The sequence below is a fragment of the Hydra vulgaris genome, chromosome 15 (assembly GCF_038396675.1).
Source record: "Hydra vulgaris chromosome 15, alternate assembly HydraT2T_AEP".
NCBI classification, from domain to species: domain Eukaryota; kingdom Metazoa; phylum Cnidaria; class Hydrozoa; order Anthoathecata; family Hydridae; genus Hydra; species Hydra vulgaris.
In genome coordinates, this window is record NC_088934.1 from 8,842,014 (window position 1) to 8,912,500 (window position 70,487).

At 29.2% G+C, this 70,487-nt stretch overlaps 1 protein-coding gene across 1 annotated transcript; it reads left to right on the forward strand.

Annotated features, from left to right (window-relative positions):
* Positions 1 to 25,953: 25,953 nt before the first annotated feature.
* On the forward strand, positions 25,954 to 48,088 carry LOC136072125 (polyadenylate-binding protein 2-B-like). The gene is made up of 8 exons (XM_065820547.1): positions 25,954 to 26,113; positions 26,925 to 27,033; positions 27,123 to 27,187; positions 27,270 to 27,376; positions 39,846 to 39,933; positions 45,397 to 45,551; positions 47,547 to 47,581; positions 47,732 to 48,088. Exons 1-7 carry the CDS (start codon positions 25,997 to 25,999, stop codon positions 47,578 to 47,580), a joined length of 675 nt encoding a protein of 224 aa, XP_065676619.1. The 5' UTR covers positions 25,954 to 25,996; the 3' UTR covers position 47,581; positions 47,732 to 48,088.
* The last annotated feature ends 22,399 nt before the right edge of the window (positions 48,089 to 70,487 follow it).

Sequence of the window (70,487 nt, forward strand, 5' to 3'; positions counted from 1 at the left end):
TGAATCTTTAATTAACAAACACTTAATTTCTCATTTTGAATCTAATAACTTACTTTCTGAATATCAATATGGATTTCGATCTTCTCGTTCTACAGCTGATTTGCTAACAGTAATAACTGACAGGTTTTATCATGCATTAGATGAAGGTGGAGAGGTTAAGGCCATCGCTCTTGACATTTCAAAAGCGTTTGATAAAGTTTGGCATGCTGGTCTTCTCCATAAGCTTTCTTCTTATGGTGTATCTGGCAACATCTTTAAGATCATTGAATCCATCCTTTCCAATCGTAGCATAAAAGTTGTCCTCGATGGACAACACTCTTCTTCTTATTCTGTAACTTCAGGGGTTCCTCAAGGTTCTATCCTTGGCCCTATACTCTTTTTAATTTACATTAACGATCTTCCAGATATTCTCACATCTAAGGTGGCATTGTTTGCTGATGATACTACCATTTATTCTTGTCGTGATAAGAAACCAACACCCTCTGATTGCTTGGAGGGGGCATTTGAGCTTGAAAAGGATCTCACTTCTGCTACAGCATGGGGCTCACAGTGGCTGGTGAACTTTAATTCAGATAAAACTCAATTTTTTTCAGCCAATCGTTATCGCAATAATTTAGATCTTTCTATATTTATGAACGGTGATGTACTCGATGAGTCACCTACTCTTCATCTTCTAGGATTAACTCTTACTTCCAATCTTTCTTGGAAACCATATATCAAATCGGTTGCAAAATTAGCATCTGCTAAGGTTGCATCTCTTTATCGAGCTCGCCACTTTCTTACTCTGGATTCTATTCTCTATCTCTATAAATCTCAAATCCAGCCTTGTATGGAATACTGTTGCCATATCTGGGGCGGATCTTCTAATGATGTCCTTTCTCTTTTAGACAAGGTGCAAAAACGCATTGTAAACATAGTTGGACCTGCTCTTGCAGCCAACCTCCAACCATTATCATCGTCGTAATGTTGCTTCTCTTTCTCTTTTCTACAAATACTATAATGGGCACTGCTTTAAAGAGCTAGCGTCTCTTGTGCCATCTACTAAAATTCATTCTCGTGTTACTCGTCATTCAATTAAGTGTCATCCTTTTTCTGTGACTGTTCCTAAGTGCTCCAAAAACGCTTATTCATCTAGTTTTTTTCCTCGAACATCAGTTCATCGGAATTCGCTTCCTTCATCTTGCTTTCCTGATTCATATAATTTGCAATCTTTTAAATCGTCTGTCAATCGTTATCTTGCTCTACAACCTTCATCTTTTCTCTTACAGTAACTTCCAACTTTAATTAGTGGCTGCTTGCAGCCTTGTTGGAAGCGAAGATGTTTAAAAAAAAAAATATATATATATATATATATATATATATATATATATATATATATATATATATATATATATATATATATAGAAAATCTCAACATTTAATCTATAGAAAAGACCAATTTTTAACATGGAGTAAAAAATGCTCAGTTTTAAAACATTAAATTTGGTGTTATTTTCTTTTAATATAGCCTCGCAATTTATTTTAGAGCTCTTGTTTACCAGGAACATATAGTGATTAAAAGCAGTCTTTTTTGTGACATCTTTTCCCAAAAAGTACTCAAGTGCTGCATTTAAAATGTTTTTGCATTGGTATAAATTTTTAAAAATGTTACTTCATTGTACATCCTTTGAAGCAATCATGACAACTCCAAAGCTTATCTTTTTTTTTAAATGCACTTTGAGGAATTCTTTCGCATTCACGATGAAACCAATTTTTTGCAGTTAAATTATTGAGCGATTTGCCTTAAAAAATTTGTACTTATTGTTTCAATAAATTTAAATCAATGAACATGCAATTTAAAGTCATTGCTTTAATGTAAATAAAGAATGCTAACAAAAATCTCTGCAGATTAATACTAAAGATGATGTTTATGTTAAAAATCTAAAACAATCTTTACAACTTATGATTTATTAAAACTAAATTTCAAATTTTAGAGTAATGTTAATGCAATAATATACCTATTAAAGATTTGTTCATCTTCATTTGTCCAAAACATACGACACGAGCAATGCAGAGGGATGCGGAAGTTCTTTGCTAAACATTTGAGGGATTTTCAGTGACTGGAAATACATCTAACTGGTTCTTTTGTATACAGCTTAGGAGATGATTTCTCATTTGCCCTTGTTCAAACATAATGGAAGTTGATGGTATACTTTTATTTTTTAGGATTTGTCGAGCCCAGGCAATGGCATACAATCTGCAATCCAAAAAATTAGTTTGTTTTTGAACAGGTAATACTTTAACTAATATATACTTTTTCTTGCAATGTAAAATAGAACATATTTGCTTTTTCGTCTCGACAGATATAGAGCCATGGAAAAGGCTGTCAAACATATAAATCTCACCTGGCTTACAATTGTATGTGCTTACACAAAGCCAGTGAAGATTCCCATCATGAAGAACTTGAACAAAAGGAGTAGATTCATGTGTATTAAAAGCATTGATTTGAACCTTAATGGGATCCTGTTAACCAACATTAATTTTTAATTGAATCGACATCATTTGCTGGCTAAAATAAATAATTTTGTCATTAAGCATTTGACATTTTTTAATTTCAAATAGTTCAGCTTCACCAATCAAGGATGATTTGAGATTTTGAATACATTGAAACTTGGTTTGAAATTGAACATCATTATTAACTTGACTTAAGGTGGTTTGAAGGTGTTTGTTGTTTTCAATAGATGTAGTTTCTTTAATTGACTCATGACTAACTGTGAAGATTTTACAATTTTCTTCAATTGAGTAATCAGTAACAATCTCAGAATAACAAGATTCTGACTTTTCCACTTTTCCACAAATTTCTTTGGCAGCTTTACATAAGTCATATCTAGTACCAACTCGTTTCATCATTTTTCTTTTTCGTGTAACTGGGATGTTAATAAGTTTTGGCAACTTTGTTTCAGACTTGCTCCAAGTTTCTGGTTTAACTAATGGACGAAGAAGAATCCCTGTTTCGGTTGGAAGACTTTCAGAGAAGCATTTTTTAACTTTTAACAATTCTTCAAATAAGGTATCTATTTTTTGTGAGTCACATAAATATGACAACTGACTAATTTCATTCAATAATTCTCTACATTCTGCCGCAGTGTGGTAAGTAGTTTTAAATGGTTGATTATTATTAATTGGTAATGTTTGCCTAATTTGCTTTGAATCAACTATTGTCTGTGGTGCTGCATTGTCATTGATGACATTTGTGGAATCGTCTACAGAATAAACGGAAACCGGACAATATACAGTATTTGTTACACTACTTTTTTCTGACAATAAATCCAAAATAAAATAAGGAGAATTCTGATAAGCCATACCAAAAGCAGACCAAGATAGATTTTCTTTTAAGAATATAGCAAAAAAATGCTTGCATGGATAAGCAGAATTAAACCATGATGGATAAGAACAAGTTGGTAAACGTTCATCATCACCTAGATAGCACTGATATATTACCAGACTGTTAGACTTCAATGATGCAACATTGTATAACCTATCTGTCACAGCATTAATTCCTGTAAGATCTCCACCATACAATTTGTCAATCATTCGCATACAATGATTAACCAAAGGGTGTGGACGATTAGTTAAAGTATTTTCTCATGGTATTTTCTGTATGATGAGCTTGCCCTTGTGTTTTCATTGGCATAGCTAAAATATGATTGCTTTTTACTAGGGTTTGTAATCCCGTGCTATATTTAAAATCCCGGGATTTCAGGATTACATTTACCTATTCCCGGGATCCCGGGATTTTGAAATACCTGTTTTTGAAAGATTTTAACATATTATTTTAGAAAAATTTTAAGGAAATTAATAAGACATTTAAAGTATGTTTAGAAAAAACTTACAAATTTCAAGGAAGTTCTTTGGTTTGTTAATATTATACATACTTAATTATTAAATTATAAAGACGTTGTTTTTGTAGATATAATATATGTATGATGTTTTGATTATTATATGTATGTATATTTTGATTATTCTTAAAATACGTTTTGAGGAAGCAGAGCACATCCAAAGTTTCATCCCCCAGACGACTTCTTATTTTTGTTGCAAAAAGTCCGGCCGCAGAAAAAGCACGTTCTGATTCCACACTGGTAGGCTTAATAGTCATTAAAAAATCATACGCTCTTTGCAAAAAATCACCACGTGTTCCTCCATTTTCAAACAACACCATTTCCTTTTGAATTTTCATCGATAACGTCTCACATCGAATTGGTATGCTAGGCAAATGTGCTTTTTTTATAGCTTTATTAAGTTCGTCTGTGATTCTTTTGCTGTTTTTAAGAGCAAAAGAAATAGATTCAGATGAAGACTCAGAAGAATCAGAAACAATTTCGAGTAGTGCCTCATTCGAAACAGAAAGTTCAACTTCTGATTCAGACTCATTAGCTGTTAATGATGTAGCTGGATTTGTAGCGTCTAGTCTTTTAAGTAACTCAACTATTAATTTGCGACATTTTATTGAAGTCGGAACTGTTACTAGCTCTATTTCAGATTCGGACTGAATGTTGGTTCTACCATTGTGCAGATACTGAAGGATCCCACTTGCATCGGTACGCTTTTGTTGCATTCGAAGAACGAGAGATGAATGCAACTTTTGACTTATAACGTTGTTAGCATCTTTAAGTTTTTTTAACATAAAAGTTATGGCAACATCGGCTGTAAACAAATTAGCATCCCGACGGCAAAGAACCTCAACTGTTGCTTTTACTGGAAGTAGCGCATTAATGATAGCAGATACAGTTTTAAGCTCAATATTAGATAAAGCCAAAGATTCACCTTCCGGTAGACTTATGTCTATTAATGCCTTTTGAATACAATTTAATAAATAGACGCGTTGAAGCATTGACAAAAGACTATTCCATCTTGTCTTGCAGTCTTTAATTAGAGCTATTTGTTTCCCAAATTCAGCCGCAACATACTTCTGCAAGATATCGGTTTTTTTTGGTGATCGTCTGAACATTACTATTACTTTTCGTACCTTTTTGATCACTGGACCACAATTTACCTCAGTAACATCAAATTCGCTTTCTCAATGCCAATTATGACTAGCATCAAGATCAACCAGTTTATCGTTGTCAGAAAAATCATCATCCTCGCAAGAGGATGATGATTTTTTTATATCTGTATTTTTCTTCTATATCTGATTGTTCGTCTTCGTCGAATTGCTGATCTATTTCTCTTTCTATATCCTGCTTTTGATATAGTACTTCAATAACGGCCAGTTGCACACCATGGGCAAAACATAACTGTTGATTTACAGGTAATATTCTCCCAACTTTTTTCATCACACTTGCTCCGTCAGTCATAATACCAACAATATCTTTTCTCAAATCAAGTCTATGTTGTGCAAGCTTTTGTTCTAATAGCTCAATACACTTATCTGCAGACATTGATCCCGTTATACGAATTAAGCCTAAGCTCCACAACTGACAATTTCGTGCATGTAAATTAATATTCATGTAGCAACGGTTACGCAATGATGTCCATTCATCAAAAGATAAAGAAAATCTTTCTTCTACACCGAATTCAGGTTTGTTTTTGCTAGCTATTTCAGGAATAAAAAAAACTCCTTATTTTTTTGCTGTAATCTACAACCATTTTACGCACAGTGTTGACTGTTGTGGGTAAACTTTTGAATCCTGTAGCTATAAGACCTGCACGTATATCACTAGAACGGCATATCACGTTGAACGAAATCCCATTAATGGCTGTTAATCGTGCAAGTGTAGCAGGAAGTGATTTTTCTTCTTGCTCCAAGTTTGTTTTTTTTTATTGGTGGTTCATCTCATGTGTTTACTGAAATAGTAGTTGGTGTGAGGTTAATTTTATGGACGGAAAGTAAGTGCGTATGGAGACCTTTCGTTGAACCACCTCCAATTTATAAAGTTAAAAAATAAAGTTGCTTAGCACCTTAGCATAAACTTAATTTATTTTGATGAATATATATTGTAACATTAACATAACATCCATCCACCTTATATTTTACCTCAATTTAATATATTTCTTGTTCCTCCCTTAAAAACTCAAAATGAGAATGAAGTCGTTAAAAAAATATTTGTAAAAATAAAATAATGAACTGGAATTCACAACATGGTTAGTTGCATGTTTTAGGAAAACTAAACTATTTTATATTCTCAAAAACATTAATACGAGCTTTTTGATACACAACCAAGTATTTTTCTAAATACTCTTTTAGTTTTGGATGATTATTATATTCAGATGAATCTTTTAATACTTTTACAGCTTCTTTACAAATCTCAATTGTTTTTGAATGAGCTATTCGACGTAACTTAACCTTGACATCTTCCTTGACAATTAAACACCCATTACTAGATTTTGATAGCCAACGCTCCCAAGCTTGCTCAAGATGAAAATCACATATAAATACACTACATTCTACATTAAAAAGACAACAATACTCCATAAAAAACTTGTTTAAAGAAAGTATTCATTCATTATTAATGAACAATAAAAAGTAATTAACATGATAAGATGAATAATTTTTTTCGTTAGTCAACACATTTTACTACTTTTTTGGTTTTTGAATGACTAATTACTACATTTACAACAGAAACTGTTTTTGTTTGAAGCAAACAAAAACAGTTTCTGTTGTAAATGTAGTAATTAGTCGTTAATCAATTTTCTATCTATTTTAGCTACTACAACTTTTTTTTAAATGAGAATAAAAAAACATGCAGAGCGATTTTTTTTCTTCTACTTGACTTTGAATTTTATAAAAGCTCTTATACTTTTATTATATACAAATATATTATTATCAATGAGATGATAGTGGTGCAAATATCACGAGGTAAACATTTTAATTATAAAGTTTTATAAACAAAACAGCTAAATAGTTAAAAGGCAAGTTTATTTGTAGGAATAAATACTTTTTATTAATAATTTCTTTAACCAAGAACAATTTTTCATAACACAATGGTTGACTTTTCCAAATAATATAAATATTGAGACTTAAATAAAATATCTTTTATAACAAAATTTTTTACCGGAAAACACTGATTCAACCGAATTTATCTCTTCGTTTAAAGCCTGTCATGAAGTATTTAGGTTGGAATGAAGGATTCCATTTTTTAATAAACGTTAGTGCTTCTTTAATGGCTTCCGTTGTTTCATTTTCGCATACAAAAATGGCAACTATTTGATGATCAACATTTGTTTTTACAACTAGGAAGAAGAAAGGAAGTGCATATCGAGTAGTTCGGTATGTTGCATCAAGAAATGATAGCTCATTGCCATAACGCATAAGTAACCTTCTTTGCCATTTATCTTGAAAAATGAACAACAAGGACTTTTGAAGGTCTTGATTATTGTCCTCTGAATTGTTTTCACCTTTCGGACGAAACTTTATAAAAGCTTCTTTACAGTTTTTTGCCCATTCTGCTACCTTTATATTTTAACACTCTTGGCCTATCAGGGAGTGACAAAATTTTTTTCTAGCTTTTAGCATATGGTTGCAGATAGTTTTATCCAGTGGGAAAAAAACGTTTGTTTGATTTATTTGGCATACTTCTTGAACTAAAATTGATGCGAATAAAGTTCTTCAGGTGCCGTCTCATCTCTGTTACAGTATTAACTCCAACTTTAACTAGTTCTCCAATTTTGATAATAAGCTCGTCTGAAATAGGTTGAATGAGACCTGCTGCTTTTAAAAAGTATAGTTAATTGTTAAAAAGAAGTAAACGAGACAAAATATTGTTAAAAAATATGTAATAAAACTTACATCACCATTTAAATGGTTTCTGTGCACAGAAATATCTGGTATAATCAAGACATACTTTCTTGACACAATCATATTTTTGTTTCCAGTCAAAGCTAAACGGAATTTTTTTGATGTGTCTTTCCTGAGCCATTCAGAATCTCTATCAAGTTTTAAGAAAATGTGTAAATAAATGTTTTTTTTTTTTTGTTTTTTTTTGTTATTCACCTCTTCAAGGCCGAGAAGGCCACTACAGATGAGGAGGCTACCTAATAGTGGTTATAACCCTCTCTCAACTCTATAACTCCGAAACACAAACCTCGACAAACAAGGTTGCTGCGCGGAGAAACAAGTTGAGCGCGGTACTACCAGGGACGTGGTGGGGATTGAACTCGGAACCTCTCGCTTATGAAGTGATTGCTTTACCACTACACCACTACCGCAATAATAAATAATAACGCATATAAGATTATGTGATAATAAACATTTATTATAGAAAAATTATTAATTTTTTGTTGATTAGACATTTTATAAAAGGGTCTAGTAAAGTTTAATATATTGATCAGATTTACATGGACATATGGCAAACTACTTTAGGCAGATTACCCAATCTATTAACAAAAAGAGAGTCAACTCTCTTTTTGTAACTAAAACTTGTTACTTTAATCAGGAATTTTACTAAATGTTATCATATTATAAATTATTGTTCGGATACTTATTTCTCTGACTGTATATATAAGTAGCAGTGAAAAAGACACCTAGAAATTGGTCAAGTGCTTTGTGCACCATAGATTTAGTATGTACTTTCTGTTTTTGATAACATTTTTGTTTAGCTTAATTTTACCTGTTTATCTCTTCTATTTAGATGACTAGAATTAGTAGCTACAAAAAATGGCTATCAGGAGAATAAAATATTCCCTGATTAGTACTTGTTGGAGATGTCAAAAGGGGTTTGTCCTCAACAACGATATGAAAGCACCTCTGATTACAATTATTCAATTACTACAATTTTATGAATTAAAAGTCTGGCTTAGATGAACCATAAAATAAAACAATTAAAAAGGAGCAGTAGATGTAAAGGGTGACTTTGGCGCCACCCTGAGGGTCTTAGGACACACTTCTCTCGATGATTTATGACAACGACCATGTTTTGGGATAAAGAAGGAAAACAAACTAACAAAGTACTACTAGATGGTGATACGATAGTTGAAGGGTTAAAATTAACTGTTATAATTTGCATATGCAATATCAGGATTCATGCCTTGTAATAAGATAACAGTTTGGATTTAGCAAAGTCCCATAGCTGATGAAAGACTCAAAGCCATTTTTTTGTGTTATAATTAGAGGCAGAGGTACTATCTAATATATTGTTTAGAAAAAAACAATAAGATAGCTGAATGTTTAACCAATTGATAGAGGTAATGTGGATTGCAGCGAAGAAGATGGAGAATCGAATAGGAATAAGGATAGTTTTAACTAGGGTGATTTTGAAATGAAGCCCCTTACCTTTGAAGAGGTTAGTGATGTAAATATTTTTGATAGAAAACAACTTAAGAGAGTGAGATGTGCAAATGCAAGAAACATTAAAAAAATTTCAAACGACAACACTTGAGGTTGTCAAAGATATAATACCATGACAGGGAAATGTTACCATTGAGGTTTTACCTGTTAGTAATATTATTGAGGTTACACTGCAGGATTTAACCAAAGTTATCAGCGAGGAGACTGGTATTAAATTGAATAAAAAGACAGCGGAAATAACATCTATTAAAAAAATTGGCTGATGCAGAAGTAAAAAATAATTTAGTGTCAGATCAAGTTAAGCTTCTTGAATATACTGAAGCAAACTTTGATCAACAAAATTTTAGAAGAATTACTTGAATAATGTATTTAATAATGTATTTGAATAATGAAAAAATGAATGAAAAAGAAAAGAATGAAAAGTTGAATAATGTATTTAATAATGAAAAAGAAAAATTGGATTTAAAATTTAAACTTCATCAAGATCATTTAGAAAAAGAAATGAAGACTTGAGATTTTCAATTGTAAACTATGGCCTCTCTTTATACAACAAAATACCACAAAATATAGAACTTACTAAATTGGATTATCTTATTGCCTTGAAGAAAAAACTAAAAGATCTCATAATTGAAAAAAACAGTTTTATTGATATGTATTAAAGTTAAAGATAAATAATATTGATAACAATTAAAATAGGATAAAACAGCAATAAAAAAAATAATAAAGAAATTTTTTTTTTGCATGAACTTAACTGCTGTGTAACTTACCGCTTCATCATTTTTTTTCTCTCTGTACTTGGCCTTTACTTTAACATTTCGGTCTTTCCCTTGTTGACAGTCAAGAGTAGACTGTGAAGATATAATAAAAGGAACTCCAGAATAGGAAAGTTCTTTATCTTCGAAAAAAACTTTATAATTTTTTTTTGTCAATTCTAAAAGTAAAAAAAAAATATTGCCATTATATCTACAACAACTTATTTTAGAAAATGAAATAAAAATACAATTTAAAATATATTTTTAAACCAAGATTGTAGGATATAGAAGGGTATTAATTTATTATTTTATTTTTGCTTTAGTTTTTTATTATTAAAAAATTATTTTAAAAAAAGTAAATATTTCAAAAATTACTTTAGTTCTTAAAATTACAAATATTTAGGTTAAAATCGTTTAACTTATTAAAATAGACTCTAGAAGTATAAAATAAAATATAAAAGTAATAGAAAAGATCAATAATGATATTTACTTTTTACTTTACATTACTTCCATATCTATCAGCAAAACATTTCTCCAGAAAACAGACTTCTGTTTACTATGGCTAGAAACCATTGTAAAAAGGTTTTGTCTGACGAGAAGCCCACTATTCTCAGGCCATGAAATCTCTTATTTCATCTCAAAAATTAGGCTCTTGTGACTTCTGAAGAATATTTAACAGCAGCATGGAATATATAAAATTGAAGGCGAGCAGTCAATTTAAACTGCTAACACATGGAATTGATGGTCAATTGTTTTTTTTTGGACAGCCAAAACTTTTATTTTTTTATTTGTTTAATATTTATCTTAATTTTATACAAATATAACAAATAATGGTTGAAAATTAAAGAATTAGGATTCCTTAAAAAAAAAAAAAAAATTTAAATAAAATCAATGCATTTTAAATGGAAATACAAATAACTAACATTCAAATTACATCTATACATACATCTATTATTTTACACATAAGTATACATATACTTCTATTTACATCCTTGGATTGTAAAAATGTTTTAAATTTGCAAACCTTTTAATTCCTTTCCAATTCCTCTTGAGAATGCTGAAACATAAGGCACTGTGTGCAATATTTAATGTTCTTTTAGTTTTAAACAAACATCTCTATATGTGTTGAGAATGTGTCATTCTTCAAGAGCTTCTTCAAAGGGATCTAAAGGTACTGTTGTTGATCCTGGTTCTGCACATTATGAATAAATAAAAAAGGTTGAAATAAAAATTTGTGAATAATAACTATATTTCAAAATTGAAAAAATTAAAACTTGTTTATTATACCAAAAAATTAATCTCATAATTATTATTAATTTTTTTCATAATTATTTTTCTACTTAATATTTGCTATATGTAAAATATAAATAAAAAGATTCATTAGTTCATGTCATAAATCAAATGCAAAAAGAATGCAACTTAGAGCAAAGTTTCAAGTTTAAGTTAAACTTAAAGCCTGCATTAATTTTATATAAAAGCAAAAAACAAAATATATTAACTTTTAAAGATATACATTAGATACATTATCAGAAATTATCAATTCTTGATACTTACAGAACATTTAAACAAAGTTAATAACATTTTAACTAACTTTTTTTTTTATGTAGTTTAACTTTATTTCAGTGCAAATTAGGCTTAAATACACTTAATGACATTGATTAATGTATATTATTAATGTAAATAAATTGATGCCATCAATTGATGCCATATTATATTAATATTATTAATATATTTGTTCAAATATATTTACATTAAATATAAAATCTTACCAACAAAATCTTCAAGATCTAATAAAGAAACAATCTCACAAGCATTACAATCTCCCAAATTATTCTCGTCCATTTTAATTAACTTTTAAATTTTTTTGATAAATACAATATAAATATCAATAAACAAATATTGGTAAATATCCAAAGAACAAGCTTCGTTTGAAATTTTTGATTTTAAAAGCATGGTGAAAATTTTTTCGGATGGTGTTGAGACGATCTTTGCGTCATATTAGATATCAATAAATTTTTCCGTAGTCTGCAAACTTTAAAATCTATGGCACCTCCTTTTGATATATGCTAAAGATCGCTTACCTGTACGTCAAGTTATTAAATATTTAACTATTATAAGTTATGCTGTTGCAAATTGGAAACTGCAGGCAGGCTTCTTTATAATAATTTTTTTACTTTTCACTGTTTTCTAATGTGTTTATTGAAATTATTTAACATATTAGTTAGATTCTAGTAAAATAATACAGATTTAATATGGCAAACCTTCGAAATAGCAAAATAAAGTCATCAAGAAAGGGTGTTGGTGGTCGTGGTTGTAGAAATTTCTGTACATATTGTAAATAATAAATGTGGTACCAATGAAAGTTAAAAAAATGTAAATATTGAAAATATCACCAAAAAAAGTTTACCATTAAACCAGCTGAACATTCTGGAAGTAGTGATGATTATTTTTTATTTATAAATTTTAAAATACTTATGGAAATGATAGCAGTAGGAAACAAGTGTCAAGAATGTGGGGAAGCCAATGTCACAATATCTAATAATTTGATTAATAGAAAAATGTTTTTTTCATAAAATCCTTTACTTTTATAGGGAATGTAAAAATAAAAGTTGCAAGTATACTTCACCTTTTAGTGCTTCTGAAAAAATGTATGGTTGTAAGCCAAGTGAAATTAATGTTCAATTGGTTATGACATTTCGAGAAATTGGTAAAGGGTACAAATTGATTAAAACATTTGCATGGTGTATGAATATGTACTCAATATCTAATACTGCCTTTAGAAATATTAATAATAAGTTATTTTCTGCATACAGAAATTCTGCAATAGAAAGTATGCAAAATGCTGCAAATGGAAGAAATTGTCCCAGGTATACATTTTTGTTGTGTATCGACTGATGGAATTTGGTAAAAAAGAGGACACTTCTCATTGAACGGTGTAGTGACAGCAGTAAGCAAAGGAAAGTGTTTGGATGTTATTGTTTTATTAAAACATTCTAAACAGTGTATAATATGGGGGGGAAAAAGAGACAACAGAATACACAAATTGGAAAGTTGCACATAATTGTAAAATTAACCATCAAAAGTCATCAGGAGTAATGGAATCCTCAGGTGCTGTTGATATACTTCAGAAATCTGTAATTTAAAATAAACTAGTTTATAATGAGTATCTAGTAGATGGAGACAAGTAAATATTTAGTAGATGAACCACTGGCTTTAATAATTGATACCAGTCTTACAAAAGCTTACTATCAATTGATTAGAAGTGGAGACTTGTTGAAAGAATAAACATCTACCCTGCTTACAATGCTCTCAGGGATGCAAAATTGAAATGTTATCCTGCAAATAGAACAGTGGAGAACTATTCAGCTTCAGTTCCTTTAAAAGATTTAATGATTCATACTTTGCAAAGAATCTGTGCAGTTTAGGAACCTGTGCTGAGGCACTTGATAATGCCATCAACTGAGGCAGTTGGTTTTGATGGCACTAATAGCCAAGGTATTTATAAACAAGCTTTATCAAAACCTGTCATGAACAGAAATCTAAAACATGAAGATTCGTTATTTATTATTTGTCCAGCTCCATTGGATTTAACTGGATTTAAAAACAGCAACAAAAAGGTGTCTATTTGGAGAAACTAAAAGTTGCGATCCGCAGCCTATTGTAGACCCATAAGATTTGCATAATTTGCATACAAAACGAAATCCAAAGAATCTGTGATTAAAGAAGATTAAAAGTACATTAAAAGTAAGACAGAATACTTAGGTATGAATTTAATAGAGATTTGTGCATCTTCCATTAAAATGAATTGTATTATTGAACTTACAATGATTGATGGGAAGGTTCAAACGATATTATCTGGAATAGCTAACTTATACTAATGTTGTTCAGTGTGTGGTGTCTCTTCAAAAATATGAATAGTCTTGATATTACTAATATAGATTATACTAACAGAGTGTTCAAATACGGTCTTTCCAGTCTTGATGCATGGATTCGGTTTTTTGAGATAATTTTACACATTGCATATAAAAAAGAAAAAAGAAAGTGACAAGCAAGATCTAAAGAACACAAAGAAAAGGTATCTGTAGCTAAACAAAAGATTCAGACTGATTTTATGTATAAAATAAAGCTTGTTGTTGATTTCCCCAAAAGTGGTGGTTCTGGAACAAGCAACGATGGCAATACTTCTAGGCGTACTTTTGTAGCATATGAACAAACAGCTTAAATTCTGGGTATTGATCAAAACTTTAGATTTAGATTTTAAATTATCTTGGTAATACACTCTTCAGGATATTAAATAGTCTGCTTAAAATTCAAGGATTATTGTTTTGACACTGTTAGACTATATATGTATCCCTTTATCCATGGCATCACATGGCTCAATCTGTGCACAAAGTATTAATACATGCACATGACATAAATTAAAAGCCTTACATTTCCCATCAGACAAATGTCAGAGGAAGCTTAATAGGCTAAAAATAGACTTCAAATCATATCGTACAAATTTCAGCCGATAAAACATCTAGAAGAACAACAAATACTGATCTGATCAATAGACTCCTAGTTTTCAGTGATCCTGTTATTTCATCACTGCGTAAATCAACATCACATCGAACAAATCATAAAACATTTCCTTCAGATGTTTTACAATTACTTAAACAATCTTTAAACGGTATTATTGTTTTATAAATTTTTGACGTATTTAAAATTTACAATGTTTTCTTGCACTATTTTTTGTTTTTATTATTGCTAAAACATTATTTACCTAAATAAAATTTATTTAAAAATCAATTTACCTTTTGTAACTAAGGAAAGTATCTGGTAACTAAGCAATATAAGCATCCATAGCAACTAAATAAAAAAAATCACTTTGTTAAGAAGTGTGATCTCATATTGGTACTCATGCCAAATTTAGTGAATCTAGCACTCGCAAAATATCTCCCGATACCAAAAATAAGTTGTTGCTAAGCAAAATAAAGGTATCCATAGCAACGTAATTTAAAAAAATTAAACATCATATAAAAGACCATATGACATCATGCTAATTTTAGTAAATATAACCCTAATATTGAATTAGTTATGAATTTTGTCCAGTAAGAGTGAATTCTGGCTCTCTGTGAGACGCTATCATATCTTAAAATCGCTTTAAATACACCAAGAAGTAAGAACGCACCCATTTCGTATTCGAATATTTGCGCGTGTTTTGATTATTTGATATTCGAATTTTTTTTTTTTAAATATTCGAATAATTTTAATAATGGAAACACATTGAGTTTTACAGTAAAATATAATGTAAATATTAGAATTAAAAATTATATTTTCACATCAAAAAGAATTTAAAAAAAAAAACAAAAACGAAAATACAAATAAAAATATTCTAAACAATTTTATGCAGCCTTGATGTGGAGAAACTAAAGTTCATTTTCGAATGTTTTTTATTTTGTGTATTTTTGTGTTCTTCTTCCATATAATTATAAAACAAGTTTTCTATATTATCAAAATTTGATGGGGTATCGAAGATTTTATTGATGATGATATGGAAGAAAAAACCAAAGATTCTAAAAAAGATCAGTACTCTGATAATTTAGATTTTAATGAAAAAAGAATATGTTTATGCAGGCACGCCGGAAAGAGGTAGCCTAGGGTAGCAACTGTTACTCCTGTTCTTTTGGCTGGGGTGGCAAGGGTAGCATGAATGTACCCTTTCTAGGAAATAGGTATGGTAAATTTTTGTGCTCCAAAAGTATTTCATTATCAATATTTACCAACTGGAACTGGTAACTAAGTGGGATAGGTGGTAATAGATTAATTTTCTTCAAATTTTTTAAAGAGAAAACAGTTTAAAAATGATTTAAACGAAACTTTAAAAAATATTATTTTGAAGAGAAAAAAAAGGCAGAATCAATTAGCAGCAGTGGCGCAACTCAGAAACAACTAAGATAAATAAACCGACGTTAAAGAATTTTTTGTAAAAAATCACGTTTAGATAAGTTTCCAAAAATCAGTTCGAAATTAAGTTAAATATGTTATATTAAATTTTATTCTCAAAAGTCAGTCAAAAAATAGACAATACAGAAAAACAGGAGTCCGATGCAAAAGATGGTGAAATTCTAACGGAAAATCTTGTTAGAAAAGCGGAGGTTTCAGTAAAATTGATAAAAAAAAAACAGTGACAAAAATGGAAGAACTTGTATTAAGGCTTGGTTTAATGAGTTTAGTTGGTTATTTTATGATCAATCACTGAAAGCTGTCTTTTATGAAACCTATACAAAATATGGTTCACGTTCTGGTGGAGTGTTCAAGCATGGAGTGGAGAAAGGATTTAGAACATGGAGCAAATCTGCAGCAGCACTAAAAGATCACGAGGACTCCAGTGTTCATAAGGCTGCAAGTGCTCTTAAGATTGAGAAAGAAAAAAGTTTACAACAAATTAATGTTCAAATTGACCAAATGTACATGGAGAAGCAAGCAGTTTGAAGAAAAGGCTTGCTAGCTCATTTCGGAACATTGAAAACATTGCTTCGACAGGGTGTAGCTATAAGAGGTTATAATGATGAAAAATCCAATATTTAACCAGTTTAATTTGGATAAGAATAAAAGTAACAAGACGTTAGAAATGTTGATGATTGAAAACCATTACGTTTTATCTCATGACATCTTGCAAGAGCAAGAACAACTTCTCATCTTAGAAGCATGAAGGCAGGTTTTTGAACTGATCAAAAATAAACATTTCTATTCGGTACTTGCAGATGAATCCTTAGATATCACTAGGAAGGAACAAATGTTGTTTAATATATGAACTTGCAGTGACAACTATGAAGTGAATGAAGATTTTATCAGAGTATATGAATGCATCAACGGTCTTTCTTTAGATGGCTTGGTGAGATATATTGAAGATATACTTTTGAGGTGCAACTTGGAATATACAAAAGTTGCCGGAATTGGCTTTGATGGAGCATCAGTTATGAAATGCTTGGCAGCAAAACTGAAAATAATTTTTGGACAGCAAGCACAATATTTCATTGCATGGCACATTGTAGTGAGGTGATTGTTAAGGATACATATGCCGTATCATCACTACTGTCAGGTTCTCTCAGCATTGTCGAGTCAATTTATGCAATTGTTGGGGCATATCTAAAGCGTATTGCCTTTTTCGAACAAATCCAAAAGGATATATTGCATGAGTCTGAATCAAATGAATACAGATTATTGCGACTGAAGTCTATGTTAATGACTCGATGGACAACACGAACAAAAGCAGTACAAGTGGTGTTGGAGAAGATTGAAGAACTCCATTTTTTGCTGTTCTAGAAAATCTATCGAAGCAGTTACAAGAAATTAATCTGACAGGTGATGTCGCATTTTTCTGCATTCGAAATGCGTCTCATTTCGAATGCAGAAGAGATTTGCAAAACTTAGATCAGATAAGGAATTTAATAGAATTTTAAAGGCGACAAAAAAGTACCTGGAATCAAGCACGACAATGAGCCTGAAACCGAAGTTACGCAGTGACAAAGAGTAATACCTAAAACATTACGCAATTCAGTAATTACTGAGAAGCTTACATTGGGCGGTGCAATGACTGGTCCTGTCAAATCAGAGCAAAAACAAAGGGAATTTTATTTTGAAGCAATTGATGCTATACAGAACAGTTTGAGTGAGAGATTTGAACAGGATGGATTAACAGCTGTAAAAAATATAGAAGAAGTTTTGATTTCATCGATGAATAAACAAAATTTCCCACCGTTTTTATTTGAAATACCATTTTTTTAATGATGTTAACATCTTAGAACTAAAAGTTGAGTTGAAGGGATACAAACAATTATTACCTGTACAATGCTATTGCATCAATAAAAAAACAAAGTGTTTCTAGAGTGGCAGCAATTGCAGATATTTTCAATACCATGCCAGCTGCAAAAGTTGCCAATAAAAAAACACACAAATTGATGAAGCTTTACTACACCATGACTCTAACGACATCATCATGTGAAATAAGCTTTAATGTAATGAGGAGAGTAAAAACATGGGTTAGGTCAACATGTGCTATCACCTGAGCAACATCATGTTTGCGTAGATACATAAAAAACAAATCGACAAAATCAATATTAAAAAAATTGCCAAAAAGTTCGTTGAAATGAATGACTGTATTTCAGGTGTATTTACCTAAATGAATGAATCATTTCGGCAAATACACCTGAAATCGTTCTAGCACCTTGTAAAGCTAAGAATGACATAGGGTGAAATGTACTATTGACATCTAGTTAGTATCTAAGAAACAATTGATTTATTTAGTAGACTGTTTAATAGCATGTTATAACCTTTAGTGTTAATTGCACTGTACACCCGAATCGTAGTGGTAAAAGTAGTAGACAAAGTGACATTTTTAATGAATTTTTTGGAGAATGGTAGGGTTAATTTAAAGGTTTATTTATATTAGATATTATATATAGTAAAAAATTGTGTTGATATTTTGGCAAGTGTCCTTGGTTTGCCACCCCTGCCCTTAGGCTTTTCCGGCGTGCCCGATGTTATGACATTGAATACTGACTTTGATCAAATTATTACTAATTTAAGAGGTACTATTTTTAAAAATTAGTTTAAAAAATAGGATATAAAGCATTCTGCTTTACAACAAGTTATAACCAAAATAATGGGAAGAAAAACTGGAGTTAAAAAAAGAAATAAAATTTCAATGAATGTAATGATTGGACAATTTTTTATTCTATCTGAATGTATTAATCAAATCGAATTTTGATTCTATTTTAGAAAAAATATTTTTGCGCTGCAAAATCTTTATTGACGTTCTCACACTAGTTGAAACTGTTGTTTCTGAATTGATTAAAAATAATGCATATTTTATAACAACTGAAGGAGTTAACAAATTTTATTTTGAAAAATTGAGAGCAATGCAAACTGGTATAGCCCAAAAAATGATATATGCTATCAAAAATAAACATAAAATTTGGACGAAAAAATGGATCCAGTTTTAATGACAATAATTTATTTACAGAGTGGATATATGCCAAGCTTTAACTATCATTTTAAATATTCCTCAAAAAATGCTGCAATTTTATTTGCTTCTAGAATTATAAACAAATCTTTAGAAATAAGCATATTTATATTAGGAATGACGTTCCTCATCTTCAATTGATGCAGATGATTTAATAGAAAATAAACAAAACCCTAGCTTGTATATCAAATGAACAATTATCTTATAAAGAATTTATCAAGACATTAACCAAAATAAAGCCAAACAAGTCGTTTGGTAATGCCGGCATTACTAGTAATGTAGCAATTCGCGTTGTTTAATGCATTAGAAAACCCAAATTTATTTAAAAACATTTTCTTTTAGGTGTAGGTCTTTTCCTCATAAATTAAAATTTGCCAAAGTCAATTTTGTGTATAAACCGGCGATTGCAACTTCATGTCTAATTACTGTCCAGTTTCATTTTTTCTTGTGTTTTCTAAGATTTATGATAAAGTAATTATTAATCAAATATATAAATACTTAACTTAAAATAGGCTCTAACCTAAAAATTAATTTTGTTTTTTAAAAAGTAGCTCGACTAAACATACTATCATTACATTTACAAACAAATGGTCCCAATTTTTCGATAAAAGTGAGCAGGCACTGGGTGTATTATTTGACGCTTAAAAGATATTTGATACAGTAGATCAAGGTATTTTGCTATCAAAATTAAACATTATGGTATTAAAGACTTAATGCATAAATGAGTAAAAAACTACTTGAGTGTTAGAAAACAGTTTTTAATTATTAAGGAGACTAGTATTCAGGATATTAAGAGTGGGATCTTCTAAGGGATCAATCTTAGAGCCTTTGTTGTTTTCATTATATATCAATGAAATATATGAGACGTCATCAATAGTATCTTTAGTAGTATATGGTGATGGTATGACTTTGTTTTACAACCATAATAATTTAAAACCAATGCTTGCAAAAGCTTTTTTTTAACTACTTCGATTTCGAAAAGGAACAAAGGTTGCAAGCAACTACTATTACAGTTAGAAGTTACTGGAAACGAAAAGAAGAAGTTTATAAAGCAAGATAACGATTAACAAACGACATAAAAGGTTGCAAAATATATGAATTAGAGAAATAAGATGAAGGAAATGAATTCCAAAGAACTGATTTTTGAAGGAAAAAACTAGACGAATAAGATTTTTTGGAGCTCTAAGAACAGTCACAGTAAAAGGATGAGACTTAATTGAATAACGAGTAACACGAGAAAGAACTTTAGTTGAGGGCACAAAAGACGCTAGCTCTTTAGAGCAGCGTTCCTTATTTCCTTTAAAGAAAGACAGCATCATTTGAATCATCAGCGTTCCTTATTTCCTTATTTCCTTTAAAGAAAGACAGCATCATTTGAAGGTCTGCTCCAGATATGCCAACAGTTTCCATACAAAGACGGATATGAGATTTATAGAGATTAAGAATTTCTATTCTGGAGTAAAAAAGTGCCTAGCACGATAAAGAGATGCAACTTTAGCAGATGCTTATTTTGCAATGGATTTGATATATGGTTTCCAAGTAAGATTGGAAGTAATAATTTTACCTAAAGAATGAAGGGTAGATGACTTATCGAGTACATTACCGTTCATAAATATAGGAAGATTTAGATTATATCGATAACGATTAGCTGAAAAAAATTAAATTTTATCTGAGTTAGAGTTCACCAGCAATTGAGAGCCCCATGCTGTAGCAGAAGTGAGATCTTTTTCAGGCCTAAGTGCTCCCTCCAAGCAATCAGAGAGTGTTGGCTTCTTATCAATACAAAAATAAATTGTAGTATGGCCAGCTACCAATGATCGAGAAACTTCTGAAGTTTCAGGAAATGAAGAAAAGTGCTGTCCATAGAGGGCAATTTTATACTGCGATTGGTAAAGAAGGATTTAATAATCTTAAAGACATTACCTGATACATCGTAAGAAATGAGCTTATGCAGAAGACCAACATGCTAAACTCTATCAAAGGCTTCAGGAAAGTTGAGAGCAATAGCCTTAATCTTTCTACATCTATCTAATACATGATAAAACCATCAGTTATTACCGTTAACAAAACAGCAGTAGAACCAGAAAATCAAAATCCATATTGACAATCAAAATGTTTTTAGATTCAAAATGAGAGAGTAGCTGTTTGTTGATTAAAGATTTAAAAACTTTGCTTATAATAGGAAGAAGACTTATAGGACAACAATTAGACGAGTCAGATAGAACTCTAGAATTTTTAAAATTAGGGATAACAGATGCCACTTTCTAGCATGGTGGAAAACAAGACTCTGATAAAAACTTGTTAAATAGTTTTAAAAGTATAGACGACAGCTCAGGAACACTCCTGCAAAACTATAACAAGTATGTTGTCCGGACCACAAGCTGTAGAAGAGTCTAAGAAGAAAATCAATTTAGATGCAGAAGCTGATACGAATCTCAAACAATGGTTTAACCTGTTTGTCGGCTATATCAGGTAGGATGTGGTTTGTGGAATCAAGAGATAAGATTGATGAAAATTTCTTAGCAAACAATTTAGCTTTTTCCTTTAAGTGAGGAATGAAATCTGAACCAAACAATAAAGGAATAATAATAGATTTGACCTTTTTATAAACACTGTTAAAAATTCTCCAGAAGTCTTTGGAACCTAATTTTGGAGACGAAATACGAGATTTTGCGTTCTGAGAATAGCGGTCTTTGGTGTCAGACAAAATCTTTTTACAATGGTTTCTAGCAATAGCAAACAGACGAATGTTTTCTGGAGAACTGTTTTGGCGATATGGAAGTAATGGTTACGATTGGAAATTGCAGCAGCACAATGAGAAGAAAACCATGGAGAAAAGATACTATGCCAGCTCGAATCCAAGAAGTTAAATAAAAACCACATTTGTTAGCAGATAGACGAAAGATTTCAACCCAAGAAACGAAGAATATTACGGAAAGAGTCCCAGTCAGCTTTAAGGTAGTAGTAAGAGATACAACGATAGGGGGATTCCATTGATGAAAAAAATATTTTTAGAGAAATCAAACCGTGATTAGAAGCATTTAAGGGTGAATGCGGAAAAATTGAGCTCTGATTAGAATTAGAAACAAAACATAAATGGAATAGAGAAGGTAAATGATTCGGACTGTCTGGAATACGAGCTGGAAAGTTGACTATTTGTGTTAGAGATTTAGAAAGGCAAAATTTGTGGGCCTTAACCCCTGCAGAGTCACTGACATTAGAACCAGGTCATTCAGTATGATAAGAAATAAAGTCACAAACAATAATGATATTGGATGAAGGATAAAGAGAAAGAATTTGGTCAATTAGATCAGAAATAGCATCCAAGAGAGTGTAATGATAGAGAAATGTTATAGAGTGAAGTTGTGCTAAACGAAAGCACATAAAAGAATAGTCTGTAGGTTAGTATAAATTCAGTTTGTCGGGTAACCTAGTTTCCTGACAAACCCGTGAATTTTTATTAATGTAAATGCCCTGGCCAAGCACGTGACTATTGGAGTTTTTAAGAATAAAAGAAAGATAACCTTCAACTCTAAGATCATAAGATCACAAGATGAAACAGCTGAACTAAAACTAGTCTCACAAAGAGATAGCAGGTCTGGTTAACTTTGGAAGAGATAAGACTCAACAAAAGAAAAGTTACTTTGAAGACCTCGAATATTAGTGAATGAGATGAATATGAGTGAGTGAATATTAGAGAACTTGATGATAGTGATGGTTTTTTATGTTTTATAGTTTTTGATACTTTAGTTATTATTTAAGTTGATTAAAGAACGAAGCACAGGTATTACTCAGCACACTATGTCATAGTCAAAGCAATTGCTTCATTAATAATAATAAACCCTAAGCCGTTACAAAGTGCTCCAAATGTGACCTTGACAATGCACACCAAAAGTACAATTAGGGACACCATCCATACGCAATATGGCGCAGTTAATACTCTGATATTTTGAACTGTTGATGGAATCAGCCTGCCTGAGAACTACCACAAAGTTTAGAAACCTGACTACCAGCCGGCCTCAGAACCATGAAATTGAGTTTTAGAGCTATACTCTCATTAGGAGATATAAGAATGAGTTGCCTAGTCATAAAAACAGAGACACAGCTAAAACACATGCAATGAGACTAGAAGTCTTACCATTCAACATCTTAAACAGGAAACAATTTACTATAAATACATCTACGCCAGCCTAATAGATGATGAAAATATAAGTCTTTGCCAAGGAGGCCTTCTACAAGATTGTAGCTGGATGCAATTATTGTCTGCGCAAGATGAGTATTTTTATCAAGACACCATCTCTAGCCATAACTCAACCAAGAGCCTTAAAGCAAGGGTGTGTGAACCAGATTGTACTTGGTTACATGTAACCAAGTACAACCTGGTTCAGCAGTATGTTTATTATAACCTGATAAACATACTCCCTTTAAACGGTGAAAAAACGAATTACATTTTCTTTCATAAAACAGGTCAATCAATAAACTTTGCATTAAAAATTCCATGGTTGCTTATTATCACATAATAGTAAAATTGGGAAAATAAGCAAAGTTTCTTGATGTGCAATTAGATGAAAGTTTTTCATGGAGAAGTTATATTGGGCACATTGAATCAAAAATGTAATCTGCAATAGATATTTTATGAGAGTCTTGCTTATCTCTAGATTATAGATCACTATGAATAAGACTTTAGCCTTACTTACGACTTAGCTTTACTTTAGCCTTATTCATAGTGATCTATTATGTATACCTGTTGTAACTTAAACCACGTTGTACCTCTATTCACTCCGCCTGTCGTCCTATTATTATCTTGAAAAAACCTGAATTGCTATTTGAAATACTTTTCCATGACAACTTTTCTTACCGTAACAGATTATACTTAGGATAGATCGTATTGATCCACGAAAAATTGTAATTTTTCTCTCTTAAATATAAATATTTGTGTTAATATTACTTTAATATTAAACCGATCAAAACTTATTTTTTGATTAATTCACAATACTATTAACATTATCCAACATCTTTTTTTTGTTATAAAAAAATCTGGATAATATTTCTTACCATAAATGGGGATTAAGACAAAAATTGTTAAAGACGTTGTATCTTTTACCTGCTAAAATCACGCATTGTTTGCAAAAATTTATGAAATTTATCATAAAGTTTATCCAGCGGCTGTAAAACAATATTGCTTCTATTGTTGTAAAAATAGTACATTGTAATGCATAATAATCATTGAATTGTAATGCAATAATTCCATTCAGTGCCGCAGAGAGGCGGGGGGGGGGAGAGAGGCGTAAGAGACAGTTTCTCCCGGGCGGTAGATATCCGAGGGGCGCCAAATGAAAAGAAGGAACCCTCTTTGTTTAAGAATTTGTTTAAAAATTCCTTTTTGCTCTTTCGCATTCCAGCACTCTATTGCATGTTTCAAAGTTTGTTCAACTTCGGAGGGAATTTCACTTTTAGAAAGTGCTATTTTTATCTTCTTTTTATTTTGAATTAAGTTTTGAAAATTTAGCATCCGAAAACGGCATATTATTATATCGGCATATTATTATATCGTGTTATAAAAATTTTATTTTTTTATTTCCAAATGAATATTAATAATACATATTTTTTTTTTTAACGGTCAAAGGTACAACGTACATGTTGTACCTTTGACCACTTGACTTCTTTTGTAAAACGCGGTAAAAAGACTTTTTGGTCGAATGAGAAAAAAGTCTACAGTATAATTTTTGCGCAGAATATGAGATAATAAAGCAATCTTAGAATAGTTTAAATTTATTCATTAGACTACTCAAAAAACGTCCCGAAGCAAAAAGTGGTCAGTGGTACAATGGTTCCCCTATATATTGACTGTGATGGACAACTATTTTATTGCCTTTCGGGCCACCCATCGGCCTCAAAAACTTTGCTCTCCATCGTCAATTTTTACGCAAATGTTTTTATCGTAAGTTAGTTCAAGAAAGTTACATGTGGATTATAAAGTGCGTTGATTAAGCTATTTATCTATTACACGTAAGTTGGTTGAGATAATTAAAGCGAACAGTTTTTCGTTCGCCGTTGTGGTCTCAAATTTTCATGTTACAGCCAAAAACAGATTTTTCTATGTTGCTAAATGTCTCGTTTTGAATCCTCTAGACATAAGACTGTTGACAATATTTTATCAATAACATCTTTATTAAGAATAAAGTTGTAATAATATATGTTATAGTTATTGTATTTGCATGCTCATATATGAAGTCTCTTTTTCTTGAATTAAAATTTTATTACGTTTTATAGACAAAAAAATATCAAAGAACATTTTTCAAATAATTTTCAAATTTTGAGAAGAATTAAGATAGATTAAAGAGTTAATTTATTAGGACATAAATAAGGTAAATTTATAAGTTTTGGTGAGGTTTCAAGATCTTTTAATCTACCATCATTATATATAATGTGTGTGTTATAATAACGTGTTTATTTTAAGTGAGGCATTTGTTAGAGATAAATTAATTAGTTCTGTCATAAAAATTAGGTTCATACAAATAAATTAAGGTTAATGTGGTGTGCAGAGTAAAAAATTTTAGTTAAAACTTAAGTAAAAATTATTTTTTAAATTAGTGTTTTATTTTGCACAAGCTTGCAATTTTTTAAAAGATAAATTTTAAATATATATACTATATTTTGAAAAATTAAAATTTTTAAGTTAACCTAATTGATCTCTGACCCTACTCTAACCCTGCCCCAAACCATGTACATTTAATTGCTACCCCTTTAGTTTGTACCTAACCATAAAATTTCTTTTATTGAAAATCATACTCTAACCAAGCCCTGATCTTAACCCTTAGGGTCAGGGTTAGGGTTTTATTAGGGTATTGTTTTCATATTTATAAGATTGTTTTGCATAATATTTTTTACAGACCTACTGAAGGGGGTGCATGAAATGTCTGGCAAATATTTAATATAAATAGTACCTATTTTTGTTTTTTTAAGAAAGTTATAATGAGTAACGACGTTTACACAGGTGAGTTTGAAAGTTCTAACTGGTCATCTCTACACAAAGAAAGTGATGAAACTTTGATTGATGATGGATCTCTTAATGAAGAAGCAGATGATCCAGTATGTATATGGTCTATGTTTTTATATTTATCTATTTTAAAAAGATAAATTTTAAAGTGTTTTTATTTTTTTTCTTGAAAAAATTTAATTATTTAAAAAATAAAAGTTTGCAGAGTATATTATTGCTGTGCAGGTTTTACAAATTAATTTTTATAAATATTAATCAAATGCTAATAAAAAGAATAAAACCAAGTAAGGAAATAATAAGCCTAATAAAGAGAGACAACCTTAGCAGATAATGTTTTTGCAATGGATCTGGTATATAGCTTAAGGGCAAAGTTAATAGCAAGAGAAAATTAGAGAAGAAGTTAAGTACTAGTTTTAGTCATTATGTTGCTTTTCACAGATTTAAAAAATTATGAAGGTTTTTTTGGTAACCATTAGTCAAAAATAAATGATAAAGTTTAAATTTTTGGTTTAACTTCATCAGTTGCTGTGAGCTTCAGCAATTACACAAGAGAATTACTATTCAAGCTGCCTGTTCTAAATAATAAAATGTGATGTTTTTTTATCAAGACTAAAATAATATGAGATAGCAAAGTAGATAAAGTGAAGAAATGCTAAGAAAAAGCTTAAAAAAGAATAGCAGAAAGGTTGAAACATGATTTTAAAACACATATGATAGTTAATACATAAGTGTATACCCAAGTAGAACAAGTGACTTTTATTTACAAGAGTCAAGTGAGTTGTTACTAATATAAGGATAACAGTCATTGAAACTATGATTTAAAGACAGAACAGCAGAATTTCAATTTAAAATGGTGTTATAAATTTAAAATTTGTACACTATATGTTATAATACTGTGTATAGGAAATTGAAGCAATTAAAGCAAGAGTAAAAGAAATGGAAGAAGAAGCCGAAAAGTTGAAAGAAATGCAAAAAGAAGCTGAGAGTAGTTTAATGAGTCCACAGCATGCAGGTATAAATCTTATCATTACAAGATACTTTTAGAGAATACTTTTATTTTATTTAGATTAACTTATACAGTTTAACAAATATAATTTACAGTGCCTTCCTCTCTGCCTGGAGAAGACCAAGCTTCTATTGATTGTCGATCTGTATATGTTGGCAATGTATGTTATTTTACTTTTTGAATAGTTTCTAATTTAAGAAAGGAAAATATGTTAAGGAAAAAGTTATTCTTCTTTTATTTAGGTTGATTACTCTGCAACTGCTTCTGAGTTAGAGCAACATTTCCATGGTTGTGGATCAGTAAACAGAGTAACTATATTATGTGATAAATTTAGTGGCCATCCAAAAGGGTATGGGTTGATTTTTTAGTTTTGTTTGTTTTTTATATGAGTTTAGTGTCTCCTTTATTAGGAAAATTTGTTTTGACTTGCATCCAGCCTCACTTTGAGCACTGTATATATACCAATGCTTGATTGTCTTTAATCTTTAGCATGAAATGTAAAAATTAAGTTTATTTAAAAAATATTTTAGTCAGTCCATGTATGTGTACAACTTGAGGTCTGCAAATTGTTGCCACTTTAAAACTCTTAGAGGTCGGCATCAGATTGCCAAAAATAAACTTGACACAAAGGTTTTATCATAAAACATATGAACAAGGTCAGAAATTTTTTGCAGACCATAAATGCCTATAGGTCGACATTGTTGAATGTCAACCCTAAATCCGAGGGCTGATATATGATATCAGGCCTTGTTTTAAAGCGTTACGCTGCCGGCAATTTACATATGTACGTCTAAAGCGGTTTCTGTTATACAACTTTTTATAATTATTTAACTTTTAAATTAGTTAAGCGGTAAGATAAAAAAGATAATTAATTTTATAAAAAACTTCTTTAACATTTGAATAACAATTATGTAAAAAAGTTTGTTACAAAAGTTTGAATGGCAATTATGTTAGATATAAGTGCTATTTATTATGAAAAAAAAACGCATAAAAAAAAATAAAATAAAAACTTTTATTTATCATCTTGCGAGCACAAGAATATTCATACAAATTTTGATTGCAATAAAAAATTTATTTAATAGTAAAAAATAAATTAATATAAAAAAAAATTAAATTTTCTTTTATATTATTTTTATTTTGTTTTTATTTTTATTTTATTGTAATAATTGATTTTTTTGCTTGAAAAACACTAATACTTTAAGCTTGAAGCAAAGATCATAACAAAGATATAACTTTATTCTAATAAAAAAATATAATTTAATTTTGATTTAAAAAATATATAATTTAAACGGGACTATAGTTAGACAAGTCAGATCGCTCTCCAGAGTTTTTGAAAGTAGATATAACAGATGCTGCTTTCTAGCAGGCTGGAAAACAAGACTCTGATAGGCACTTGCTAAATAGTTTTAAAAGTATAGATGTTATCTTTGCAGAACACTTCTGTAAAATTATAACAGGTATGTTGTCCGACCACAAGCTGTAGAATAGTCCAAGCAAAAAATCAATTTAGATTACAAAAGCTGTAGTGATACGAATGTCAAGCAATGGATTGTCGGCTGTTTGTCGGCTATATCAGGTAGAATGCAACTAGTTGAATCAAGATATAATATTGATGAAAAGTTCTTAGCAAACAATTCTGCTTTGTCTTTAGGTGAGGTGACAAAATTTGAATCATTCAAGAGAGGTGGAACAACAGATTTGTCCTTTTTATAGATACTGTTTAAAAATTTTCAGAAGTTACGAGAGCCTAATTTTTTAAATGTAGTCCGAGATTTTGTGACCTGAGAATAGTGAGCTTTGGCATTGGACAAAACTTTTTTACAATGGTTTCTAGCAATAGTAAACAGACATCTGTTTTCGGGAGAATTGTATTGCTGATAGATATGGAAGTAATGGTTACGATTAAAAATTGCAGCAACATAATGAGAGGAAAACCATGGAGAAAAGTGAGGCTTGACTTTGAATCATTGAGAGGGAATAAAAGATTCCATGCTGGCCTGAATCCAAGAAGTTATTTTAAAAGCATATTTGTTAGATCCATCACAAAGAAAACCACGGAAAGAGTCCTAGTCAGCTCTAAAGTAGTTAAGAGGTAATGATGATAGGGAGATTCTGATAATGAAGAAGAATAAGATAATAGTTTTAGAGAGATCAAACCATGATCAGAAGCACCTAAGGGTCAATGTGGAGAAACTTAGCATTGACTATGATCAGAAACAAGACATAAGTTAAGGAGTGAAAGTAAATGATTCGGATTGTCTGGAAAGCAAGTTTGAAAGTTGACTATTTGAGTTAGAGATTGAGAAAGGCAAAAGTTGTGGGTCTCAACGCCTGTGTCACTGACACTAGAGCCAAGCCATTCAGTGTGATGAGCATTAAAGTAACCAACAGCAATAATATTGGCTGAAAGATAAAAAGAAAGGGCTAGGTCAATTTGATCAGAAATAGCATTGAAAAATGTGCAGTCCTGAGAAGAAGGAGATTGATATAGAACAAAAAGTAAGGCAATAGAGTGAAGTGGTGCTATATGAAAGCACATAAAAGAATAGTCTGTAAATTCAAACCTAGTTTCCTGATAAATAGGTGAATTCTTACTAATGCAAATGCCCAGGCCAAGCATGTGACTAATGGAATCTTGTGACTAATGGAATCTTGTAATGGAAGCATGTGACTAATGGAAGAATTAAAGGAAGATAATCATCAACACTGAAATTACAAGATGAGATAGCCCAACTCAAATTAATCTCACAAAGAGCAAGTAAGTCTGGTAAACTTAGCAAGAGATTAGACTCAACAGAAGAAAAGTTTCTTTTAAGACCAAGAGTATTAATGAATGATAGATTCAGAGAAACTGTTTTTTTATTAAATAGCTCTTCAGCATTTTTATAAACTATAATTATTAGTTTTTCATATAAACAAAGTAAACATTTTGTTGTTGTTTGCAGGGGCACTTTTTAGGATAGACCAATATTATTCTGGTGTTTCTTTGAGTTTACCTAGTTTCCCATATATATTTTGAGAGAGTGGTTGTCATATATATTTTGAGAGAGTGGTTGTATTTGAATGTTTTTTATTTGTAAATGATTGCTTTTGGTTCGTATATCTCTTTTTCTACACGCCCTCTGATGAACCAATGTATGCTTTGATGGGTGTGTTTGGGGTAGATGTTATACACTTGTAAATTATGTTTGTCACTACAATATTTATGCAGCAGGCAGATTTCTTTTTGTTTGCAATTGCAAAGGAAATTTTCAGCTGTGCTTTTTGAATTTATTTTTTTGTTGTGACTTTTTATTATTTTTGAAATGTTGTTTGAGCAGCTGTAGCTAACTTTGGTGGTATTTTGATTGAATATGTTTTATGCAATAGGTATGAAGGTGGGAAATAATTATCTATTAATTGCAAAAAGATTTGGCCAGCATTGGTGTAGAGGCTTTTATTGTAGTTAGACCTCAAATCCTTAAACAGATCACTCTCTCCATTAATGATCGACAATCTCAAAATTCTTTAGATGAAAAAATATTTAACTCATCAAAAACAGAATACAAAAAGCACTTAAACAAAATGGTTTTAAAAACTTTAACTTAAAGTATAAACCAAAAAACAAGACACCCCTTAAAAGTAAAAGGAATATAATTTGGTTTAACACACCTTACAATAATATCAAATTAAAATATCAAAAATATAGTTGACAGCTTGTTTCTCCATCAGTAGGTTCATCAGGAAGCTTCCTGACGAACCTACTCACAGTGGGCCCAGAGGTCAAAATAGACAAAAAATATTTGTTTGAGAAAGTCTGTAAAAATTATTTATTCAGAAGGTCAGATGAATTTGTGGATAAATAAAAAAAAATTATGTTTCTAGCTAATTTCTAAGTGATGATATGCAATTTTGAAGTTGATAAATTTTCTATTTTTATTCCATATCTATAAAAGTTAAGTAAATTCGGTTAGTTTCCATTCAAAATGAATTTACCGACATGAAAATTGATAAACCACTTATGTAAAAGTTATTTTTAATTTGATATAAATTAAAAATGTGTTATTTTTTATAATTTTTTTTTGTCAAGGCTTTTAAAACTTAATTATGTAATTATGTTATAAATTTATGTTGTTGTTTTTTTACAAAAAAATCAGATTAAATCTTAGATTTTTTCAAAAGTGCTAACTTGCCTATACTGTGTTATACATTTTAGAAATATTTAACATTTCTTCTTTTCAAATATTTTAAGGAGAACTGAGGCAAGGTAGCACTTTTTTTTATTTACATGATTTAAAAAAGTTGAACAGTGGTTTTTTTTTTTTTTTTTTAAATATGTCAATATTTTATTTTTGCTTACAAATATGAAAATTGTTTATTTGGTTATTTAATATGATTTTGTGTTTGTTTCGGCAGAAGTAAAATAAAAATAAATGTAATGGAGGGAAATAAAAATGTAAAATACATCACAGAAATAGATTTATTCACACAATTTATTAAAGCTGACAAAACTGTCAAGTCAAATTCAATACAGGGTGGCCACTCAAATTTGAAAATGAAGTTCTATGACTTTTCCATGACTCTTCGTAAACTTTTATGATAAATCACTAGAGTAAAATATTCAGTACTTGCCATGCACTAAGCATTTGCAACTTGGTTATTATAAAACATGCAAACCAAAAACTAATTGGTAGAAAGTTCTGAAATCATGTCTAAAAAAAATCTTTTTCTTTTACTTTTCTGATAACTTACACTGCAAAAATATCTTTTTTAAAAAGGACTTAGACTAGACATACTAGTACTTTTCTTTGCACACTAAAAATATCACAAGTAGAAAAGAATAAAAATAATTTTAAAAAGTTCCATGACATTTCCATGATTTCCATGACCAGTCCACCCTGCAGTAACATATTCAGCCATTAAAAAAATACTTTATAAAAATTTTAAACTATCGGTTAATTCACTGGAGTTTGAAAATGTGTGTGAAAAAACATGGAAAAAAACATGATTCACAAGCATCAAAAGATATTATTTATGAAGTAGAGAATGCTTGCATAACAGAATGAAAAAATTAAGATTTTTTTTGCTTCATAAAGCATCTATTTTCCAACAACCAATGAATTGCTTAGAGGAAGAAAAAAACTGCACCCTACAATTAGTAATGTTTTGACTGGAAGAGGTGTTTCTGTTCAATGCAAAGAGCTCGTAAAAATGACAATTGATTTTGTTTTTAATATAATTAAAGATTCTTTTATTCCAGCAGATGGCGATAAGTATCAGATGTGTTTTAAGGATGGTTGTGATAGAGTAGAACAACAAGTATCGATGAAATCAAAAGAAATGATTGAAAGCAAATCAAATATGTTTCAATATGGTTTTATTCCTCTGAAACTAATATGCCATCGAGATAGTAAAAATATAACCCTGTAGCAAAGTTATTCACCAAATGCATCGAGATCATTACATCCTGTGTTTTTGATAAGAGAAACGGAAACTAATCAAGATTTGATAGATCTTATTGTCCTAACTACTGATAACGCACGAGAAGAGTTAAATGCTGATGGAATGTGTTGTCTATTTGGCAAAAATTATATCAATGTCAAAATTTTAATTTCAAGATATAATGAAGGATTTAAAGTTTAAATGACTCATCCGCGGGCTAGGAGGTGCAGATTGTATACTTTGCAAAACAAAAACTACTGAGTGGACGGATATTAGGAGAGTTAGTGAAGGATTTCTGATTAATCAACCATCAGAAAAAACTTGGATGCTGTACAAAAAGCTAGTTGATAAGGATGGTATCATTCCAACTAAAACTGGAGATTTTGCCAAACGAAAAGGACTGACTAAAAAACTACAAACCAAATCTGATCAAAAAAGTATATGTATTACACATTCATATATAAATAGCACTACCTGGTTTTTAAAACTACTTTCTCGGTGTCATATAGATTATAGACTTTGGGTTACAAAAACTGGACCACTTGGTGAACCAATACGTAATGCAAAAACAGGGTCATTACTAAAATAAAAAAAAATACTGGGCTGCAATATGTTGAATATGTTGTAACTCTGGTGAGAAGGGAGGGACATCTACAACAGGGTCACAAGGCCGTAGATTTTTTTCTGAAGAACTAATTTCTAGCATAAAAGATCTATGTTCTTCTATATACAAAGATAGCATGTTACTACTACATTCTCAAATCAGTATAATACTTTGTATAGTTTCTTGTCAGCATAAAATTAAAATAGATAAATTTCAGGAATTATGCAATAATGCTTCACTTAACATTATTACAAATATTCCATGAGCACAAGTTAACCACACTCTTCATGGAGTCCTTCATCATTCAGCTGAGTTAATAATTCCTAATAATGGTTATGGCCTCGGTATTTTATCGGAGGAAAGTCTTGAAGCAAACAACAAAGATATTAGGAACTATTTAAAACTTCTCTCTTATAAGACATCCCATCTAGAACAACTTAAAGATGTAATGAGTCGTCTTTTAGAGAGATCGAATCCCTGTGTTTTAAATCAAATTATCCATTCACATCCTCCAAAGTTATGCCAAGATTGTGGTTCAAGTGAGGATATAAGCAGATCTCATTAGTGTATGTTTTCAAAACCAAAGAGATATTTTGATGATATGTTTGAAAACCTTATTAATGATTAATTATAAAGTTATTAATATTTTTTACTATTTACTTATATTTTTTAATATTTAATTATCTAACTTTTTATCTTCATTTATGTTGCAAGTTCAAATCATTAGAACTCCTTTGTTATAATTTTATTATGCTAAGATTATTTTAAATCCAAATTTGACAGAATACTTGTTTTTAAATACTAAACTTCTTATCAATAGAACAGTAGAAACCAGACCCTATACTACTTAAATTTTTGAATTTTCTTTTGTTTAAGTATATCTAATAAATTCTTTTTTAATTGTCATCAAAAAAAATTTAACTTTGAGTATTTATCAAAAAATACGAATTTATCAAAAATGACCAAATATGGTAATTTGAACCCAGCCCAAAAATATTATTTAATATTAAAAATTTAAATTTTCCTATAACAAGCAAAAAAATATCTTTCTTAAAAGTCCTCAATGAGTTTTCTAGGATTTCTTATTCATTAATTATGATCCTATTTCCAAAACTTTGCCTTCTGGGCCCACTGTGCTACTGATGGAGAAACAATCTGTCAAAGAATAAAACTAGATGAGTGTTTTTACTAATTTATATATATATATATATATATATATATATATATATATATATATATATATATATATATATATATATATATAAATTGGTGAAGATACTTGTCTACAATTCATTTACATCAGTTTCGCTTTTTGCAGTTCAGGAAGAAAGTCTATATGTTAAAAAATTCAAAAGATAGAAAAAATATTTCACAGGAACTTAGGAATTGTTATAATTAATTTTCTAAAAACTGTTGTTATATTACAACCAGGAATTTGCATTAGCTACATTATTTTTCAAAAAATTAGTTGTGAAAAAAAATTCTTTTAGTTAATTTTAGTAATTTTAGTTTGGTCTTTTGTTTTTAAAATATTTTGAAAATTACTTATTTTCATATCGGCATTTAGAAATTAATTTGGATTTTTTGTTTCGTAAATTTTCTAATGGGTAATAACTTCTAATTTTTTTTTTTCAAATATATCATACATTTTTAGGAAATATTATAGGCAGGTGCAGTTTTTAGAATAAACCAGTTTAATTTAAAGTTATTTTTTTCTTTTAGTTGTCAAATATAGTTTGACAGCCTAGTCTCTTTTGAGTATTTTTATATTTAAAAGATTATTTATGATTGGCGTAACTAAATCAAAATTGTAATGAAAATATTTTTAATATATACATACATATATAGCATATATGCATGTATATATAATATATATTTTTATATATATATATATACAGGCCTTTGCGGGAGTAAATGAGCTTAAGAGCAGAGAAAATCTCTCCTAAAACAAACATGGCGAGCCATGCAAGCTGCTCCTCTAAACAGCTTCTTACAAGAGCATTTGGATTTTGCTCGAGCTATCTATTTAATCATTAAAAAAAAAACTTGAATAAAAAATTTGCTTTTACACATGTTACAAGTAAATGTTTGTAACGTAAATGTTACAAGAATATATACATAACAAGTGTCATTTACTGCACTGTGAAAAAATTCTTTAAGCAAGTGGTTTTCACACTAGCTATCCACTTATTTATTAACAACTAGTGATATACCAATTAATCGGCATCGGCTTAATCCGCCACTTTTTGTATCGGCATCGACCTATTTTTATTAGTTTACCGATATGCATTATCGATGGCATTTTAATACTTTTATCCTGCATTTTGATAATAATTAAATAATAAATAATCTAAACTTTATGCATCGCTTAGAATTTTTAGAAAAGTTGTTTATTTTGACTTTGTTTACAGGCAAGTTTATTTATTCTTAAAATGATGTTTATAAACTTTAATTTAACAGCTGGATGTAATTATACTTTTATTACTATAATGTTGTTTTTAGTATAATTTTATTTTGTATTGTTTTATTGTTATACTTAAAAGTAACTTATTTAAGCATTGTTATCTATATGTATTCAAGTATTGCTATCTATATTTTTAAATGATTGTTATTTAGATATCTAAATTACTAATAAGGTAATAAAGTTGCAGAATCAAATATATATTTAGAATGGCAGCAGCTTTGTTTGGAAAAGATATTCCAATAAAATCACGCAGCTGGGTGTGGAAATATTTTACTATTTCTTCTAAAGATGCTTCAATTGCAATATGTAGCCTATGCAAAATGAAGATTGCAAGAGGTAACAAAGAAAAAAAATTTAAGTCTTTTATCACAACAAATATGTTGTCTCATATTAATACAAAACATAAAGAAATAGCAAGCAAAGAGTTGAAACTTAATGAAGAAGAAAACAAAAGAAGAGCAGAAAGTGAACAAAACGTATTCAAGAAAATCAAGTCAACTCATGCAAGTTGCTCAAAACAGTCTTAACAAACTTTGTTTCAAACAATTGAGAGAAAAAAGCCCTGGGACATTAATGATCACAGGTCTAGATTAATTAGTAAATATATTGCAGAAATGATTGCAGTTGATATCCAACCTTTTTCTATAGTAGAAGACATCAGATTTCAAAGGTTGTTAAACCATTTATGTCCTAACTATTGCATTCCAAGTAGAAAATACATTATAAACTCTGTTTTTCAAAATATATACAACAAAGTCAGACAAAAGGTCCAAAAAATAAATGATGCTTCATATATTTCATTTACAACTGATGGATGGGCATCTACCAACGGAAAATGCTCATTTCTTAGCCTGACAGCTCATTGGTTAACTAATGAATTTCATCAAAAATCAGCAATTCTTCGAGTTTGTCAACTCAATGTATCGCATACTGCCAAAAATATAAGTGAAGCAATTCAAAGTTCTATGAATGACTTTCTTATTCCAAATTCAAAGGTACATTTAGTTGCTAGAGACAATGCAGCTAATATGGTAGCTGGCATAAAAGAGGCAGGTTTTTTACACACTTTGCAACTTGTGTTGAATGATGCTGTGTTTGCCCAGATATACATTAAAAATATATCAACAACTTGTAAAAACATAGTAACCCATTTTAATCATTCGCCATCTTCTTTTGAAGCTTATCAAAAGTATCAAACTAAGTGCCAGAGGTTCAAACAAGACATAACAACAAGATGGAATAGTCAGTATTTTATGTTTGAAAGAGTTTTTGAACAGAAGCGTGCTTTGATCCCATTTTCTTGTGATAATGACAACTCTAAACTAAAGTCACTGGAAAACAATGAATGGATTATTTTAGAAAAATTACTACGACTATTAAAAATGTTTAATGATATAACAAATTTGTTAAGTGAGCATGAAGCAATTGCATCTGCTATAATTCCAACTATACAAGTTATAAAAACCATGCTGGTTCAAGCTGAAAAGTCTCCCTTGTTTTTAGGATTAGAGACAACTTTAAAAGAATGTAAAAAATCAGCAAATGAAGTATTTATCATGCCATCTTCTGTTGAAAGTGAGCGGTTGTTCAGTTGTGGAGGACAAGTTTACTCTTCAAGACGAAATAGGTTAACTCCAGAAACAGGAGAAATGCTTGTTTTTACATTACAATATTCGTATACACAATTTTAAATACTAAACATTGTGACAACTGCTATTGATGCTTTCTTCAGAATCTTAAAATTATTATTTTTTTTGGTATTTCATTTTGATGTCTCTTATTTTATTTTATTTTGAGAATATATATATATATATATATATATATCAGGCCTTGTTAAGAAGCGTTACGCAGCTCGCATTTCGCTTGCGAAAAGGCGATTTGCCTACGTGTTCAGCAGTTTTGCGCTACGCAAAAACTTATATCTTTTAGAATATTTAAATTATCTTTTGATTGTCGTTAACATGACGTAACGTAACGTTTATTCTGAAGAAATAAAGTCGTATGTAAAAGCTTTTAACCGCAATTGTAAACTAATAGATTTTTTGTTAAAGAAACAGTTTGTTTCATAATTTTTTTTGTTTAAAAAATGCACGATTTATTTTGATGTAAATTTTTTATTAATAAGATATTTTGTTTATTGTTAATTCAATAACATAAAGTTTTAAAGACGTTCGTTTAATTTATGAAAATAAATTATGATCATGAATATGTTATCGGTAACTGATAAATAACAAAAAAAAAACTCTTTATTAAAAACATTAAAAAGATTTCACAAATTAAATAAGAAAAAATTTATTAACAGTTAATAAAATAACCAAAAACCAACTGTAAAATCATAAGAAAAAAAAACAAACATTATTTTACGTTTCGAAAAAAAATATTTTTTTTCAAAATAAAATTTAGTTCATATTTGAAAAAAATAATAAAAATGATTTTTTAAATAAGAACTTAGAATTTATTTGTAACTTTTGTTATAGTGAGAAAAAAAAAAACTGTATGATTTTTAACGTGTTAATAAAGTAACTTTAATTACAATGCGGTACTTGAACTAGTGACGCTAGTGACGCAATATAACTTCTAACGATGCAAAATATATTTGCTGAGTTGAGTTACTTAAAAATGCGTTACGCGTTTTCGCTACGCAGCGAAATCTCGTAACAATGCCTGATATATATATATATATATATATATATATATATATATATATATATATATATATATATATATATAGAGGTTTTTTTTGTTTGCTTTTTATAAAGAGATTAAAATTCTAAGTAAACTGCTTATCATAATATTTTCTTTTTAAAATTGAAATAAAATACATTCCACTAAAATTGTATTTATTTTTTTGAAAGCTTTCTTTTCATTGTAAAAAAAAAAGAAATGTATATTTTTTTAACTGAGTTTTTCTAACATCTTTTAAAGTAATTGTTTGGCTCTGATTTGGGTCCAAGTATTTGTTTACCAGTACGGATTTCATGAAAAAATTTACCTGATTTAAAGTTCTATGGCTTTATATCTTCAAAACTTTAATAATTAGTTAATTCATCGACATCGCTATCGGCCTTTTCCTATCCATCGGTATCGGCCAAAAAAGTGTTATCGGTACATCACTATTAACAACATTAATTGTTTGATAAAAAAATTTGACAAATAGCTATTGAATATTTTTACTGCTTATAAAAAATATTTTATATTTTCTTATTGTACAGAGTACTGGCATTTTAAGAATTATTACAGCAATTAAAAATTCTACAATAAAAGTAAATATAGTAAATATGTTGATGTAATGATATATAAAATATATATCTCATTACATAAAATAAAAACTATATGCAATAATTTAGATGGTTACAATTTTATATTTATCAGTTAGTCCAATCTAATCAAAAACATTTGCATTTAGACCAAAGCTCTTTTTTAATTTTTTTTTCCCTTTTGTTTTCTTTTTTTCTTTTTCTTTTTTTTTGCAACAACTGTTTCTTTTAAAGGGTATTGCAGTTTATTATGAAATTAATTTTTTTCTTTAATAAAAATGACTTTTTGTTTTTCATTTTAGTTACAATAATAATTATACTTTTGAGAGAAAAAATTATTCTTTTACGAGAACCGTAAATTGCTCCTGTAAACCGTTAAAATGCATAAAACTAGTATATTTTTTAATTTAGAAGCATCTCAACTAATAGTTAAAACTTAATTAAATTAAAAGTGTTTCAATTAATAGTTTAAAGCTAATAATTTTTCCTAGATAGAAATCCTCCAAATGAATAAATTTTTTTATTGTTTTATTTGCTTTGTAGACTTAAGAAAATATCAAAGTTTCAAATATTTAAATAATTAAGTTTCAAAGTAATTAAGCTTTGATTAAATGTCTTTGAAACCTGAAGATTTTTTAAAAATTCTTTATAGTGAAACACTTAAATTAAAATAAAATCATGTACTTATTTTATTTTAATTTCTTCTGGTTTATTTTTACATTTTATATTCATTTTATCATTTGTTAAGATTTTTACTTTTTTAGTTTAGATTTGTATTTTTTTAATTTCAATTTCTTTTTCCAATTTGTTGTTTGTATATTTTTAATTTTAGTTAACATTTGTTTAGTCAGCACATTATACATTTGTTTAGTCAGCGTATTTTTTAAACTTAAAACATACTAAGAGCCGTGTATATATATATATATACGACTTGTTTAAGTTTTAAAAATGTATTGGTTATACAAATGTTAACTTAATCTAAAATTAAAAATTAACTATAAACTGGAAAGAGATATATAGTAAAAACAGAAAGAAAAAAATATATATATATATATAAGTTCTTTTATTAAAGGTTTGCATATGTTGAATTCGGCGATAAAGACAGTGTGGAAAATGCTGTTCAGCTTTCGGATTCTCTTTTCAAAGGACGACAGATTAAAGTAAATGTTTTGTTGAATTTTTGTTGAATTTTAAAATTAATTTTAGTAAGAAAAAATTGGTTATTTTCTATACAGACTTATTATTGCAAAAAAATCTAATTGTAAATTTTTTTTTTCTTTTAAAAACAAAAGTTGTTTTAGATTAACACAAGTTGTGTTAGTCTGAAACAACCTAGTGACACTGTTTTATAAAATTTATAATAACATAAAATGAGCTTAATAAAATAAAGTAAATTAAAATAAAATTGTTCTAGTTAATAAATTAAAACATTGTCGTCATGTCAACTCTAATCTTCATATTTGCGCAAAAACATGCTTTATTTAAAGACCGAACAAGTAAGATCAAAGCAAAAAAAACAAACATGTTTTTTTAGATAACTTCCTTAGATAACACTTTTTTTCTAGTTTATTGCTTCTTGATCTATCGTACTATTAAAAATTTAAGTAGACTTAATTTTTTCAAATGAATGGTTTTTAAATTGATGTTTTCATTCAATATTTTAGTTTAAATGGTTTTGCAATAAAAAGTGAGAGAGGAAAATCTTGGTTTAATAAACTAGTTAATAAAGTATATGCCTTAATTATTTTTTTGGAGAAAAATATCTTTGAGCAGTAATAAAATAATTTATTTTTTTAATTTCATTTTTGGTTTGGAATAATCACTGGCCAAATGTTGACAATAGAAAGTTTCTACTTTTAAAACTATTTTCAAGAAACTAAAAATAATTAACTATTAATTAATCATTAATAACTGTTAATTGATATTAATAAATAATTATTTAAAATGTTTACGATTTAAACTTTCTTCCTCACTGGCAATAAATTCTAAGTCCAATATACTTACTGTAGCTAGATCTATGTTTAACTTTCAGGAATGCTCCTTGCTATGCCACTGGGTATTATGGGTATCGCTGAAATTAAATTTATAGTTATTGAGCGTTGAAATTCTTTTAAATTTTAATTTTCAATTTTTTTAAATTTCAATCGTAAGTTTATTTGAATTAGAGAATTTTAGAAGACTAAAATTCTTTTGTTCAAAAAGATTTCTTTTTATTATTACATATTTATTACTTAGAGATTACTTGTTTATTTATAGAAAATGTTTAATCTTAATATCGCTTTGATATAAAATAAAAAATATTAAAAAAATGGTATTGTATTTTTCATATTCATATAGAAAATGGTATTTGAGATTACTTGTTAAAATAATTTTCAGGTAAAAGCTTATTATGTGTTAACAACATATAAGGTATAAAGTAGAAACATTTGTATGGCGAGCTTTTGGGAGTCTTTAGTATATTAAGTAAATTAATTATTTGAGTAACTTAACTGTAGTCACTTAACTTGTTGTTTTGATTTAGTTTACAGGTAAATTACCTTGAGGTACTTTTATCCATTAAGTAAATCAAACAAACGCAAGAGAGCAATTGATCATACTTCTATTCAAAAGATAAATTTAGCGCGATGTACTTTACGACCCCTAATAAAAAAGACAAGATTATTTTTTTTAAGAAACTAATCTTTTTAAGAAAACTAATCAAGAAGGTGTGAAAACCAATCGCAATTAGCAAGCGCTTTTTATTTTCGTGTAAAAGCGTTTTGTATAGGTTATAACTAATTTTATTACTATTGTATAGTATGTTGCCATGCCAGTTGCATGCTATCACAAAACAGCTTTATTTGCTATATTTTGGCAGTATTATGTTATCATTCTTTAGGGGTAAGCAGAAAAAATGTGTTTCTTCATCCTTCTTCATCTATTAGCCTGACATAGATATAAACCTCTTTTACAATCACATTACATTTACATGTAATGTTTTATATTACATTTACATCTGGCATAGATGTAAACCTGTTTCCTGTCTAGGATGATGAATGCTTGATCTTTTAGATTCTACTAATAGATATTAGCTTTTGTCTTCTTGTAAGTGGCTGTGTAACTCTTCCTGTTATCTCCTTAAGAAGGTACAGCTCTAAAACTCAGTTTAATTTTTCTGCGCTTGCTGGTAATTTGGCTTCTTAAACTCGGGTAGCTCTCAGAGAGGCTGATTCTATCAAAAACTGCAAATTATCTGAGTATTAACAGAGTCATGTTGTGAATAGTTAATGCACCTGTTAGTGCTTTTAGTATGCATTGATTAGCATTGGTGATGCAACTGATTCACAATTATTTACGATTATATGATGAAATGTGTGTTTATATATATTTATATATATATATATATATATATATATATATATATATATATATATATATATATATATATATATATATATATATAGGCATCAGCAGGAAAATTATAAGTAATTTGTTCGTCCCGCCGAGGAACAAATTACCTTATAATTTGAGTCTAGATTCAGTGTAATTCAATTATAGTATAATGTTGAATATAGAGGCACTTGTCTTTGGAATTTTTTCACTGCGCAATAAATGACGCTTTTATGTGTATATTCTGTTAACAATAACATTACAAGCAAATGCTTGTAACAAAAGTGTAATTAAATTTTATATCTAATAAGCAATTAATTTAATAAACAAGTAGACCAATCTCGCCCAAAAACCAAAAGCTCTCATAAAAAACAGAGGAGCAACTCCCATGGCTCGCCATGTTAGCTTTTCTCCACTTCCACACTCATTTACTCCCGCTGAAGCATGTGTGTGTGTGTGTGTGTGTGTGTGTGTATATATATATATATATATATATATATATATATATATATATATATATATATATATATATATATATATTGTTATCTTTGTGTATCTGCAAATGTCCTTATTTTTGTATGCTTAAAGTGGCACAAAATTAATTTTCAGATTTCTTGGTATTTTGATTCTATAATCATTTCTGCACCATTAAAAAAATAGTTTAATCTTTAAAGTCATATGAAATTTGATGTAATTGCATTTTAGAAGATGATAGAAAAAAGGTTATCACTAACAATGCTATAGCAACCATTGAATGTTTGAGTTCTTTTTTAAACTTTGAAATTTTTTATCAAATAATAAAATTTTCAGGACTTGTTCAATATGACACTTATTTTGAATCCCAATTATAATATGCAATACTTCTTTTGAACACCAGAATTTTTTTGAAAAGTTATAAAAAGTGAAATATTTTGGTTTAAACATTAACAAATGTTGATAAATTTGTCCTAGATGCTTGGGGACTACCATAAAGTTTTTGGTAATGTTTTAAGTTTGAAGAATTTTTGCTAATTTTTTGTTAATAATATCATGCAGTTTGTCTTTCAATAATAAGATTGTTTCTTATGATGATGTCATAGCAACACAACTGTTATTTTCAATATTGTTGGTTTTATCTGTTTCCTTATATTGCTGCTTTTATTTGTTTCTTGAGTACGGTTAGATTGTCTTCATTTTGTTTAAATCGCTGTGCAAGTTGAATAACAACCTTTAAAGTAGATTTTTTTACAGTGTTGTTAAATAAACCATAATCACTAGGCTTTGGCTCTTGCTGTGCATTGTGAAAACTTTTTAGAACATCAGCATATATACTTTGTCTTTTTTTTTTTATCTAAAAAATTAATGCATCCTTTATTTCTACACTTTAACACAAGACTTAGCTTGGATGATTTGTCCAACATATATTTTTACCTGACTGCGGTTATTATTAAATTAGCATCGGCACAACTGCCACTTTAATTGGTTGCAATGTACCACTAATACAAGATAATAAATTTAATTGGTTGCAATGTACCACTAATATAAGATAATAAATTTATCTCTGCAGAACAAAAGTTCAGGTTCTTCCAAGTTAATCAAGCTTTTTTGGACGTAATTGTACAACTTTAAAATCGCTTAAGCATATCTAGGAGACTTGGTTCAAAGTTGGAAATGAAACTAATGACATTTCTTTTCCAAGAATTTTTTTTATATTTTTTTTAAAATGGAGTCATTTTTAGTGGGAGATTTTGTTTATAAAAATATTTAACAAAAAGTAATAAGTTATATCAGAAATACTTATTAACTAATTCTATTTTTTTTAAATATATAACAGTAATAGTTGAAAATAAGCAGAAAACACAAAAGTTTGAAGTTTATAAACGTAATTTTTTTTTTTAAGAAATGCAAATCGTTACTACTTATTTCATTATTTATTATTACTACAGCTCCATTAGTAATACTGTCAGTTCTTTAATTCAAGGTTAAATAAGGCCAATTTAGAATTCAAAATTTCTGACCATTTATCTGTAGGTATTTTTCCATGTACCACCAGCTTCTTTAATACGTTTTACTCACCCGAAATTGTTACAAACACCATATTTTTTCTCTTGCTGTTTTTAGATTATTACGTTTTTTGATTATCACTGGTGTTTTTTCAATAATTTTTAGTGGATCTACCTAATTTTTATTGCATTACATTAAAATGCTTTGTAGACTCAAAATTATAGTCGACAGTTATTACTTGTTATGTTTACAATATTAGACAATGATACTTTATATATTTTATATGTTCAGTTTTGTGCCACCCAAAAGTTTAAAAATGTTGACTTATTTTCAAACAGTTTTTTCGGAAAAAGAAGAAAAAACAAAGTGTTTTAATTTTTTTTAATTTTTGCTGTATTAAAAGTTCTTGATATCTAGACATAATCCTTTTCATGATATCTAAACCCATACCCAAAACCAATTCCTCAATCAATGTATGTACTGAAATATTCACAGCTACCTATTTAATTATAATGTTAATAATGACGTTTCATCCTAGAATAGTACACAAAGATATAAAAATTTTGAATCTCATAATCGTTTTATAAGTAACTTTTAGATTTTAGATAGTTGAAAAAATATCAAGTTTTACTGCATTAAAAAAATATATTAACTAAAAATGAAAAAAGTACATTTTGAAAAAAAAAATTGATTTTTTTTTTAATGCTTCTTATGAAATGATTTTATCAAATGACGAGTAGCTCATCATATATATATAAATACCCAATAAAATATATTATGCACTTTTATTTTTCAGAAAAAGAAAAAAAAAAAGAAGAATATTAAATTCTTACTTAATAATCTTTTAATACGTTTAATTTTATTTTTAGTTTTAAATATTATGTTTATTTTTATTGTTTTTTTAAAAAATCTATTTTTAAAAAATTATTTAAATGTTCAAGGTTTATGTTTGCAAATTTATGTGGTTTGGACGGGTTTCCCTAATTTCGTTTTTTAATTTACATGAGGTTATGAAAGAATTAAAACAGTTTTTGGTCATTAACAATTTTGCAAATGAGGAATAAATATTTGTATGTGGTACTACCATAGACATAATCCAAAGGTTGATGAACTTGATGCCTTGCCCACAGTTAAAGAGCCTCGCCTGCCCCATATTAAGCACGCATTGAATTAAATTTCATGTTACCAGTAGTAGGATAGCTTTACCTGAATTTTTGTGTTTATTTACTATGTTTATTATAATGTTTATTTTATTATTTTATTAATATTAGGTAACAGCTAAACGCACTAACGTACCAGGTATATCAACTACAAATCGTGGTTTTCGTGGAGGTCAAGGAAGAGGTCGAGGAAGAGGAGGATTTCGTGGAGGATATATGGGCGGATTCGCTGGCGGATTTACTCCTCGTGGAAGAGGCGCTTACAGGTAAAGAAATTAGTATATATACAGTTAAAGATGTAATTGTGTGTGTGTATGTGTGTATATATATATATATATATATATATATATATATATATATATATATATATATATATATATATATATATATATATATATACATATATATATATATACATATATATATATATATATATATATATATATATACAGCGGTGGCCAAAAATTAAAGACCACTTATTTTTTAGTTGGTTTCTTAAAATTAAAATTAAGAAGATTCTAATTGACATATTAATTTTTTTTTTTTATTATCTTGTTAATTAAAACATACGGATTAAAGTGGTATAATTTTTTTAATCTAATTCTAATTAAATAGCGTTTAACTTATTAAAAAACTGATGAGTACTTATAAATCTTCTTTAAATAAATTGGACAAAATTTAACGAACACTTTCAAATCTTTAATTTGCACTTATTAAAAATAATAATCCTTTTTTTTTTTAACTGTCTTAATTGCTTATTACGTTGGCTATAAAATAAAATGTCGAAACCTGAGTTTCGATATCAAATAAACATTTTTTGAATTGCAATAAGGATATAAAAATATTGCAAAAATGCGTGCAAAGATCGAAGAAAAAGACAGATACGCGGCTCTTGTATTAAAAGAAGAAGGCTATAGCATCAGACAAATAGCAGAAAAACTCGGAAGGTCTCACTCTTGCATTATTAACATAATTAAACGATACAAAGAGACCCGGTCAATTAATGATCGTCATAGGACTGGACGCAATAAAATTTCAAATGACCGTGATGTTCGTTCGTTAGTGAGATTAATGAAAGAAAACAGACAAGCATCATCTACAGACTTGTCTACGAAATGGACACTGTCAAATGGTCTGAAAGCAAGCCCTAGAACTGTGCAAAGGGTCCTCCACAATTTAAATTATTTATGGCGTGCTGCTGCAAAAAAACCACGCTTAAATAAAAAACAAAAATTTTCCAGGAAAGAGTGGTGCAAACTGCATAAAAATTGGTCAAAAGATCAGTGGAGCCGTGTGGTCTTTAGTGATGAAATGAACGTTGAGGTAGACAACAGAAAAGGTCGCGTAATGTTGCGTAGACTTCCAAGCGAACGGTTCGATTAATCATCCATTTTAAAAGGAACAAAACAAGGCAGTGGTTCAATAGGCATTTGGGCCCTGTATGAGTGCCTGTGGAGTTGGCGTTTTTCATTTATTCGATGGTAGACTCAACAAAGAAAGGTACATCGAAATTTTGGAAAACTCGCTTATTCCTAGCATTGATTTATGGCAGTTGCAAGATGGATTTATTTTCCAGCAAGATAATGCGCCGTGTCATAAAGCGCATGTTGTTAGCGATTGGTTCAATTCAAGTGCTTCCATGGCCTGCCAATAGTCCAAACTTGAATCCAATAGAGAATTTATGGTCGTGGCTTGATAAAGAACAACTTTACAATTTAGAAGATTTGAAATCTTCTATTTCTCATCATTTGAAAAATGTGCCTAATGAAGTAATTAAAACTTTAATGAATTCAATGCCAGAACGAGTACAAGAGTGTTTGAAAACAAATGGAGGAACAACACGTTTCTAAATTATTTTTTTATTGCTTTTTGAAATATTTTTGAAACTGGTCTTAAAATTTTGTCCAATTTTTTTTCCCATTTATACTTTTTACTAGTCAGTTTTTTAATTTTTTAACATTATTTTGTAAAAAAATTATAAATTCTTTTATAATAAATATAAAATACAATAAAAATTCTTTCTAAAAATGTTTTTCTTTTTTTGATACCTTTTTCCAAAATAAAATTATACTAAGGTTAAAAATAAATTTGAAAAAAAAATGAGTGGTCTTTAATTTTTGGCCACCGCTGTATATATATATATATATATATATATATATATATATATATATATATATATATATATATATATATATATATATATATATATATATATATATATATATCTGTGTGATTGAATGTATTTTTATTTATTTATTTAGATCGCGACGTGCACAATGGTTTTCGCCGTATTAAGGTACATATTTCTAAATGAATACTTAAAGCGTTGTTACGTCATTTTTATTCTTTTTTATTTATTTATTTTTGCAACATCTCAAAAATACAACATTTTTTGTATTTATTTATACTTATATATTTTTTAACAAATTTTCTTCGCTTCTTATAGATGACTTCACATGCCAATAAAAAAATAAAAAATAAAAAAAAAAGAACCAAGAAAAAAAAATCAAAAGGAAAAAAAAGTTAAAAGAAGTTTAAAAAAAAAAAAAAGAATAATGTGAAAGAAAATGTTTATATTTATTACCGGTCCCGTGGCATATAGAATAAAAGATTTTAGATTTTACGTGAGAGGTAATTATGCATAGGGGAAATAGGAGGAGCTGCTTTTGTTGCATCTCCATTCAATTTGCTGACATCGTGGCACTGTAAAAGATGGCATTATACGAAAACCGTAAGCACCTTATGAATAGAAAGCGCAGACTGTTGTATAACATTTTTTAAATGTGATAAAATTCTATCCGCTTTTGTGTCTTATTTCTAATATCTTAAACTTTTCTGTTTTTTTTTAATTTATTATTTAAGTTCGAGTATATTTTTCAACGTTAATAATTATTTTAAAATATAGATTATTGGTATTTTACCAAAACGTTTTTTATCTTTATACTATTATTATCAGTTTATTTTCCCATTTATTTATAAATTTAGGTATATTTCTAATGCTTAATCCAAAGTTACTGGATATTAAACAATGTTTACTTTATCGCCTTTAACCATGTGATAACTTTGAAAATAAAAGAAGCCCCTTCCAAATTTTGAGGTTTGATTTGAAATCTGACGTTTTTATTTTATAGGTAATGAATTTTTTTATAAATTGTTTTTACTATTTTTTTTAAGCAAAATTTTTTTTCTTACAAAATGAAAATGTCAGATAAAACTGTAGTTCTAATGAGACAGAACAAAGAAAGCTTTAGCTTTGGGACCTCGTTATTAACTTTAATCTTCACGAGAAAGCAAAGAAGAAGGAAAGGATAACTACTGCTCTAATTTTAGAGCTGTAAACTTTCATTCAATTCGGAATTAGGTTTTACATTAGAGTTGTATTACCTAACTAGCGTACTGTCTGAAGCATTATGGTAGTAGTAGGAAATAGTTGCAAAGGGTAGATTTAATTGAAAGTAGTGTATTATTATTAGTGCTTTAATAAAATAAAAGGTAAAACGTGTTTAAAATAACAGTTAAGTTTTGTTTTATCATCGGTGTGAATGGGGGATATATATTGCAAAATTAATCGGACTTGTTCTTCTTTTGAACTATAAAATAACTTCAAATTACTTGTCCCTAAAACACTTGGCATAGTACTCTTGTTGAAAGTATTCAGGAGACGTGCTATTTTAATTAAGCGATTTCTAATCTTTCCAATGCCGCGACCCCTTGATATTATAAGTTGCGGCGACCCTTACAATAAAATTTCTTATAATTTAATGCAATTTTTTTTTTCAATAGCTATTTTTTTGCAGCTTACTGCTATATTTTTTGACTTCTAATTTTATTTCTACTTTATAGGCCATATTCTTTTCTTATAAATTTTTTTATAATTGGTTTATCATAATTTATCAACAAAACACTTAGTTATATATTTTGGTCAATATTTGCAAATGAATGAATGTTTAATGTAGAGGCTTTATAAAATGTTTACATTAAAAACATTTTATAAAGCCTCCACATTAAAGTTTTGATTGTGTATGACTCTTAATTTTATAATATGCATTGCACAATTCACACATGAGGTACTGTAAACTTTATAATATTTTATGTGGCGCAGTTTTTAGAGCTATTGAATCGAGAGGTTCGCGGTTAAGTGCCAGCTCTGGTCATGATTGCTACATTGGTAAAGAAAGAAGCTGGAAGCCACTTCACTTTTCAAATGAAAGTTTCACTCCCACCAGATAAAGTTTGAGTTACAAATATCTGACCTGTGTGTAAAATAAGCATATCAACTGATAAAGCTCTGACATCAGTGACCATTTTTATGTTTTTTTAACAACAAATACTGTAAGTTAATAATTAAAAAACCTTTAACTGTATATTTAAGGCAAATAATCAAAGACTCGATGGCAAACTTTCGCTTGAAATCGATTAGGATCTATTGAATGATTGCAACGACGCATGTAATGCATATGATTTTTTCATCCGCATTTTTATAAAACAATATGATAAGGTCTTTCCGCAAATTAAAAAACTATCAAAAATAAATATGTGCATAGCCAATGATGACCAAACGACTAAAATCGTCACACACAAAAAAAAAAGCTTTATCAAAAATTTCTAAAAAATAAAAGCTTAGCAATTAAACGAAATATAAAAAAATACATATTTCAAAAAAATAAAAAAGCAATTTGTATGTATTCAATTATCAATGATTAATAGTTACAAATTTAATGTGATCGCGCCCAATAAAAACAGTTTGTGGTAAAGAATTTGTTTAAAATCTGTCCTAATCATTGATGGAGAGAGGCAGACAATGACCTCTCTTTTCTAACAACATTTGCAATTATAGCTGCGCCAGTCAAGTTGCGTAAAGAAGTTGTACAATAAGTATACATTTAAAACAATATAATATTTTCTCTACTGTAATTTTTGAGCTCAGTATATCAATGTTACTACAAAAACGCCAATATTTTATTTTTCAAATATTGGTGAAAATGAAATTAAATATATAGTCAACAAGACAATTTTACAACATTTTAATTTCTTAACGGTTTATAATAGTCCATTGAAATCATCTATTTAAATAAAAAGAAGAAATATGAAAAATTATTTTTTATGCTTGATTTTTTTCAAAGTTTATTCATTAAAACCCCTTAAAATGCGCAACACTTTTTTTAACATTTACCTTTACACAAGCAGAAAAAAAATAGGCTACACATGTGATTTACTTTAAATTACACTCACATATAGATAAAAATTTATAACCAAATTTTATGAGCTCAACTGAGCGCAGTAGGTGCTAGCCTTTTTATTATAAATGATATCCGATCGAAGATTTTTCTTTAAAAAATTGAAGAAGACGCATAAAGAACAGTTTTAATCATTTCAAAACTTGTTAAAAAATTTTTTAAATAGCACTTTTAATGTTATTGTGAAAAGTTATTGAACATTATATGAAGGAGGATGGGAACAAATAAGGATTTGGAGGCTGGGAACAAATATTTCTATCCCTCCATTCCTCACCACAAACGTGAGGGCAAGAAGTTGATAAAATATTTTTTGTACTATTTTTAACTAAACTTATATTCATTGATAAATTTTAAGTTTCATAGTATTATCTGTCAGCGTTAAAAAGTTATGACAATTTAATATTTATAACCCACCTTATGACCATATAAATTTTATATTTATAACCCCATTTATGACCATATAAAGGTTAAACCCCCCTTAAATTGAGGGGGGTTTAACCTTTATATGGCCATATTTTTTGAACCCTGAGAGATATTACTATGAAACCTAAAATTTATCGGTGAATATAAATTTAGTTAAGAATAGTAAAAAAATATTTCCTCAACTTCTTGCCCTCACGTTTGGGGTGAGGGGGAGGGGATGATGAACTTTTGGGGTTTATTTGTTCCCAGCCCCCAATCATCGCAATTTTTTGCAAGGCATTATTTGACATAAGTATAAACATACAAATGTTTGGATTTTGCTCCATGTCTAGAAGTTAGCTCAAACACCAACAAATGCTGGATCAGTCACTGAAGAGAATATTTATTATTTGTATTTATGTTTTTATTTATGTTAAAAGAAGAGTTTAGTTTAGTAAAGAGAAATTAGTTTGCTTACGAGAAAAAATGTTTTTAATTTCGCATTGTGTTGAATGCGAGAAAACTACATCATCTAGTAATCTCAGTTTTAATTTCGTCTGAATAACTTTTCTAAAATGTCGTTTTCACCTAGAAAATTGTACTTTAAATTAGTCAAATGTGTTTTGTTCATTTAAATAACGCCCATAAAATGGAAAAACAGTAATTTAATTGTGAAAAATAGTCATTTCATGCAACCAATATTATTGTTTTAGACTAAAACAACAGAGAGCACTACACAATGAAATTCTCCAGGCCTCAAACAAATTATGATCTTATGAAGAAAATGCTTTGCAGCTACGCTACTAAGGTGTCCAGAATAAGGAGGGGTTAGGGAAAAGTTAAAGACTCCAATCAACCTGAAGAGGTCAAGAGGCTCTTAATGTACTAATGTATAAATCTGTATATACTATATAAAAATATGTTAATAAAATTCAATTTTATTGAACATCATTTGTTTATATTCACAGTATCAAAGAAATTAAGAACATAGAATAAATAAAAATCACGAAAATGTCTTGACAACCCATGACCACACCTACTGTTGCAATCATAAGCACTCCTGAACCAAATATGGCCAGATTTGATTTTCCTTATATCAATTACCTTTATTTAGACATACAACATGTACCATCTAATTAAAAAACCATCGGGATATTGCAGGACTTCCTTTGTCCACAACTAAAATGATTACCTAAGCGGTCATGACCGCTTCTAAAGACCAAATATCCCTAGATTTGAATTCCCTGACAGCCGTTACCTTTTTATAGATATACAACATATTCAATCTAATTTAAAAACCACCGAGAAACCTCATGACCACCACTGACAACCCCTAAAATAACCACTTGTGTGGTCATGATCACTTCAAAATTAAAATATGTGATATATGAAATAAAATGAAATCCTTGGCCACAAAAACCTCTATAAACATGTATCATATACCTATATTTAACCCATAAATAGTTTTGCCATTTTTGACCATTCTGGCCCACTGTGCACTGCGCTATGGCTGCTCTTATAGAATTTAACTATTTATCAAACATAAAATTGAAATCTTCATTTGATAATTTGGATAAAAATTAAAATATATATTTACATATATACATACATAAAAAGTAGTTCTGATAAACTAAAATCATTTAAAGAAGCTAAACAGTTTAAAGATACTGGAAATTGTAGAAGTTTGTATAAATCCTTATAAAAATCAATTGGAAAAACAATTGCTATCAGTTTATAGAAAAAATAGTACATATTACAATTATAATAATAATAGTAATAATGAAAATAACAGTAATGAAAAAATAAAATAATAATGACAAAAACAATAAAGTTTCTATAAAAATAGTGAGAAGAAAAAGAAAAATAAGAAATTTAATTGAAGTTAATAATAATAAAAATATTAAAATAACTTTTTTTTAGAATTTGTCTAAATTTATTTTGTTTTAAATAAAGAAATGAAGATAAATTTTTTTAAGTTTTAATTTTTCAAACTCGATGTACTGATGTGTAATTGAATACTTACCATACCTCAAAGTTTTATAGGGAGATACATTTAGTTTTCCATTATTGATGTCTCTAGTTAAATGAGAATGTATAAATTGAGTTTCAGTGAAGAAGTTTGTAATAGAGGAAGGTAAATTTTTATTAAGGGAGACAAAAACAAAAAAAAGATAAGCAAATCTAACTAGTGCTAAAAGGTTGGAATTTTAAGTTTTTTGAAGAAGTTTGAAGTTTCTGTATTATGGAGTTGAAAGTTAATTATTCCGGTTGATTGGCGTTGAGCTGATAAAAATTTATTAGTATTACAGTTGCCAATTTGTCCCCAAACCTGACACCAGTAGTTGAGATAAGACTGAAAAATTGCAAAATACGGATCCTTAAGGGTAGTTTTATTAACATAATGGCGAGTTATTGAAAGCATGCCATTAGCTTGATTAAGTTTTTTACGGAGTGTATCTATATGAAAATTCCATAAGTGGTTCGAATCTATAAAAATGCCAAGATATTTAACAACGTGTGTTGGATAAAAACACCACCAACAAAATGACCAGTATCCAGGGCCTTTTATTTTTAATCTAAGACCTATTGAGCACAGGATGTCCTTGGACGTCCATAGGGAATCACCTATCACCTAGATATCGAGCTTTACCGTTTTTAGTGAAACCAATTTAATATTATGTTATGCATAAGAAGCCATTATTATATCGGGCAAAAACTTTCAGCGATCCATGACGTCACTCTGTATAAAAGGTATTGCTTTAAAATTAAATATCTCGAATTGGGGGAAAACAAACTAAAAAATCAGTTGAGTTATTTTTTTTTTAAATCCTAAAAAGTTGTTATACAGTTGGTTGCACTAACAAAATAGAAAAAATAAAAAAAAACTTAAGCCTTCCTAAAGATGAAGTACTTAAAAGAAAGTGGTTTAATACGATAAATCGTGCTGTAGATAGTGGTGTATGTAGCAAGCAATGGTTTCCTAAAATCTTGAAATGTTTATGTTTGTTCGGCACACTTTATTACTGGTGGGTTACTTTTAATTTGCATCTTAATTTAGTACTGGTAAGTAAATATCAAAATATTAGTACTTTTTATACCTAAAACTTTACTTTTTATAACCAAAATAATATGTAGACATCAAAGTAAAGCGTCATTTTATTTAAACAGAGATCTAAAAGATCTCTGTTTAAATAAGATCTTAAACAGAGATGTAAAAATAAAGTTAAATCACCTAAAAGGCTTATACTTTGCTGACATCTATTCGCTGTTTCTTTTGATTAATTTTTAAAGTAATTGTGAGACATAAAGTAATTGTTAAGTAATGTTTTCTTAACTTTGCGTATAAGAAAGAATAGTTTGTTTTCCCCCAATTCAAAATGGTTACTCTTGATTTCGCGATATAGCCACGTGATTCCTTGATGGATCATTGTTAAGTAAAAGGAGATTTTAAAGTCTAAATTGAGGTTGGAATTGAAGATGATTGGTTCAGAAATGATAGATATTATTCTCTTACCATTCTATCGAAATTGCTTCATTTATTTTCAACATGCATATTTTGCGGCAATGAAATTTGATGTTTCCTTGAAAATTTATTTGCAAATTTCAAACCTTCAAACTCAAACGAAGGTTTAAAATAACTCCATTTAAATACAATGCCCAAAAAAAAACATATCCTTTAAAGAATTTTTTTCTAATTTTTAATTTGGCATGAATCTTGGATAACGTGTAGCAATTGGTTGTCATATAAAGTAGTATTAACCATATATTTAACATCTTTGCAAAACTGACATCAAAAGGGAAAAAATGTAAGACTTTAGATACAAAGTTATTTCAAAGTCTAATTCAAAATGTTTCCAATAAAGCATATTAAATCACTTGTTTTAAAATATATTTAATTAAAAAAATGAAATAAAAAACATCTAATATAAAATTAAAGCCTCAGTATAATGATAAAACATAACCAATGGGAGTTTTCTAATGTCCTCGCAAACCAACTTACATGAAAACTAATGCCTTTAGTAGCTGGAATATAAGGTTCACATACAGTAAAATCTTTACCCAAATCATAAAAACCAATGCTGCGATTTGAACTTTTTTCTAAGTTATACTGTTTTTGATTGCCATAGCAAACTATCATGGAATAAACGAGGATTGCATTTTACAAATATGACAATGAACTGGTAGCATGAAGACACAACATAGGTTGAAAAAAGTTTTTTCAACCTATGTTGTGTCTGAGATTTTTTTCGTAATTTTTTTTCTGTTTATTCCATTTATTTTATTATCTACATATACTTTTTTCTACTGCAATTCGCTTCATCTTATAAGCTTATTTACTATCCTTTACTTTTCTACTTTAAAATTAATTATAATACATATGTTATTTTATCTACATCTGATTCGGCGTGTCTTAATTCATTCAAATATTAATTATTTTATTAATTAATTATTAATTTATTCAAGTTAATTTATTCAAATGTTAATTTATTCAAATGTTTTTTTTTAATATATACACTTATTTATATATTATTATATATAACTTTATAAAATATTGTGAAAAAATATATTTATAAGCAAATATTTATGCGTCAGTTCGCTTATATTTTTATAGAGTTTTGACAAGTTTTAAAAACTTTTCAAACGAGTTATTTTTAATATTTTCTTTTCTAGTAGTTTTTAACTTACCGTCAATAGTTGCGTTGCACCTGATTTTTAATCTGTTTGTTTATTCCTAATTTTGAACATTAGTTTTTCAGATCTTTATATTATTTCTCTTTTGCGCTTTGACAATTTAAAAACATACTTAATATATATATTAAGTTTTATTAAATAATTAAAAATTATAATATAATAACTAATTTTCCGAAAATATTTTCAGAAAAAATGTATTATTGTTATTAAAAATAAATTGTTACAACACGGAAAAAATAATATTATTACGTAAAAAAAAAATAGAAGAAAAAAAAAAAATTAAAAAAAGTTTTCAAAAAAGTTAATTGAAACTTCACGGGTATAAATTATATCGAAGAGTAATTGAGTCAATTTCTCCTAAGACGGTTTTGTCGCAACTAATGTTGCATGAAAATAAAGTTTGGACTATCTATAAAATTTTAACAAGTATGTTAAATTTCATCATTAGGGATGTACAAAATAGATTTGGTTTTGCACGAATCTGCTTTTTAAATGTTTTTGGATATCATCAAATAATGAGGCCCAATAATTTTTTCCACTTCGTTACCATAACATAAACGTAACTACATCTGTGAATTATTATTATTTTTGTAACAAATTCTATTTTTGTAATGAAATATACTGAATACTATAACTACAGGCTACATGTTAAGTATATTAGCTAAATTTAATGACATAAAAAATTTAGTTTATGTGACAATGTCTGCTCCGTTACTGCTCCGTGACATTTGCTAATTGCTAATTGCTAACAGGTTGTCCTGCTACTGGTAACATGTAACCCAGTACAATCTGCTTCATATCCTGCTGCCTAGTAGGATACGCCTTTTTAGGCAAAGGCTAGGAGATGCCAACTCCGATTTAAAACACCCCCTGCCTTGGGGCTCTTGGTTGAGTAAAGGCTAGAGATGGTGTCTCGATAAAAATACTCATCTTGGGCAGATGTTAAATGCACCCAGCTACTGTCTTGTAGAAGACCTCCTAGGCAAAGACTTAAGGGGTAAACAGATTCTATCTGTTGACCAGCCTCGCACCCCTTCTTCATCTATTAGGCTGGCGCAGATGTATTTTTAATACATTGTTTCCAGTTTAGGATGTTGAATGCTGGACCTTCTTGACTCAATGCATAGGTTTGCTTGTGTCACTGTTTTTATGACTAGGCAACTCATTCTATTATCTCCTTATGAGGGTACAGCTCTAAAACTCAGTTTAATGGTTCTGAGGCCGGCTGGTAGTCAGGTTTCCAGAACTCTGTGGTAGCTCTCAGAGAGGCTGATTCCATCAACAGCTGAAAAATATCAAAGTATTAACAGTGCCATGTTGCGCATGGATGGTGTCCCTGTTTGTACTTTTGGTGTGCATTGCGGAGGCCACATTTGGAGCCCTTTGTTACGGCTTAGGGTTTATTAGTAGTAATGAGGCAATTGCTTGGGCTATTAAACGATGTTCTGAGTACTATCTATGCTTTGAGTCAAGTTCTTCAATCTAATTTTAAAATGAATAAAGTACCAATAACTATAAAACACAAAAAACCATCATCATCACCAAGTTCTCTAAACCTATCATTCACTAATATTCGTGGTCTTCGAAGTAACTTTTCTTCTGTTCAGTCTTATCTCTTGCAAAGTTAACCAGACCTACTTGCTCTTTGTGAGACTAATTTGAGTTCGGCTGTCTCATCTTGTGATCTTAGTGTTGATGGTTATCTTCCTCTGATTCATAAAGACTCCAATAGTCACATGCTTGGCCTGGACATTTACATTCGTAAGAATTCACCTGTTTGTCGTGAAACTAGGTTTGAATCCACAGACTATTCTTTCATGTGCTTTCGTTTAGCACCACTTCACTCTATTGCCTTTCTCTTTGTTCTAAATCGCTCTCCTTCATCTCAAGACTGCACTCTTTTTGATGTTATTTCTGATCATATTGACCAAGCCCTCTCTCTTTATCCATCAGCTAATATAGTTGTTGTTGGTGACTTTAATGCTCACCACTCTGAATGGCTTGGCTCTAGTGTCAGTGATTTGGCAGGCATTAAAGCCCACAACTTTTGCCTTTCTCAATCCCTAACTCAAATAGTCAACTTTCCAACTCGCTTTCCTGACAACCCTAATCATTTACCTTCTCTACTCGACTTATGTCTTGTTTCTGATCCTAGTCAGTGCTCAGTTTCTCCACATTCACCCTTAGGTGCTTCTGATCACAGTTTGATCTCTTTAAAACTAATATCTCATTCTTCTTCATCACCTGAATACCCCTATTATCGAACCTCTTACAACTACAGTAAAGCTGACTGGGATTCTTTCCGTGATTTTCTTCGTGATGGCCCTTGGGTAGAAATCTTTTGTCTTCCTGTCGACAAATGTGCTTCTTACATAACTTCGTGGATTCAGGCTGGCATGGAATCTTTTATTCCCTCTCGACGATTCCGGGTCAAGCCTCACTCTCCTCCATGGTTTTCCTCACACTGTACTGCTGCAATTGCCAATCGAAACCGTTACTTCCATACTTATCAGCAAAACGATTCTCCAGAAAACAGACGTCTGTTTATTACTGCTAGAAACAACTGTAAAAAGGTTTTGTCTAAAGCCAAAACCCGCTATTCTCAGGTCATGAAATCTCGTATCTCATCTCAAAAATTAGGCTCTCGTGACTTCTGGAGAATCTTTAATAATATCAATAATAAGGGCAAATCTATAATTCCACCTCTCTTGTATGGTTCAGACTTTGTCACCTCACCTAAAGACAAAGCTGAATTGTTTGTTAAAAACTTTTCATCAATATCATCTCTTGATTCCACTAATTGCGTTCTAACTGATATTGCTAACAAACAGGTTGATCCATTGCTTGACATTCATATCACTCCAGCATCTGTATCTAAAGTGATTCCCTGCCTAGACTCTTCTACAGCTTGTGGGCCAGACAACATACCTGTTATTGTCTTGCAGAAGTTTTCTCCGGAGCTGTCGTCTATACTCTCAAAACTATTCAACAAGTGCTTATCAGAGTCTTGTTTTCCAGTCTGCTGGAAAGCCGCATCTGTTATCCCTATCTTCAAAAATTCTGGGGAGCGATCTGATTCGTCTAACTACCGTCCAATAAGTCTTCTTCCTATCATAAGCAAGGTTTTTGAATCTTTAATTAACAAACACTTAATTTCTCATTTTGAATCTAATAACTTACTTTCTGACTATCAATATGGATTTCGATCTTCTCGTTCTACAGCTGATTTGCTAACAGTAATAACTGACAGGTTTTATCATGCATTAGATGAAGGTGGAGAGGTTAAGGCCATCGCTCTTGACATTTCAAAAGCGTTTGATAAAGTTTGGCATGCTGGTCTTCTCCATAAGCTTTCTTCTTATGGTGTATCTGGCAACATCTTTAAGATCATTGAATCCTTCCTTTCCAATCGTAGCATAAAAGTTGTCCTCGATGGACAACACTCTTCTTCTTATTCTGTAACTTCAGGGGTTCCTCAAGGTTCTATCCTTGGCCCTATACTCTTTTTAATTTACATTAACGATCTTCTAGATATTCTCATATCTAAGGTGGCATTGTTTGCTGATGATACTACCATTTATTCTTGTCGTGATAAGAAACCAACACCCTCTGATTGCTTGGAGGGGGCATTTGAGCTTGAAAAGGATCTCACTTCTGCTACAGCATGGGGCTCACAGTGGCTGGTGAACTTTAATTCAGATAAAACTCAATTTTTTTCAGCCAATCGTTATCGCAATAATTTAGATCTTCCTATATTTATGAACGGTGATGTACTCAATGAGTCACCTACTCTTCATCTTCTAGGATTAACTCTTACTTCCAATCTTTCTTGGAAACCATATATCAAATCGTTGGAAGCGAAGATGTTTAAAAAAAAAAAAAAATTATTTATTATTTAAAAGCAAAACAGTGTAAGTTACTTTTTAAATTAAAGGGAAAATCTAAGTATACAAATAAATTCAGTACATTATCTTTTTAATAAAGGTAAAACGTCTTTAAAAAAAGAAACTAACTCGACAAAAAATTTTTTCGGATTTAAATTGTATAAATACTGTCCGCTCCATTACTGGATCATTACCATACATCATTAATGTGAAGAAAGTTGTGGTCGCTCACAACATTATTTGCTTCAATTAACAAGATATTCAAATTTTCATCGAAAATAACCAGATCAATGATATTGTTGCTTAAATCTTGAAATTGGTAATCATTGACATCCATTGCATAGGCCGAAGTAATACTTTCATCACTGTTAAAATTCTGCAATATTAAAAAGAAATTCACGGAAGTACTTAAAAATAAATTTAATTATTATAGGAACAAATAAATTAGCAAAATAATAAAATACACAAATATTTTTTTACCGTGCTAGTGTTTTTGGAATACATATATCGCTTTAAACTGTAGCATGTGCAAACTGTAGCCCTCTTACAGAAGCAACTTAAATCTCGATACAAAACATTAAATTTTCTGCCTGTGTGCACCTGATGCAATTTCATAGTGCCTGTAATAGCCTTTAATGTTTCGGAACATTTTGAGTCAAAAGAAGTAATTTTGGATCCCTCAATATAGTAAAACTTTATTAATATATGTCCATTGTTAAGAAAATTATATAAACTTTCTGCATCTGGAAGATCACAACCCATATTAGGCAATTGATCTGCCTGACGTTTCACAGATCCTCCTATCGCATCTGGTGCTCCCTTGTCAGGCCCACTTTCAAAAAAATTCCAATTGGCTAAATTAAATTTTAATTCGTATATCAATGTAGACAATAAGAAGAAGTTTTGCCTATTCCTATATTGTGTGGTTGGTCCATCAAAAAAATGAAGATCTGTAATTTGTAGGTTATCTATCTTGAGTTCAATTAGCACGGGTTCCAGATGTGCCCATATAGAAGGAGGATCGTGCCTCAAAGAGTCGGATATAGTTGTAAATGACTGATGTCCATCCATTTTATAAATTACTCCTGTATGCAATGTAGCTTGTTTGTTACTTGTTCCAAAATGTGAAGATTAAATTGCAGCAAAATTCTTGCACACATAGTTTTCAGAAAAATCTATATGTATAACAGCTTCGTTCACATTTACTGTTTCTTTTATTTGTTTGTACATTCTGAACTGGTGTCTTATTATAAAAACATGCTTGCATAGCTCGTTTTGAATTGATTCACAGAATTTTAATTTAAGATCTTTAAGTGTTTCACGCTTCACACTTTTCCTGATAACATTTGTTGTTTTCTTTTCTCCCATCTTTTCGTAATCCTATTTTTCTTCTTCCCACTGGAACCAAACTATAATGCTTTCATCTTTTAGCAATCCTTTTGCTTGAAATTGAACACGAGAATCAAAACAAATGTTACATTCTTTGAACATACATACTCTTCAGTACTAGAACAAACTTGTTTCACTACTTCTTCAATATTTTTTCTTTCAAAACACGCAGGTTAATAAGTTTATCAAAAAGTAATTGTATGTTCTCGTGTTTTTTGCACAGACATGTATCTCTATCTTTAGCCGACGGTTTGCGGACAAAAAATGGGCGATAACGATTAAACGTTGTATATAAAATGTTGTTTCTCGTATATTCCGCGCTAAATTTTCCATAAAGGTTTATTAATGAATCGAGTAGTAGTCGCTTTTGTTTTTTATCTTTATTTTTTGTTACAGTCTGTTTCTTTCCAGTTGTTATTCTAGAATTGTCATCACGTGTAAGAAACTCTCTGATCAAATCCTGTGTTTCAGCATCAAGCGATGCATTACCACAATTGCATTCGTTGTATGGAGTTGTACTTTTTGATGAAAAAGAAGAATTTGGGGTTTTATTACCTGCTAATAAATTTGACATCCTGCTTGTTTCATTTGTAAGAAAACCGTTTCCTACAGAAGAAGTAGATGATCTATCAGTGGTTGTAGGTGAATTTGCTTGTAAACCAGGCAGGAAACTTTTAAGCCTTAACCAACGTTTTTTGTATTTTTGGGCTGAAAAATTAGCCGTTTCCAACTCGTCGGTTAATGTTTGTATTTTTCTATAAGCCTTTGTTTTTCGGTAAGCAACCTTTGCTCTACCTCTTTGTTTGCATTCGTTATTCCTACTCAACTCGCGTTCCGGTGACTCTGATAACGATGTTTCAATCTTTCTTTTTGCAGCTCTAAATTTTGCTTTCTGGACGCGCCAACAACGACGAACAATTCGTTTTTTTCTTTCTGATAATTCTGTTATCACTTTAACCTTCTTCTGCTCAAGCCGCGTATGCCAACGTTTGCGTTCTTTTTCACAAAATATGTCTGCATTTTTTTCTAATTGTCTGTCCCGAAACGCTTTCTGAATTTTAGCACCAGATTTCTTTGAAGTTTTCATGTTATATGCCTGGTTGTATTTCTTTTGGAAAAATAGTATAACAACTGTAATTGTTAATACGCCAAAAGTTTATTTATTATTTATTTATTATTATTAAAATATATTTCAAGATTTGCATTTATTTTAAAAGCCAAACGTATTAGAGTCAAATGTAAAAAAAAAACCAAACAATAAATAAAATCCTTATACTAAAATACTTACAAATTACTCTTACAATAACTTGAAAGTAAAAGAACGCAGCATACATATGGTAATCATATTTAACGCAGCAAGGTAATCATGTTTTATCGCTGCAGTAAGTCCCTAATGGTTGACGTGTTTATTTAATGCAGAAAATAGCTTAGTTTAAAGCTTTTGATTTTTTTTATCTTCGTGATGTCAGCTCCGTTATGTTGTTGTCAACTCCGTTATTAAGAGGAAATCACGAAGTTGACAGTAACGGAGTAGACATAGTTATACATAATCAATAATATCTCATTATTACTCATTGGAAAACATCTTTAAAATCGTTTATTGCTATATTGTCCAAAAGATTTAAAGAGTACTAAAACACGCCGTATAAAAATTTGTAATTTTACGGAATAAAAAAGCGTAACGAAGTAGACTTCGAATAAGAATATCATTTTTAAAATAAGGTAATTAGGCTCTCATTTTTATATAAATAATGCTTGCAGCATATAGTGTTGTATAAATATATATATATATATATATATATATATATATATATATATATATATATATATATATATATATATATATATATATATATATATATATATATATAGAATGCTTCAAGCATTCTATTTATATAAATATATATATATATATATATATATATATATATATATATATATATATATATATATATATATATATATATATATATATATATATATATATATATATATATATATGGTATAAAACCGCTCATGAAATTGGAAAAATAATAAAGCGATCATATAGTTCGGTGCTAACAATCATCAAAAGGTTCAAAGTGACAAAATCTTACGTTGATCGCCATCGTTCTGGAAGACCATGTTTGGCGACACCCAATGATGAACTTTCAATCAGGTTGGCAAAGAAAAATCGAACCATGCCGTCGCATGAGTTAAGAAGGGAATGGAAGCTTTCAAATGGACTTCAAGCATTGGCATCACTTGTGCGTAGGAAACTAATAGCTAACAATATGTTATGGAAAAAAGCTGTTCTAAAACCGCGACTAACCAAACAGCATATAAAAAAAGCGAAAAGAAATTTGCCAAAGTGTCAAAGAAAGGTCTAAAGAAAAATGGAGGACAATATTGTTCAGTGATGAGATGAATATCGAGGTCGATAACCGAAAAAACCGAATTATGATTCGCAGGCAGCCTTCAGAAAAATTTAATCTCGATTGTATCGTTCAAAGAACAAAACAAGTAGCGGGTCGGTTGGAATATGGTGCTGCATGCCATGTTATGGTCTCGGTATGTTTAATTTACTCAACTCTATTTATTACGTTGATATTTTAAATAACAACTTGTTACAAACAATTAATGCACTTGAGCAAAGCGTTCCGTTCATTTTTCAGCAAGACAACATGCAAGACACCATGTCACAGGACTAAAATTATCTCTGAATGGTTCGAAAGCAAAAATATTGAGCGTCTAACTTGGCCACCAAATAGCCCAGATCTAAATTGAATTGAAAATCTTTGGAGTTGGCTTGATGAAGAGATTGCCAAGAAAGCACTAAGTAGCCTTGAGGAGTTGCGCAATATTTTACCAACAATATTTGGAAATGTTCCCAAATATATTTTAGAGAATTTAATTAACTCAATGCCAAATCGTATAAATGAGTGCTTAAAAATTTATGGTAGAATTACGCAGTATAAGGTGAAAATTACCGTTTTTTGTTCTGTGGTTCTCAACTTTTTCACAATACTTTTAATAAAAATTACCTATGAAACTTTGAATACATTTTTTTTATTTGTTTAAAAGTTTTTATCATTATTATTATTTTTTATTTTGTTTGTCTATTTTCTAAAATTTATTATTATTATTTTTTTACCAGAAAAATATATATATAAAATTTTTTTTTATGTATATATTTCGCCGTTTAAATAATGCTACAATACCAAAATGTATAAATAAATATTTACATGGCCGGGGTAAAAAGAAGACAAAAATAGTCTTATCACTAAGTCCCGTAGTTTACATCGTATTTTTACATTAAAAAGCAGTAGTTTTATAAGATAAATATTTTATTATACCGTTAAAAGTTAATTGAAATATATTTTTATTTGATTAACAAAAGCCAAAAAACAAAAAAATAAAACAAAAAAAATGACACAATTTAATAAAAGACAATAAAAACCTTTTTTAGAATTTGGTGGCTGTATAAAAGGTTTCGGGCCGTATAAAAAGTTTTGATTTAAAAATCTAGTAGAGTAAACATTAGAGGTGTCATTTTATTATCAATTTTGTACATAAAAGTAAGTATCTGATAAATGTTTAGCTGATAAACATTGAGTATATTTAGTTTATTAAATAAACCTCTTGAGGGCGTCAAACTGTTTACGTTTGAAATAATTCGTATAGGATGTTTTTGTCTACTGAGTAGGTTTTTTATCTTGGTTGCGTTGGTGCTGCACCAACAACCTTAATTATGGGAACATTGCTTGGTGCAGCAATGTTCCCATAATTAAGGTAGCTGTGAATAAAATAAAAATTTATATTTTTTGAACAGTTTTGGGCTAAAAAGCTTTTAGCTTTATATAATATTTTTTGATATTTTGCTTTCTGTTATACTTATGTGTTCACGCCATGAAAGATTTTCGTCTAGAAATACTCCTAAGAACTCGCACGAGTGCTCTCTTTTTATAATAAAATTATCGATACAAAGATAGAGAAGTTTTTATGGAACAATTTTTTTTTCGTGGAGTCTGTGAAAAAGAGTGTATTTGGTTTTAATTATATTTAAGGATAGTTCATTCGACTTGAACCATTCAGTTAAATTTGTGAGTTCTTTACTGATATTTGATTAAATTCGATATTCGATTAAATAAAAATTTAAAAATAAAAATAAATTATGATTAATTTTTTGGTGGTTCTTAAACTTTTCACAATACTGTATATATATATATATATATATATATATATATATATATATATATATATATATATATATATATATATATTTATATTTATATATATATATATATATATATATATATATATATATATGTGTGTGTGTGTGTGTGTGTGCGCGCGCGCGTGTGTGGGTGTGTGTGTATAGTTATATAAATAATATATATAGATATATAGTTATATAAGTATATATAAAGTTAAAATTATAGTTAATATAATATATTTTGATAATATAGTTATGATAATAATATATATACTTTCTCACCTGAAATGAACCAGTAGCATAAAAGCGAAATGCAATTGACAATTATTGTAGTGGTTAAATGTATTTTTACAGTATAAAAACAATGATTCATTAGTAATTTACTCATGAAATGAGTAAATTGAAAAAAATTATATATAACTCACCGCATATTTATAAAATGATAATGGTGATTGGTTTTATTTTATTTTAAGTTTGCTTTCAAGACCGAACTTCAAAAAACGACTTGAAATCTGATTTTTCAAGAACAAACTCATTTCAAGTTTGTTTTTTGCATTACACTTTAGTAAGATTTCAGATTTGAAGTGTAACTTGTAAAGTCAAATTTCAAGCTTGCTTCTTGCATTCGAAAAATATTTTTGCTTTTTCAAGTTGGCTTTTTCAAGTCTAACTTAAAAAAACGAAAGGTTTTCAAGTATAACTTGAGTTCAAGTTCGCTCTTTGCATTTGCTCAAGTCAAATTTCAGACTTCTCTTCTTGCATTCCACCCTAAGTTAATAAGACGTGATCATCAGACTTACATAATATAATAAAAAACTAAGTTTTGTGTTTCGCTTTAAGAAAAAAATAAGTTTTAGTGAAAGAAAAATCTATATTTTTTAGTTGCGCATTTTATACACACACTGCGTGCTAAAAGTTTGGAAAATAGTTAAATATAGTCGACTAACTCTTAAATTATTGTTTTTAATCATAAAAATAATAATATATACATATAAAAACACTTAAAAACTATAAAATGTACAAACTGTCACCATACGGCATTTATATGCAAATTTGCCGTTTTATACAATAAATACTCTCAAAACTGCATTTTCCATATCTCCCCAAAAATTTTTAGTTTGACACAAAATTTATTTTTAAATTATTTAAATAGATACCAAAAGCTCGGTAAAGTTTTATTTTTAATACGCAAGCAAAAATCCATTAAAATTGAGTCAGAAACGTTAAGGTGACGACAAATAGTTGCTTTAACACAACTGTCGCCTAGGGACAGCTCTTTTACTTACAGACGAAGTTAATTTTTATCAAAATGTAAATTACATAAGTAATTTTAAACGTCGGTAAATGTAAATTTACATTTCCGTATAAGTAATTAATTTTTTTGAAACGACTTTTACTTTATAATGTAAGTTTTTTTTTACTTTCAAAAGTTATGTAAAAGAAGGTTACATCAAACAGTAATTTACTTTTACATGTAAAAGTTAATTACTTTTTAAAATTACATTACATAATATAATAGTTTCTCAAATTGTAATTTACATTTACCTTCAAAAGAAACTAATTTAAAAAAAAACTTGCATATGAAAACAAGCTACAATAAAAAAAATATGTTACCAAATGTAAATTAAATTTACAAATAAAATAATATTTTTTAAGTATGAATTTTTTATTTTAAAAGTAATAAAAAGTCTTTATTAAAAATAAATTATATAAAATAAAGTTTAAATTACATAAGCTTACATTTTATATAATTTGTAAAGTAAAATAAAGGTAATATATATAAAATAAGTAAATTTAATTATATTCTGCAATAACTTTAAGAGGATCATGCACAATAGTAATGCAAAAGAGTTAAGTCTAGAATTCAGAAAAAGCTGAATTATGGCCGTAGGGCATCGAATACCGATACCGAGCTCTCAATAACGGTATACACGAGTATTTCAGTTATATTTCTCATCGGACAGAAATTGTTCGATGAGACTTCGTGCGAGTTTGGACACGGAGATTTCTAGAGAGTTATTAGCGCAAAAATATCAAGCAAAATTTCAACTTATTTTACGAAAAGCGAAGACGAAGATCCACTGCCAAATGTTTTAGCTAAAATGACGGCCACCGATGGCTTGCAATTCAGGGCTTTTATAACATCCAAATGAGCTAAAAAAATTGCTGATTTCTCAAGGTTTCGACGTACCAAAAGCATCCGAATCCATTTGCCAAATAGTTGTGAAATATGCTACTAAAATTTGAAACTCGAGAATAAAAGCATTATCTGAACTTCAACACAAGGAAACCGATTAAGTCTTACATTTGACGAGTGGACTTCAGTAAAAAATAGATATTATTTGAACATTATGCTCATTCTCGAAACAGATTTTGGAATTTGGGTTTTGCACGATTTAATGGACATTTCCCAGAAGAAATGTGTGTTAAGTTAATTGACAACCAATTAAAAGAACAAAACTTAATAATTGATCGCGGTATCGCATGTATTACCACGCATGGTGCATCGGTTATGAAGAAAGTGGGACGATTAATGTCCATCAACCAACAACTTTGTCTAACCCTTGGAATCCAATTGGCTGTGGTTGATGTTTTGTATAAAACAACAGTCGTGGACTCGACAGATAATTATTTTGAATCTGATGAAGATATTGCTGATGAGATTTCAGATGAATATAATGAAGAACATTTAGATGGATTAAGGATTTTTTAGAGTTCACCAAATTCAAATGAACTTGCAAATAATTTGGCTCCATTGATAAGCAATGTTAGAAAAGATTTAAAGCTGTTCAGACGATCACCGACAAAAAATGAAATCCTTCAAGTTTATGTAAAAACTGAACATGGTAAAGAATTGTCAGTAATATTAGAGAATAAGACCAAATGGAACAGCTTACTTTTTATGCTAGAGCGTTTTTATAAATTAAAAATTCCATTCAAAAAGCCTTGATTGACATAAGTTTAGCTGTTAACTTTACAGAATCTGAATTAGAATTGATATTATTAAAATGTTTCTATGTTGCTATCAGTGAAATTGACTGTAGAGGCTTTTTGTCGGAGAGATGCTAATCTTGTATCAGCTGGTACTACCTTGGCATTTATGCTGCAAAATGTGGGCGAAGGATCATTAAGTAATAATATAAAGAACTCTTTAATTAAAAGAATAAAAGAAAGACGCACAAATTTATCTTATCTCATACAATATCTTTATGAAGGTGATTAAATCCAAAATAATTTTGGTTCAGATATCATATTTGATCGGCTAACTAAAACTGCTTTGGTAAATTTAATTGTGCATCTTATCCAGGGGCTCTCATCCGTCCAAGCTGAAACTACAGAATTGCCATCCGAAACAGACGGCGACGAAGATACCATAATGTGTGAAGACGAACCTTTGAGCTTAACATTACAGGACATGGCAGCTGGACATGGCCATAAATAATGAAATGAAAATGAAAATAATACCAAAAACAAATCGAAATATTAACGATTTGACTAAAATGAAAAATCTAAACTAATTTTACAACAAAAAAGAATTTATATAAATGGTAATATCTTTCAATTTAACAACTCAACCCCGTTTAGAAACATCTATAAACAAATTGCGTTTTTCATACTCAAGTATGAAAGTATCTTCATACTCAAGTATCTAGAGAAAAAAATTTTCCCTCTCAGGAAAGCTCTAAAGGAACTTGGGTACGACAAATACTTACATACAAGATCGGTTTTTAAAAAAAACATCAAAAACACACACCTTATACTAGTATAAGGTGTGTGTTTTTGATTTTCAGGTATCCTAGTAGCTAAAATGAATAAACTAAAAACCCTATACTATATAATATATATTAATATTAAAACTCGGACGGTATAATGTCAGAATTGTTCACACTGGACAATACGAAACGGATGAGACATGAAAACCCAAATAAAAGCCAAACAAAAAATGTATTGGTCAATTCCCTAGATAACAAACAAGAACCTCCAACAAAACCTTCATTAAGTAAAATTCAACCTTAAAAGTCCATTTTTAATAATCAAATAAAAGTAAATATAGATTGTGAAGAGTATGATCTATCTAGTCTATGCAATGAAAACAAAGAACCAGCAGAGATAATTTCAAAAGCAAAAACCCACACAGATAAACCAAAACAACTCCACAAAATAAAAACAAACGATTTAAAACCATCAGAAATTGATACAATAAACCAACAAACCGAAAGCAATGTAACCAATGTTACTATAGCCAGAAGTATTGAGAAAGGTAACCAATCAAACGATGTGAGCGGAGTTGAACTCCCAATAGAATTCGAAATTATGAGTAGCGTTGATATAGCCAACTACAACTGCATACTTCTTAGTGGTTTCAATAAACATGACTGTACCGATGAGGAGTAAAAAAGGTAGCATATGAGCATATTCCTACGGGCCTGTAAGTATAAAGTATATTATCTTAAAACTCACAATATTGATAATAAATTATCTGGTTATTATATTTACTACATTTGCATTAAATAATTTTTAATCTTATCTATTAATTTTAATTAATTAATTTAATTAAAATAAATTAATTTTAATCTTACCTTTTTTAAAGTCTAGAATTTTCATGAATTTTTTTGTCATATTTTTCAAACTTCTTTCACTTTTTATTTTTAATTACAATGGATTTATATTAATATGTGCCACTGATCTCAAAATATAACTTATATTTTGAGATCAGTGATGTGTGCGTAGGTTAAAAAGTAAGCGTAAAATGAGGTGACTTTGGCTAATTCATAAAAAATAGCTTTAACTTTTAAAAACCGTTTTGTACTTTTGCGACTTCTTCCAAATTTAAGTTAATCACAAAAGTATAGTTGTTCTGTTTACTTATTACTTAGATTAATTGTAGTTTGCGAAACTATTGATATAATTTTTTCTTTGTTTATAAGAGTCTTTAAAATTTGTTAAATTTATATGCTGCAAAATTGTGAGTTGGTTGAAACTACTGTTAATATTTGAGTGAGCTATGATGTTATAACTAAGAGTAAATTTAAATAGGATGAGTTTTGTACAATAGTTGCCAAATTTATAACTCTTCTAATTAAAAATAACTTTAAGTAAAATTGGCTAAGTTGTGGCTTTGGCCACAACCCAGGGTGATTTTAACCTGAGCGAAAAAATGTAATTATTTGATCGTCAATATTATATTTTTGATTTATTTTTCAAAAAATATTGTCTATAGATATAATTTTATTGGTTTAGTTTTCAATTTTTGTTTTTAGAACAAAATATCAATAATCATTTATATCAAAGAAAACCTGCCAAAAACATATAAATGTGTTGCTGGGAGCCGTGATTATATTCCATACACCCAGGAAACATTAACCAAATGTTTAAAAGAAGTAAGAAGTGGCAATTTAACAC

Bases quoted from the DNA above. Each gene is read 5' to 3' on its own strand.
- LOC136072125 (XM_065820547.1), top strand. From the start codon at position 25,997: ATGAGTAACGACGTTTACACAGGTGAGTTTGAAAGTTCTAACTGGTCA. The intron at 27,188-27,269 runs GTATGTTATTTT...TCTTTTATTTAG, and splicing joins GATCTGTATATGTTGGCAAT to GTTGATTACTCTGCAACTGC. The intron at 27,377-39,845 runs GTATGGGTTGAT...CTTTTATTAAAG, and splicing joins TTTAGTGGCCATCCAAAAGG to GTTTGCATATGTTGAATTCG.